This window comes from Symsagittifera roscoffensis, chromosome 8 (genome assembly GCF_963678635.1).
Source record: "Symsagittifera roscoffensis chromosome 8, txSymRosc1.1, whole genome shotgun sequence".
Lineage (NCBI taxonomy): Eukaryota > Metazoa > Xenacoelomorpha > Acoela > Convolutidae > Symsagittifera > Symsagittifera roscoffensis.
This window is the reverse complement of record NC_087069.1, coordinates 28,370,037-28,442,125: the sequence shown is the minus strand read 5'-3', so window position 1 is coordinate 28,442,125 and position 72,089 is coordinate 28,370,037. Positions and strand designations below refer to the sequence as shown.

The window sequence follows — 72,089 nt, the reverse complement described above, 5'->3', positions numbered from 1 at the left end:
AAGTTTTGAGAAATCAAAACAAATTTGGAGATTTGTTTGGTTCCAAAAACCCTACAAGGGGAGAATATATACTTCGAACCGTGCTTTCAACTAATAAAAATAAATGGATTGGGACAATTTGAAAAGTCCCAAAAAATCTATTTTAGTTAAAAAGAAGGAGATGCAATATCGGCAATCCAGAATCATGTTATTCGCGATGCTAAAAACCTTGGACTCGTACCTATATATGAAGCCAAATCTGTTAAAGAATCAAATATGGATCAAGAGCTCGACATCTTTAACAGAGAATGTGAAATAGCAACATACAACATGAGGAGGGTATGCGTCATAATCAAGAAGTAAAACATGAACAAGTCGCCCTCATTCAGACTCGACTCCTCACTCTCAAAAAATGTCCCAAATTTTGAGAGACTTTATGTTTGTTGATAATTGTAAGCCTCAGTAATGCTTTGTGATGTTTTGTCTGTTTGATATTTAAAATGTTATTGGTTTAAAACTAATAATCCAATAATACCGAATTAATTTGGAAAGCTTTTTAGAGCAAAAAAAACGGAGCTTGCTGAAAATTTCTAAACAAACTAATTTTTTAGCGGATCCTGATGTAGGTTCTCTTAATTATATAAAATTTAACATGAGAAATTTCAGTTGGATGCATAGTAAAAATTTCATTCAGGTTAGCGTCAATTTTTTAAATAAGAAAATTAAGTAGAACTGAAGAGTTTTCTGGTTAATCTGTTCCACAATCTGTCTTCTGGTTAATCTGTTAGATCTGTTAATCTAAGATTCAATTGTTAGAGTTTGCACCTTGTTTTCCTTTTTTGATTCAATTATTTCTAAGAAGCGCTTTTTTAGAACTTGTTAAATGTTGCAGAAGATAGGAACTAATTTTGCTGAAACACTGTACTGTAGCAACTGAACAAGTAAATCTGAAAGAGAACTTAAACAAAGTACATGGTAATAATCAGACGTTATCAGTTCTAATTTTATCTCTTCCAGCTAATTTTTCGTTCAGATCATACACCTTGCTCCTAAATTCCCCACTTCTGAAAAACTTTTCTTGCAAAAAGAGTTCAATAGCGAAAACATCTAATAAGCATAAAACAAGAACCTTCTTGAAACTTCAAAAATTCCTAAAACAAATCATTAAATTTATGTTGTAGAAGCAACAGAGGTAATCATCAGTTTTGAAGAAGATTTTGCTGACTTTCATATAATTTTGAAAACTTTTAAGAAGAACCTAACCCATTTTAGTCATTTTTGCACTAAAATGTTTTTTTTTATCAAGGATCTGAAACCTATTGTTATTGTTTCAGAAGTTGTAATTTTTGAACAAGTTTGGATTATTAATTGAGAAAAAACTGAGGAGTTGAATCATGGAATTTGATCTAGAAATGTCAATGAATATTGCTCTTATTGTTCATATGAATTGGGTTTCTTAGATGAACTCTCCTTGAACTGGGCAAAAAACCACTTAATTACACAAATAAAAGGTTAAATACAGAAAACTTTGGATAGTTTTGATTGATTTTTTTAATTTTTTTTTTCACAAAAACTACGATTATTTTCACTATTTTCCCAAGAAATAGGAAGTTTTGATATTGATTCAGTTATTATGAGCTTTCGTTAAAGTGTTCAGATCATTATATGAACTGGATTTTAGTCAGAATTAGGGTAAATTTTACCGTATTTCAAAATTTTGAGTGAAAATTAAGAAAAAATCCATACTTTCATTCAAAGTTTTGTATCACTGTCTCAACACGATGCCAAATAAAATACAATTTGAGGTTAATTTTAAACTCAAAACATATGTTTTTTTTTCATTTAGATCAGAAGCAACAAAACAAAAGAGCCAAAACCTCGATATTTTTGTAATTCTTCTGAAGGTGTGGCACTTGAAGAAGAAAATGACAGCGAACTCGAAAATTAACTCAGTTTTTGTCTTTTCAAACACTTATAAAATTTTCTCATCTGTTTGTAAATAGGGTTTTCTTTCCGTTGAGAGTTTCTGAACCAACGCTTAATTTTTAAAGATTTATCAGGGCAAACTACTAGGAGAACACAAAAAGAAAGTTGATTATTTTTTCAAAACGCTATGATGATCACTATGCACAGAACCATGACAACCAACAAAACAATCAATAACCTTCATCAAATCAGATTCATATTTTGAGTTTTGAACTTTTCGAGTTCTGGCAAAAACGCTGAACCATGAGTTTGTGTGGAAGCAACTTCTCGATATATGTAAATCTATTAGTCTAATCTCTGAAGAATTTGGCTGAGAGATGCTCCTTTTAAAATTAAATGAAACTTGCAATTTTCCAAGAACAGAAGGAATGTTGAACTGAACCATGAGTTATTTTGAGGTGATTTCAGTTAACTTCTATTTTTACACAATAATCTTGAGTTACTATGTAGTTTCCGTGAAACTCGTTGGAAACAGAAAAAAATAGCGAATTTTTACTGTAATCTGAATACAATCTGGGAAGAAGTTGATACAAAGCAGCTGCCATTGGGAAGCATGAATTGTGAGAGGGTTGTGGATTTTTATAGAACTAACGACGCAATTTCCATATTGAGAAAATTCATACAAAACCTTCATTTTTGGTGATACTTCCATATATGGAAATTGTGATGACCCATTATGCTTACTTCCATTTTCCTTTAATCTCAAAATCATTTCTGTCATTCCTCCTCATCCGATCAATTTGCTCTTCAAAAATGTACTCAAGAGGACACACTAGTCCCAATTTTTTTTTTAATTTTGAGAAATCAAAACAAATTTGGAGATTTGTTTGGTTCCAAAAACCCTACAAGGGGAGAATATATACTTCGAACCGTGCTTTCAACTAATAAAAGTAAATGGATTGGGACAATTTGAAAAGTCCCAAAAAATCTATTTTAGTTAAAAAGAAGGAGATGCAATATCGGCAATCCAGAATCATGTTAAAGTGAATTCTAAATTCCCCACTTCTGAAAAACTTTTCTTGCAAAAAGAGTTCAATAGCGAAAACATCTAATAAGCATAAAACAAGAACATTCTTGAAACTTCAAAAATTCCTAAAACAAATCATTAAATTTATGTTGTAGAAGCAACAGAGGTAATCATCAGTTTTGAAGAAGATTTTGCTGACTTTCATATAATTTTGAAAACTTTTAAGAAGAACCTAACCCATTTTAGTCATTTTTGCACTAAAATGTTTTTTTTTATCAACGATCTGAAACCTATTGTTATTGTTTCAGAAGTTGTAATTTTTGAACAAGTTTGGGTTATTCATTGAGAAAAAACTGAGAAGTTGAATCATGGAATTTGATCTAGAAATGTCAATGAATATTGCTCTTATTGTTCATATGAATTGGGGTTCTTAGATGAACTCTCCTTGAACTGGGCAAAAAACCACTTAATTACACAAATAAAAGGTTAAATACAGAAAACTTTGGATAGTTTTGATTGATTTTTTTAATTTTTTTTTCACAAAAACTACGATTATTTTCACTATTTTCCCAAGAAATAGGAAGTTTTGATATTGATTCAGTTAGTATGAGCTTTCGTTAAAGTGTTCAGATCATTATATGAACTGGATTTTAGTCAGAATTAGGGTAAATTTTACCGTATTTTAAAATTTTGAGTGAAAATTAAGAAAAAATCCATACTTTCATTCAAAGCTTTGTATCACTGTCTCAACATGATGCCAAATAAAATACAATTTGAGCTTAATTTTAAACTCTAAACTTATGTTTTTTTTTCATTTAGATCAGAAGAAACAAAACAAAGAGCCAAAACCTCGATATTTTTGTAATTCTTCTGAAGGTGTGGCACTTGAAGAAGAAAATGACAGCGAACTCGAAAATTAACTCAGTTTTTGTCTTTTCAAACAATTATAAAAACTTCTCATCTGTTTGTAAAAAGGGTTTTCTTTCCGTTTAAATTGAGAGTTTCTGAACCAACACTTAGTTTTTAAAGATTTATCAGGGCAAACTACTAGGAGAACACAAAAAGAAAGTGGAATTTTTTATCAAAACGCTATGATGATCACTATGCACAGAACCATGACAACCAACAAAACAATCAATAACCTTCATCAAATCAGATTCATATTTTGAGTTTTGAACTTTTCGAGTTCTGGCAAAAACGCTGAACCATGAGTTTGTGTGGAAGCAACTTCTCGATGTATGTAAACATATTTGTCTAATCTCTGAAGAATTTGGCTGAGAGGTGCTCCTTTTAAAATTAAATGAAACTTGATATTTTCCAAGAATAGAAGGAATGTTGAACTGAACCATGCGTTATTTTGAGGTGATTTCAGTTTACTTCCGTTTTTACACAATAATCTTGGGTTACTATGTAGTTTCCGTGAAACTCGTTGGAAACAGAAATAAATAGCGAGTTTTTACTGTAATCTGAATACAATCTGGCAAGAGGTTGATACATAGCAGCTGCCATTGGGAAGCATGAATTGTGAGAGGGTTGTGGATTTTTATAGAAATAACGACGCAATTTCCATATTGAGCGAATTCATACAAAACCTTCATTTTTGGTAATACTTCCATATATGGAAATTGTGATGACCCAGTATGCTTACTTCCATTTTCCTTTAATCTCAAAATCATTTCTGTCATTCCTCCTCATCCGATCAATTTGCTCTTCAAAAATGTACTCAAGAGGACACACTAGTCCCAATTTTTTTTTTAATTTGGAGAAATCAAAACAAATTTGTAGATTTGTTTGGTTCCAAAAACCCTACAAGGGGAGAATAAAAACTTCGAACCGTGCTTTCATCTATTAAAAATAATTGATTTGGAACAATTTGAATAGTCCCAAAAAATCTATTTTAGTTAAGAAGAAGTAGATGCAATATCGGCAATCCAGAATAATGGTATTCGCGATGCTGAAAACCTTGGACTCGTACCAATATATGAAGCCAAATCTGTTAAAGAATCAAACATGGATCAAGAGCTTGACATCTTTAATAGAGAATGTGAATTAGCAACACACAACATGAGGAGGGTATGCGTCAAAATCAAGAAGTACAATGTGAACAAGTCGCCCTCACTCAGACTCGACTCCTCACTCTCAAAAAATGTCCCAAATTTTGGGAGACTTTATGTTTGTTGATAATTGTAAGCCTCAGTAATGCTTCGTGATGTTTTGTATGTTTGATAAAGAAATTATTATTTATTTAAAACTATTTTTTCTCACTGAAGTGCACATTTAGAGCTAGGATAACTGATGAAGAGTCAGACAAAACAAACAATTTAATCAAAATTGACAAAAACATAGCCAAGTATCAGTTAATTTTCCTGTAATTGTAAATAAATTCAAGAAAAAATATTTTAATTACTGTTCTTATTTAAATTTAAGTAAATGTTGTCTTATTTGAACAAAACTACAAACAAGAATGTAATTTTAGTTGAAAAACTTATCAATATTTTATTGAATTTCTGAACTTCATTGCTTGGTTTTAATTTTTTTGCCGTAACTTGAGGTTCTGATTGGCAACGTAAGCTTTCTAAAATCAAATTTGACTCTAAATAGGAAAAAACAATTTATGGTGTTTTTTAATACAAAATAGATTAAAAATGATACAACAATTGGAAATTATTCAAGTCTTTTTGTTTATTTCAGAAATATGTTTTTGTCGAAAGCATTTATAATTCTGAAATGGACATTTATCAGATTTTGAGGTTAAACTTCTACAGAAAACTAAAAGAGTGTTGGACAAATGACGTTGATGGAGATTGTATTAATTTTAACTTGTATAGAAACACAGAAAATTCAGAAGTTTTGTTGAAACCATGGAGAGAAGATTTTACATAAAAAAGTACTGCCAAATTCATCCCAAATCCACCCAAAATTCATCAAAGAAGTAACTCAGGTTGTGTGGTTCATCTGTAAATAGGGTAAAAACAGAAAACTTTGGATAGATTTGAATAATTTTTACTTTACTTTCACAAAAATTACGATTTTTTTCACTATTTTCCCGAGAAATGGGACGTTTCGATATTGATTCAGCTAGTATGAGCTTTGGTTTTGGTGTTGAGAGCATTATATGAACGTGGTTTTAGCCAAAATTAGGGTAAACTTTATCGTCTTTCAAAATTTTGAGAGAAAATTAGGGAAAAATCCATATTTTTATTCGAAGTTTTTTATCACTGTCTCAACATGTTGCCAATAAAAATACAATATGAGCTTATTTTTAAATTCTACAAAATGGGTTTATTTTTAAAATACTACACGCGTATTTTTAAATTCTACTTTTTTTTTCAATTAGATCAAAAGCAACAAAAAAAGAGCCAAAACCTTGATATTTCTGTAAATCTTTCCAAAAACTTAACTTTCGTAGGTTTCAGTAGGTTTTAACAAAGTTTCAGCTAGATTGAGCACTGTTTTGAGAATTATATTCATCTAAAAAAATAGTTATTAAGTCAAATTATATCAAATCTTATCGTGTTTTGATCTTTTTTGAAAAAAAAACTTTCTTTTTTTTTGACAAAAATTTCAAGTTTTTAGACATCTCACCATTGACTTACAATGAACCAAAAAACATAGTACCTTCACTTCACAATCTACACGTAATACTCAACAATTACATAACGCGCGCCGAAATTTATGCAAAAAAACTAGACATTTCCTCACAAAATTTAAAAAAGTACCGTTTTTCTTACCACTCTCTTACTATCACATCGAAACCTTACCATTCCCTATCTTAATACATTGAGAAACACATTCCCTATCCTAATGAGTTCTTAGCTCCCTACAATGAGTTTCTAATTCTTATGAGTTCTTAATGAGTTCTTAATTCTTAATCCTTATACATAGGGAAACCTATATACTATCCTAATACAAGAGAATTTCGGGCGCTGAATCTTCAACATTGGTAACATCGGGCTCCAAGAATTTTTTTCTCGAAACTTACCATCTTAACATCTGAAACTCTGAAACCTATGACCAATCCTATTACACTGGAAAATCTATTCCTATGTAATACGCCAATAATATTCACCCATTAGGTAACGCGAGCCGAAATTTTTGCGAAAAAAACTAGACATTTTCTCACAAAATTCAAAAAATGCCGTTTTGCTTACCATTCTCTTACCATCTTACTGAAACCTTATCAACTATATTCGCTATCCTAATAGCTTGGGAACTATATTCCCTATGTTAATACATATGGTGATGACAGGATACTCTATAGCCGATGTGAATACATGGGGGTCATCAACCCCCCCCCCCCGGCTGATTTCATCAACATATACTACTCGCCCCCCTTGAACCACACACATCCCTCTACCTGATCTGGTTCAGGTAGGTTGAGTGTGGGGGGGGGGGGTGAGGGTTGGCTCAGGTGGGGTTCATGTGGGAAGGGATTTGTGATCCAAACGTTAGCAGGGGTTGTATGGGTGCAAAAGGGCAAAACCTAAGAGAGATTGATGGAAGGAAGATTAGTCCACCACTAATTTTAACCCCCCCCCCCCGCCCAAATTTTCTTTTATTCAAGAAAATTGTTGAAAGAAATAAAGATCAGTTATGGAGTAGCACAAAAAAGTAACAAAAATATCAGAGTAGCGCAGAGAAAAATAAAGTAACAATCTTTAGTTTAAAGTGAAGAAAACTTTGTGCGTTAAAAATCGCACCTCAAAAAAATGAAAAAAAAAAGTTTTATTGTCAGTGTCCATTAAAGTGAAAAAAAAAATTGATTATAATGGATTTTTGTGGTCTAAATATTGTCAATATCATCGATTTTCATGTTATTCAGTGACTACAAAAATAAAACTAAGTCAGATTTAAATCCATTTTTTTTGCAAGATCAAAATGCATTATAAGTCATTTAAAATGCATTATTATGTATTTTAGAATAAGTAAAAAATCACATAAAAATTTTTCCAGTTTTTTTCCTTATTGTGCAAATAATAGATTAAAAATGGATTTTTTGCCCCAAAAAATCTTATTAAAATCGATTTCAATTGATTATATAATTGATTTCTCCAATGCTGAAAGCCGCAAACTCCAATGCGGAAAGCCGCGAAAAAGTAGTTTAAGCCTAATTTAGATGAATTTTCCTGAAAAAAAAAATGCAAAAATCATCACGACCTATGTAAAAGTTTGAACTCGTTCATCTACTCTTAATCATTAAATCATTTTTGATAGCCGGAAACCTGCAAAGCCGTCAAGTCACACAGACCAAAACTGCGTGTTAAATGTCTTAAAATTAATTAGCTTGTGAACATTGTATGAAAATTATTTGAAAGTTTAGTTTAGTCGGTTCCACGCTCCAAATTTGACATTTCATTTCATAAAGTGGCTCTTTATCAGTTTCACACCCCGTCGTAAAATTGCAAAATTAAGCTGTTCAAAAATTATTCACATGTCATCTTGAATGTAAGAAATGTAAAAATCTCTTCACTTGTTGACGCTGACACGCTTTGATGCAGTTTATAAGAGGAAAAGTAACTTTAAACAGACTTTCATACATTGAATTTCAGAAACAAACAAGGCGGGGGGGGGGGCTGGAAAAGAGCCCAAAAAGTTTGGCTCTATATTCAGCCTTCTAAATCTATTTGGTTCTCGTTTCTAAAATTCGAAAACTGCGTGAACAAAACGTTGGAAATTCTGCAAGATAAAAATTGAGTTGGATTTACGCGGTAAACGGTAAAAGAGCCAAAAACTTTCTCCTTTTTATATGCCGATTCGTTTCTTAGTTTCGTTGGTACTAAATTCCCTGACAGTAGAAGTCCAAAGAAACCATCATTGTCGAAGTTTCAGACTGGACATTATAATCTATTCTGTGAAATGATGCACATCGTTCATGCATATTACTGACTTGGCTATCCCGTCACACGATTCATCGTTCAACCCAACTCCGAAGCCCCTCAGATTACAGACGGTTGTACAATATTGATCACCGTTCTCGTTGTTCGGTTGACCCGAAATCCAGAGCCCAGCTGGAACTTCTTTATTTGGCATTTCCATCACTCGCCATTTGGGGTTCTCTAGTGGGGTTCCAAAAGTATCAATTTGTTTTTCAAGGTAGGCGTAATTGGCCCAGAATGAATAACCTACACTTTGAAAATATTTGTAGACTGATTTTATCTCGTCTTTCGTCCTCGGTTCAAAAAGCAACGCGTTTCTAAAAATTGCATGTTTTACACGCTAATCAGAGTAATTTATCGACGGATTTTACGGCATATATATATGTATATATATATTACCCTTTCGCTTCCAGCAAACAAATTCGGGCGTGTGACTCTCCAAATAGAAATTATTGGTTTCCGCTACTCCTAAAGATGACCCTGCAACTATTTTGCTGCCTCTTTTATTGGCTTTAACTCAGTTTTAATGGTTTCAACTTTTCGTCCGTTAATTATTTGAATTGAAATAAAGCAACTGCTCGTCCACACCAGCAGATGCACATGGGCGGATTCAAAGGAGGGGGGTGCGAGAGGGACCGACGCCCCACCCCCCTCAGGGATTCGACCCCTCACCAACCAAAGGGTTTCCTCATCAACCATTTCATACTGATTGAGAAGGGCAGTGCGCGCGAAAAAAAACAATTTTTTGGTCGAAAGTTTTCAAGAAAGACGCCCGTAAGGCCTTTTTTGACCTGTTTTATTTCTCAAGAACTTGCCTGCGGTGCTAAAAAACGGATTTTTGATTAAAAAACGGACTATAAAGTGTTCTAGGAGTGCTCGCAAAATCAATTTTTGGAAGATCCTAATTCGACTTTATGCTTAAATTAATAGAAAACTTGCAAGTGAGAAAAAAAAGACGACGACTGAAAAAAACCTGAAAAGAACCCAAGCAAAATTAAGCTGAAACGTCAATAAAAACTAATGAACTAAATTTTAAAATCATGTTATTAATCATGATTGCCATAACAATTTCAATATTATAAAAACTTTCATACTAACAGTGTTGATTTGTTTTATGTGGACAAAACTCGAAAAGTAGCGCTGCCCTCAGAATTCTGAAAATTTTATCTGAAAAAACAGGTTGCTATTTGTTTTGCAACTTTGAGCCCAAAATTTTACCCCTTATGGATCATTTTTTGGCCATTTTAGTCAATTAAAGGTTGCGTCAAATCTACTAAGTCAATCACCGACATAATTATATTTTAGTGAGCCTTTTAATTAGCCCTACAAATTTTATGAAGGTAATATCTCTAACACTTTGAGAGAAAAGTTTAAAAAACTGTTTTTAAACAAAAAGTAGTGTTTTATGTAGTAAAAAAGAAGTTTTCGGTCTATCAGAAAACAAAACGATTTTATACCATATTTTGTAGATAACATCAATCTTAAAATTTCTTCGGTTACATAATAGATAAAGTGTACATGGATTAACGAGAGGGGTTCAGCAGCGGTACCAACTACAGCGGTACCAACAGCTACAACAAACTCTATGGGCTGCGACGGGCAGAAAGAGACTGGTACCAGACATTGAGCACCTTCCTACTGGTGGAAAGGTTTGCTGGAAGCAGCAAAGGCTTTTGTAGTTCAAGATTAGGGGATAGAGAATGCAATGATCTATGTGCTGATTTGGGTAGATGGCATCGTCAATGAGCGCACACGTCAAGAAAATGTTGACAAGATGAGGGACCGTTTCTCCGAATGATACAAGATGAATGGCGAAATCTCATTGTTTTAGTTTCTGAGAATGCAGGTCAATTAGTAAGCTGGGATGTTAACAGTGAATCAATCACACTACATGAATGTTCGCTTGGAGCGTTATGGGCTAGCTCACGGCAATCCTCTGAGCACACAAGAGTACGCTTTACTATCAAATAAGGACTGCCATGAAGCAGGGTCAGAAGCGGCAGTGTTTCTGAAGGCTAAGAACTACAGAGGCATTGTTGGCTCTGATTGTACAAAGCTAAGCCAACAAGTCTTGGTATCATAGCTGCTCAGATGCAACTCCCTCAATTCCTGGAGATACCGGTAAGAATGCACTGGGTGACTGCAGAAAGGGATCTTTGTTACCTGAAGGAGGGATCAAACATCTGGAGCTGTGAGAACAAGGACACTGATAGTTTGAAACTTTATGGCGCCAGAGACGCTGACTGGACTGGAGATGTGGACGATGGCAGGTCAAATACTGGCTCGAGTTTTTAATTACAGAAGAAAGCAGCAGCAACCATTTGGAGCTCTAAGAAGCAATGAACTGTAGCCATATCAGCCAGTGAAGATGAATACCATGCACTGGCTGCAGCGGTTTAAGAGGCTCTATATCTGCGATCACTTCGCGATGAGATAGGCGAGGTGAAAGATGGACCAACAATCATCAAGGAGGATAACCAGTGCTCAATCAATATGTGCAGGGTCCTTTCATGCAAAAGCGAACGAAACACACCGATATGAAGTACCACTTTGCTCAAAAACGAGCGAAGGATGAGACAAACGATCTGTAATGCCCTACCGGCATCATAGAAATTGATTTGTTGACAAAAGCGCTGAGCAAGACTAAGATGGACCAACATCGTCAAGCCTCGATGGATTCCAGCCTGACATTGTACAAGGTCAATTAGTCTGAGTGGATTGTTAGTGTCAAACTATTTCAAGGTCATATAGACTATTTTAAGAGATAAATCTGGCCAAAGTCAACTAATCAAAACTGATTAAACTCAAATAAGATCAGCTAGTGATAAGAAACTAACTACTTAGCAAATAAATAATAAATTGGTAGTTTTGTTTAAATCAACACAGTTTAAGAAGAAAAAACATTTGAAATGTCAAGCTTCGTGCGTTTTCTTCGGATTTTTTAAATTAGCATTGTATCAAAAACCATAATAAAACGCTCCTGAAATTACCATATCACAATTATCTTGACTCTTGAGTTGGATTACAAAGGCCTCAGTTTACCCAGCATTGGAAGGGCAGTTTACCCAGCTTTTCTCAGATTCGGGCCAGGTTAATTTTTTTTCCAATTTAAGTGTCTTCATTTTGACACATGAAGGCCCGTCCCAAGATAACATTTTCTTCAACTGTTATGAAAACCGAAAAAAATACGTTGAAGTTATACAGGGACATTAAAGAGAAAAAAGTGCATCCAGCTGCCCAGGAGGAAGTCGAAAAAACCAAAGAAGCGCCCTTGAATATAGCTTTGAACTGGACCAGAAAAAACTGTTACTGGAACAAAAAAAAACCATACAGCTCAAAAATGAGTTGCAGTTGTGTATTTGTTGTTTCCCTTGTGCTCAAACAAACGAGGCCAAACAAACAAAGCCTACTGAAAAACAGCCATGAAATGGGTCAGTGCATTGCTCCTTCAGTTTCTTTCTGAACTCTTTCTCAACACAATCGGCTCACAAAGTAGTTTAGCAGAGCAATAACAAACTAAAAAGATTTGCAATCTGTCAAGACCTGAGAAGAAAACACGTCATGCAAAATTAAAAGCATTCTGAAATGAGTTTGACACCAATAACTTTCTCGCAGAAATTGAGGAAGACATCTTGGGTGGTATTTTTGCCACCGATGTGGACATGCACATGTTTAAAAAAATTGCGCAGTAAAAAATCACGACCAATAAATCATCAGCCGACGCTCAGTAAACCGTATCAGAACTATCTAATCCATCACTTGGCAAAATGGTTCTTTTCCAGTTTCTCCCCCTTTTAGATTCATTTTTGAAAAGCTTATTTAACGTTGTTAGAATGGAATAAAATTTGGCGTGGTGAACGAATCGACAATTGTGAACAAAATTTTTCTTCATACTTTACAGCGTAACATCGCGAATTTAGCCGTAATAACACGTAAAACGAACATAAAATTCGGTATTTTGAAAAAAGGGGGGACTGGAAAAGATTCGGCAAAATAATCAAGCTTACGGGTTTAGCCATTAAAACAGAAATAACAACTATTAAATTAGAAAGTTTGAAAGTTGGGGGGAACTTGAAACTAGCCAAGAAAAAAAACAATGATAATGATCTCATTTAAGAACAGTAAATGATCTTTTCGTCAGAATTTTAAAGAGTCATAGGTTTTGATGAGGAAGTTAGTTCATTTCTTTTTCGGCTCTTTTCCAGTTTCCCCCCTTTCAAATTTAATTTTGAAAAGCTTATTTAACGTTGTCATAATGCAATGAAATTTGGCGTGGTGAACAAATCGACAACTGTGAACAGATTTGTTCTTCATACTTTACAGCGTAACATCACGTATTTAGCCGTAATAACACGTAAATCAAACATAAAACTCGGTATTTTAAAGGGGGGAACTGGAAAAGAGCCTCTTTTTCTTATTCAGGGTACCATCAGCCGTTTATAAAGCGATTTTGATAAGTTTATCGAAAAAACTGTTTTTAACAGCTTTTGATAGGATGATAATTTTTCAACAAAAATATACCTATCAAAAGCTGTTAAAAAAATTTCTCAATACACATATCAAAATTACTTAAAAAAACGGCTAATGATACCTTGAGTCAAAAAAACAATTACATTAACTTCATCATCAAAACCAGTGACTCATAAAATTTCTAACGAAAAGATAATTTACTGTTTTTATATGAGTCAATTGTGATTTTCTTGGCTAATTTTAGGTCCCCCATCATTCAAAAGTTCTGTTTTTTAAAAAATAAAATACACCAATCAAAAAGTGATGAAAAAACAATTTTTTCAATACACCTATTAACCTTACTTCATAAAACGGCTAATGATACCCTGAATAAAAAAGAAGAAATTAAGTGTGAAACTGATTGGCGCATTTACAAAAAATACACCTATCAATACCTTACCAAAATTACTATTAAAACGGCTTATGGTACCCAGGTTGAAGTTGCATTGCAAAACAGAAATTTATACTTGTGTTTGATTGTTTTTACATGTTTCAGAGATATACCAGCACGAATACATAGATTTACTCTGTTTTAACTATGTTCATTCTTTTACCCTTAATTATTAAAAAACATTCATGAGACATCGGCAATTCATGGATGTGACATCTATTTTATTCATGTTTTGATGCATTGATGCGATATTGTTGAAACATTTATTTCACATCCCTGTTTGAATTAAATTTCATTTTTCAAAATTTCTAGTTGTTTTCAACGTTTTTTTACGTGTCGTTACAAACAATGAAAAAAAAACAATTAAAATAGCCTCACAGTATAGAAACTACTAGAAACCACGTGAATGCGCGTTTTTTTTTTTTACAAAAACAGAAACTCAGCTTTACAGGGTTAGCCTTTGGACGATTAATAAAAAGTGAGAAAAAAAACAGCCATGTTTTTCAAGAATATTTTCTCTGAAGTGATAACTTTTGTGATGAAAATACAGTGCTGATGTAAATTATCCTAACAAAACTAACAAAATTTGATATTCTGAATCCATTTTTTCACATTGTGTTGCTTTAAGAGAAAAAATCAATTAAAATTTTTTTGCTTTGAACTTTAGCAGACTTATGGTGCAAATTCATTTGGGAAATTCGTGCAAATCTTAAAAAAGATCATATTGGTTTTTTGTTCCTTAAAAATCACGCATAAACTGTTTGTTCAATTTTTGTAATTGCATTGTTTTGACATGTTTCAGGGATATACCAGCACGAATATATAGACGTATTCTGTTTTAACTATGAACATTCTTTTACCCTTAATTTTTTAAAAACATTGACGTGAAGTCGATGTTTCATCGATGTGACATCTATTCTGCCCAAGTATTGTTACATTGATTGGACCTCTTTAAAACAATTATCTCACATCCTTGTTTGAACTAAATTTAATTTTTACAAAATTTCAAAGTTTCTTTTTTTATTTTCAAAATTTTGTTGCGTGTCGTTACAAGCGATGAAAAAAACAATTAAAGTAGCCTTACAGTATAAAAACTGCTAAAAACTACGTGAACGCGCGTCTTTTAGTTTCAAAAACAGAAATTCAGCTTGACAGGGTTAGCCTTGGGACGATTAATAAAAGACGAATCAAAAAGGAGCCAAGTTATTTTTTAGTCTATTTTGCCTAAGTTGTTAATTTTTGTGATGAAAATACAGTGCTGATAAGAATCATTCTGACAAAACGAACAAAACTTGATTTTCTAAATCCATTATCTCAAGCTGTGTTGCTTTTAGAGAAAAAATTCATTAAGAAAAGTTTATTTTGAATTTTAGCAGGCTTCTGGTGCAATTTGAGTTGGGAAATTCGTGCCAAAACCTTTAGAAAAAATTAATTTAGTTTTTTTTCCTCAGAAAGTAACGCAGAAACTATTTGTTCGATTGCTGAAAAAACACGAACACAATAAGCCTCCTATAAAGCCAAACAAAGAATCATATAGCCTTCAAAAATTGGCGCAAAAAGTTCATAAAAAAATGTTTTTGAAGTACAACAAATAACAACGTACTTTAAGTAAAAAAAAAACAATTTGAGAAAAATGTTAATTTTGTTTTTCAAACAAAAACTAAACTATTTCAGATTAATTCGAAAACTTTAGTCTCCTTAAACTTTGTTGGGATATATAAAAGGATCACTGTGATCTAGTTTTGTCAAAAATCGATCAAGTAGATTCCGAAAATAAACATTCAAAAACGTAAGCCAAAAAGCCTTGTTTTTGGGTTTGATAGAAAAAAGTTCATTCCTAAATAAAAATGCATCAACTATTTAAATTTTAGAACTCTTCTTTTTTTGTGCTGTTGTTTTTTCTTCTCGTTTTGGCGTAAATATTTTGATTTAGCTTTGTCTGCAATTTTGTGGCATAGTTTTGTCAGCAAGTTATCCTCTATTTTTGGCAACAATTTTGATTGAACTTTTGTGATAAAATTTTAGATTCAAAATTGGCAAAAGAAAGTGCACCATTGTTATTTTTGCTAAAACTCTGAGCGAGACTTCTCATCCTTCTTTTTGGTCTGAAAGTAACACAATTTAGGAACAACGCATTTTGAATCTCAAGTTTTACTCGTTTTGTCCTGATGATTTATATCAGTGCCCTATTCTCATCAATTACTGCCAACGCAGACTTTATAGACTAAAAACTTTGTGGGAGTTTTCTTGATTTTTATCAAATGTCCAAAGGAATGGTCCAGGAAAAAAACACTTTCCATGATAACTATTAATTGTTTTCCTTAGAAAGTTACGCAGAAACTATTTGTTCAATTGTTGACAAAACAAGACCACAATGAGCTTCCTACAAAGCCAAACCAAGAAGCGTATAACCTTCAAAAATTGGCGCAAAATGTTCCTAAAAAATGTTTCTGAAGTACAACAAGTAAATTATTTCAGATAAGTTCCAAGACTATTTTCTCCTCAAACTTTGTTGGAATATAAAAAAGGATCAAAAGTATTTAAATTTGTCAACAATCGCAAAAGTATATTCTGAAAAAAAAACATTCAGAAACGTAAGTCAAAAAGCCTTATTTAGGTTATAAGTTATTTAGCCTTATAAGTTATTGAGTTTGATAGAAAAAAGTTCATTTCTAAATAAAAAACATCAACTATTTAAGTTTTAAAACTCTTCCTTATTTTTGTGCTGTTGTTTTTTCCTCTAGTTTCGGCGCAAATTTTTTGATTTATTTTTGTCTGCAGCTTTTTGGCATAGTTTTGTCAGCAAGTTATCCTCTATTTTCGGTAAAAATTTTGATTGAATAAAAAGGTACATTTTTGCGATAAAAATTTAGGTCCGAAATTTGCAAAAAAATTGCACCATTATAATTTCTGCTAAAACTCTGAGCGAGACTTCTCATCGTTTTTTTTGGTCTGAAAGCAACATAATGTAGGAACAACGCACTTTAAGTCTCAAGTTTTACTCGTTTTGTCTTGATGATTTAAGTCAGCGCCCTATTCTCACCAATAACTGCTAACACAGACTTTATAGATTTAGAACTTTGCGGCCGTTTTTTTGTTTTTCATCAAATCACAAAGGAATCGTTCAGTAAAAAAAACTTTTTCCATAATAACTATCAAGTGTTTTGGCTTCTTCAATAGTTGCCCTTAATCTCCATAGGATTAAGCTGAGTGTCAAAGTGTCTGACCGAACATTATCTTTTCGTTTGATTTCATATGAGTTACTGTGTTTAATAGCGAAATAATTTTTTTTGATGCAGGGCTTAATTCGCCGTTTTCCTAAAATAATGTCAAATATTTTAGTGATAGGTGTTTTTTTCTTAACAGCTTGAGCAATTGAAAATAGTCTAACTACAAAAAAAACGAAAAGAAATTTTTTTAAAAATTATTGCCGCGATTTTATTTTCAAAGCATTGATTTTTAAAAAATTCGTTTTGCTAAATTTTTATCTCCCGAGAAGAAAACGAACTAATTTTTTCTTTTTCTTGGCGAATTTCTGTTTTTAGGTCGTCAGAAATCGTTGAAGTACACCTAAAAAGACTATGCAATTATTTTGATGTTAATTTAAAAAAATGAGTTGTTTTCCACTTAACCTCCACTTTGAATTTCAATTTCAGAAAGTATTTCATAACTGTAAAAAGTTATTTAATTAGTGATTAAATTAACTATTATCAAAAAGTTTGCTCAATTTTCTTAACTCCAACATATTTAATTTGAATTGAAAAAAAATCCAATTTAACATCGTCACAATGTAAGAAATGTTTGCATGATGAGCCAGTTGTTAACAGTGAACACATTTGTAAGCAAGACGGAAAAAAATGATGGCAGTAAGCAATGCAACTTGAAATGCGAACAAAATAATGAATGAAAAGAAGAGATGAAAGCAGAATCTTCTGCTGGCCTTTTTGAAGAAAATTTAATTTTTATCTGGAGAATTTTTGGTGTCTTCTATGTACCAAATTAACTGAAAATGGAAAAAAAATTATGATGAATCAATTTGGCGGCAACCTAGCAAGTGACTCACAGTGAATTAACTTTAGATCTTTTTGGCAACCCCATGTGGTAAATAAACTCACATTTACATTGGCCAATGCCTTCATAGTATAATGAATGCGGACTGCAACTTACATTGATTATTGGACAAATTTTGTTCCGACTTTCATAATGAAAGTAACGGAATATTTGTGCTCGGGGTGGTTTTCTTCTTTTTTTTGGGGTGATTTTTTTTACATCAATCAAAAGGTATTGTTGTTCTGAGCTCTAATTTGAAAATATATTTCACCTGTGATTAATTTTTGAAAAGCTATGGGGGTTTAAAAATTGCCATTTTGGCCAATTGGCTCTTTTCCAGTTCCCCCACCCTTTCAAATTCAATTTTGAAAAGTCTATTTAGCGTTGTCATAATGCAATTAAATTTGGTGGGGTGAACGAATCGACAACTGTGAACAGATTTGTTCTTCATACTTTGCAGCGTAACATCACGCGTTTAGCCGTAAAAACACGTGAAACAAACATAAAACTCGGTATTTTGAAAGGGGGAAACTGGAAAGGTGCCGGCCAAATTGGAAAATTAACCTGCGATATATTTCGCGCTAATGACGCGTAAGCCAAGATTTAATCCGAGATTTAATCGAAGATTTAATCTTAGAAATCGTTACCAATTAGTTGAAGGAAGCTTATTTGCCATAACTGATTTGTTACTAGGAACGATATCTATCACTTTGTACATTATATGGCGTGTGAAGGGATGATTTTCACCAAAAAAAATCAAATCTAAAAAAGTTTACTTTATTTCATTACTACTCCATAGAAAAGGTAGTCGAAACAATCAAGCTTTTGCCCTGATACTAGCAGATTTGTTTTTATTTACTCACGCCTCATATAAGCATCAACTAGTTGTCTTACAAGTTTAACCATATGACAATTAAGCGTGTTTTCAATATCCCAATTAGTTAAGAGATTTCCAAGCTGGAAAAGAGAGAAGCTTTGAGAACCCTATCAGAAGCGGAACTATTAGAAAGCTACAATCGTAGAGGTAACGTGAAGATCATAGGCCTGTCAGAAACCTTGAGTAATGATGGAAAACGAGAACAAGTGGAAACAACAATCAATAAAGTAACAAGTTTTGGAGACGCAATTGACGCAAAGATAACCCATACCGATATTTCCATTGCACACAGGCTCCCAACCAGATCCGGCAGAGACAAGCCTGTGATTGTCAGATTTTCGCGGCGAATCAAAGAGATTGACCTTTTTCGCAAAAATTGAACTTTATCTCAAATTAATGGATTTGGTGATGTAAAGATATTCGAAGATTTAAGCACAGCGCGGGTTAATTTTTTACGTATTATGAAAACAGACGAAAGGGTTCAATCAACGTGGACACGAGAAGGGACTATATATTTTATCTGGAAGGAAGATCAAAGAATCTATAAGATCAATCGACTTTGGGAGGGCGGCGACATTCTGGATTACAGCATAGATAACGTGTTAAAAGTGCTTTAACTGTGTTTTCGGGAATTCAAATGGACAAAGCGATCCTTGAAAACAGAAAATATGAATTCAGTGGTGCTAGTATTAATGTTAATTTTCTATTATCTAATGTTCGATCTATTAAAAAACACCAGGATGATTTAGATGCACTTCTAAGTAGTCTCGAGTCTCCTATTAATATTCTTTTCCTAACTGAAATGTGGTTAAATGAAAACGATAATAATAATAATATGTATAAAATCAAAGGCTTCGAAACCGTAATATCTAATAGTAGAAACACACGAGGCGGCGGGACCATGATTCAACTCGATGAAAAAGCTAATCTAATTGATAGGTTTGAATGTAGCTTACCTGAGTCTGTGGCAATACTGGCCGAAAATGGAGGCAATAAAATTATACTAATTGTATCCTACATACCACCTCGTTATGATAAAAATAAGTTTATCGAAGAACTGGATAAAGAATTAGAAATACTTGCTCAAAAGAATATACATTTTGTATTAGCAGGTGATTTTAATATTAACACTCTCAGATTAAATAACCTCCAGCAATCATATTTAAAATCAATAACAGCTAATGGCTTTGAGTTCTTAGCTAAAAGTACAACAAGGTTATGTGAATCGACTGAATCTTGTTTAGATCATTTCATAACCCGAAAAATTGAGAACCCAATCATTAAAGTGCTTGATAATGAATGTTTTTCTGATCACTATCCCGTAAGTTTACAAACAGATTTCAATGAAAGGCTTTTTGATATATTTAATTCATACCGCGATATGTCGTTTCTTATGAAAGAGAAAACACTTTCCGATTTTAACCAAGTCCTGAAGCAAAAACTGGAGACAACCAATCTTGTAAATATTGTTAACATTGATGATGCTTATGAAGAACTTTATAAATGCCTATTTGAATCGGTAGAGTTATTTGCTCCTATACGAAATAAAACATTAAAAACTAAGTCAAACGCGCCATGGTTTAATAAAAAGGTCAAAATTTTGATTTCAAAAAGGAATCGACTATATAAAGTATGGAATTATGACAAATTGAATACCACGAAAAAAGAAGCATTTATTCAAGAGCGTCATAAAGTTGAAAAACTAATAAGGGTAACCAAAAAAGAGTATTACTATAGCAGATTTAAAAATTGTATTGGAGACTCGAGACAAATATTTAAAGTACTTAATGAAGTAACAGGTAAATCAACAAAGAGATCCCGTATTACAAATCTATCGGTTAATGGTGAGTATACATCAGATATCATATCAATATTTAATCGTTTTAATGAATATTTTGCCACAATAGGCGAAAAATTCGCCGACTCAATAAAGCTGGTGTTTGAAATCTTGACTAATCATGAATCCGATAAATCAATTTTCCTTTTCAACTGTTCTTTTGTGGAAGTAATAAATACCATAAACCAGCTGTGCCATTGGAAAGCTAATCATTATATAAATAAGAAAATATGAAGCTCATAAAATCAGAACGTTGCATTTTTCACCGCGCAAAAGCACACTTTTGTACATTATATATTTTACGCGCACATTTTAACAAGACTGCTTGCATCAGCGCGATGATTTGAGCATTCTTACTATCTGTCTTTTAACGTCTATGGAGTAGTAATAACAAGAAAAATTTAAATGTGATAATAACTGCTCGTATCAGGGCAAATTATGAACGTTCTGACTGCCTATTAAGATAATAGCAGTAATAGCATTAAGAAATTCAAGGAAATGAAACTATTAGAAACGTTTTTTTTTTCTAAAATTTGATAATTTTTGTTAAAAAAATCCACCCACACGCCATTTAAAGTACAAAAGGATAGACATATTTTAACTCCAAGATATTTAATTTGAATTGAAAAAAAATCTAATTTAACATCGTCTTAATGTTAAAAAAGTTTGCATGATCAGCCAGTTGTAAGGAAGACGGAGTTAAAAAAATGGCTCTTTTCCATTTTCTACTCCATATTCTACTTCCTTTTCCATATTTGAAAAACTATTTTAGAGATGGCAGTAAGCGATGCAACTTGAAATGCAAACAAAATAGTGTAAGGGAACTAACTCCTTGTTCACACTTTCACAATTTAGATCATAAAATCTTTTAGCCATAATAAAACGTATAACTATAATAAGAAAAAGAAAATTTCACAGGTGGGTGGAAAGTGAAAAACGCGATTGATATGAAAAATTTGAGAAGAATATGTTTTTTCTCCTTCACACTTGTTCTTTCACGACAAGGCATGAATGAAAAATGAAATATTGGAACGCACGAATGAAAAAAAAATCATTTGCATAGTTTTGCGAACTTTTCACAATTTTCCGGGCTCTTTTTTTGAAAGAAGCCCAATTATAACAGTTGAAAGAGCAAAAACAAACAGAAAGAACAAAAAACATACTCTTCAATAGTTAGAAAATAGTTGAAGATGGCCTCGGGCAAAATAGCAAAAAACATTCTCTTCAACACTTAGAACATAGTTGAAGATGGCCTCGGGCAAAAGAGCCGCTATCGCGCACTTCGTGCCCTCGCGCCGGGCTTTTTTCAATCGGGCATCTTTTCACTATGTTCTAACTACTACAAAGAGACAATTAAAAAAGTGAAGTGTGGAAAAAAGACATTTGTTTTTACACTGTTCAATTTAATATCATGCTTTAAACCTTAAATATTACGACCATCAAATGTTAATTTGGTTAAGATGACATGAGTGGAAAAGAACCTAATATCGTTGAAAGGTTCAAACAATCAAATAAAAAGTTGTCTTTATTTCAGGATCCATGCAAACAAGTACAAAAAAAGACGAAAAGTGATCTTTTTCTCAATACATCAAGTGTCTGGTCGATCGAATGAACTATTTAAAACCCAAACAAACTTGTGGAATAGATGAGATCAGTAACTTGCTTCTGATTAGAAGTTGCTATGTCATAGCTCCATATCTTACATACTTATGTAATTTGTCTTTCAATTCGGGCATATTTCCAAAAAATCTTAAACTGGCAAAAATCTTACCGCTTCATAAAGCCGAAAGCAGATCAGATATGAATAACTATCGTCCGATTGCACTATTAAAGAGTATCAGCAAGGTTTTTGAAAAACTTATGCACTCTCGTATATATAATTATCTAGAAAAGTTTGACATATTGTACGATCGTCAGTTTGGTTTCCGTGAAAAAAATGCGACAATAGATGCCTTAGCAGAATTGACTGAACGCATTCGGCTAGGCAATGATAAAATCATTAATTGTAGTCTTTTTATTGATCTGAAAAAAGCTTTTGATACACTTGATCATAAAATCCTTTTGTCAAAAATGGAAAAATATGGAATACGTGGAAATTGCTATCATTGGTTTCAAAGTTATCTCTCGGAAAAACATCAATGTGTTCATATCAATGATTATACATCGGATAGGTTACCTATAAAAACCGGAACACCGCAGGGTTCAGTTCTAGGTCCTCTACTTTTCCTTATTTAAATCAATGATATCAAATATAGTTTCAGCGTAGTTCGTGATTAATTGAAAAAAGCCAAAATGACCAATTTTTGGGGTGAAATTTTTGTTGAAAATTTCGGAGAAAAAATGGCACCATATTAATTCTGGTGAAATTCTGAGCAATTTTTGTTCTCTTCTTTTTTTGTCTAATCTTAACCCAGTTTGAGAAAAACGCGTTGGAAAATTTAAGTTTTGTTCGTTTTTTCCGGATAATTTAAATCAGCACTGTACTAGAGATTCAATAATTTTTTAAGCAATCTGAGAATTGGTGCTATCCAACATTGAAGCCAGAAATGAAACTTATTTGGATACTCACAATGTATTGCAATAATTAATGGCTTTCATCACATCTGTGAATTCCTCACCAGTCTTCGCATCCTTTTTTACAGCATGAAAACATTTGTCTGTTATGTTTCCAACAAGGGAGAAGCCGTAATCACAAAAAATGAACGCAGAACAAACGCCTATGCTAGCATAAAACGAGACTATTAGAAAAAGTTTCGACGTAGTGTTCATGTTTGAATGAAAAGAAGAGATGAAAGCAAAATCTCTTAATGACCTTTTTGAAGAAAATTTAATTTTATCTGGAGATTTTTTGGTGACTTTTATGTACCGAAATACCTGAAAATGAAAAACAAAATGATGATGAATCAATTTGGCGGCAACCTAGCAAATGACTCACAGTGAATTAACTTTTGATCTTTTTGGCAACCCCATGTGGTAAATAAACTCACATTTACATTGGCCAATGCCTTTATAGTATAATGAATGCGGACTGCAATTTATATTGATTTTTGGACAACTTTTGTTCCGACTTTCATAACGAAAGTAACGGAATAATTGTGCTCGGGTTGGTTTTTTCTTTTATCGGGGTGATTTTTTTTTACATCAATCAAAAAATATTGTTGTTCTGAGCTCTAATTTAAAAAAGTTTTTCACCTCTAATTAATTTTTATAAAGCTATGGGGGTTTAAAACTGCCATTTTGGCCAATTTGGGAAAATTAACCCGCGATATACTTCGCGCTTTTAACGCGTAAGCGAAGATTTAATCCGAGATTTAACCAAAGATTTCATCTTAGAAATCGTTACCAATTAGTTGAAGGAAGCTTATTTGCCATAACTGATTTGTTACTAGGAACGATATCTATCAATTTGTTCATTATATGGCGTGTGAGGGGATGATTTTTACAAAAAAAAAATTAAATCTAAAAAAAGTTCATTTTATTTCATTACAGTTAGTTTTTTCATGTTATTACTACAAAAATGACTAGTTAAAAAGTCGAAGTTTGTCTGAAGAAAAAAAAACCACCCCGAGCACAAATATTCCGTTACTTTCGTATCTAAAGTCGGAACAATAAAAAAAAACTTAAATTTGAGATTTTTTTGTGAAAGTCAGCCCCCTACTGGCCGTATTAAGTGCAAAGTGACAAACCTTCCTTAAACCAATTGTTAACGATTTCTAAGACGGATTAAATCTCCTCTTAAACGTTAAACGCTCAAAATATATCGCTCGTTAGTTCTCCCCAATTAGGCAAAATGGCAATCTTTAAACCCACTTAACCTTAGAAAAAAGGTTCACAAGTGATTTATCGTTTCATATTTAAGCTCAAGACAACAATATTTTTTGAATGATAAAAAAAATCAGTCAAAAAAGACTGTTAAAAATCGAAATTTGTCTGAAGAAGAAAACCGACCAGAGCACAAATATTCCGTTACATTCGTTAGAAAATTCGGAACAATTACATACCTAAAAGGAGAAAAATAAACTAATTTAACTTTATTTCTTAATGAAATCTTATAATAGAAAAATTCAGATTTTGCAAAACTGATACGAAAACGGAAAAATTGGACAAGGGAATAAATTTATAAAAAAATACTTTAAAACCTTACAGATGGTCGTAAGCGGAAAAAAAATATTTACACTTGCACCTCGGCTTATTGGAATTATTGTTTTATTAAGCTGTATGGAAAGTTAAAACAGATAAGAATTCCTGGGTGGTGTGCAAGTAGTATAGAATGTTTCGACTTGAGTAACCACTGCAAAATAATCACTAAAAAAATTCAAAGAATTGCTTATTTTTGGTTATTTTAATTAAGTAATTTTGACAAATAATTTCAGTGAATCAGCTATTTATTTGTCGTATCTTAGGAAACTTGAGGACAATTTTTAGACGACCATCGGAAATGAAAAAAAATTACAATAATTACAAGCAAACATTGGGGCCAAGCAAACATTGCAAGCTAAAGAAGAGAAATTGAGACGCACATTACAAAATCTTAAATATTTTTTTATTAATTTCAAAACAGTCAACACGTGGGTAGGTAGACTCCAATTGAGCCGAAAAAAAGAAAAGGCACATGAAATTTGAAGCGGAAAAAATTTTTGAGCAATTAAGTTTTAAAACTTTGCAACGGAAAAAACCTGAACTTTTTCGGTTAAAAACTCAACCATTTCTTGTTCTTATAGTGGCACAATTTGAGATAACTAAGCCCATAAAACATACGTCATTACTATTTAGGCCCAATAAAGCTTTTCAGCGAAAAAAAAATTAAAAAAAAACAATAAAAAAATACTCAGACAAAGTTATAAGGTTTGGTACAGTGGCAAAACAGAGCTTCGCCACGAAAAAAGCCAAAAAGCCAGCAGCTAGTCCAAAAACTAGGACAAAAGCTTGAATAAAAAAATCAAACAGCAAATTTAAAAACTCATTTTTTTCGTTTGTCTCGAATGCGGTTGATTTTGAGAAAAGATAATGAGAAACACAAGTGCCAGTTTTCAATATGAGGATACTTGGGTACACGATAAAAAAAAATTTTTAAAACTATTTGAGAAGTAGAAAAAGCCTCCAGGAGCACAAAAGAAAATAAAAAACAGATAGAACATCAGCCGAAATCATTTAAGCAAAAAAAACCTCTGTAGGAAAAGGACTAAACAGAAAAAAAGGGAAACTAAAGGTGAGAGTTGATATGCAACCAACAGTTAAAACTCGAATGAAACGGCCATTTGAAATGCAAACAATCTCACGAAATCTCTTTTGCCACACATTCTGTTCTGCTGCCATCACAACAGCCTTCCTAACTGATTCAATTAATTTAGTTATTAGCCCGAAAAAAAATGTATACTTCGACTTGATAACGCTTGCTTATCGCAAGCGTATAAACACATGAGAAAATCTACTACATTCGATCCACGATGGAACTTGTCGGTCCACAACACAAGAAAGCTCAAAAATGTGGCAGCTAAGCAAAATAAAGAAATAATCAAAAAAATCATAGAAATAAAAAGAATTAATTACGCCGGCAAGTCGTGGATTAGTTGCTCTTAATCATTGATAACAAAGTTAGTGAAATAATCTCGAAAACCATGACTCTCGATAAATCGAGTATTTAAATGTTTGTAGTTTGTCAACCAATAACAGGTTCAAATTCTTTGTAAAGTTTACAGGTTCTTGAAAAAGCTCATAGCCAGGCAAATTGTTCGATCTCGCGAAGGTGCTTGACATTTCTGCGACAGGGTAAAAATTTAATTCAAAACGTTCCCTCCGTGTTATCTTTGGCCTTCTCAAAAACGTCTTGTTTCCCGTTTGATTTGAATCAGGGCCCTTGTCGATTGTGCAAATATCATGATAAATTATCGGCATTATTAAGAGTTTTATTCGGCAAATTTAAATTAGTTTTCAATTAACATCAGTGATTTTGGTAACAATTTGCTTTTCTTCAAGGAAAAATCATGGTCCTCATCATTCAATTCATGTTTTTTGGAACACAATTTGAAGCCTCGTCGTTGAAATTTTCCTATTTGCATTTATTGGTTTTTAGTCTCAAAACAAACTGGAGATGAATGAAAATTTATTCATAGTATGCAACTTTTACAAAGCGAAAGCCGAAAAGAGTAATTAAATAGCGCTTTTCTTTTTAAGCCTTTCGAAGATGTAGTATACCAATGACAATTTGAAATTGCACCAAACGCCAAGGTCTTTCACCGTGTCTTTTAAAACTATTTGTTTTCCATCAATAGATAAAAGATCGTTTAAAAGGTACCGCTTGTTTGATTTTTAAAATTTATCTAGTTCAAATTTGTCAAAAAGGAAGTCAATTTTGTTTTCTGCTTCCCAGGTTATTACATTGTTTTAATCTGTTTTAATCGAAGAAAGGTCAAACCAATTTCAAAAAAAAAATTTTGTCAGAATTGTAAAAAGACAATGTGTTATCAAGAAAAACTATTTGTTTTCTGCTTGTGAGATAAGATGCAATAAATTGAAGAAACTCATTGTTGAAGCCTATTTTGGCAAGCTTGTATAAAATGATGTTATCGCTAATAGAGTCGAAAGCTTTTGCAATATCTAAAAACAGCATGGAATGTAATTCTCCTTTTTCTAATTTTTTGAATACATCGCAGTACAAAATAGGGTTTGCCACATTTGAATGATGTTTTCTAAATCCATGTTAGTTTTTATTCAACTTTGTTTCAATTAACCCTTTTATCTTGTTATCTAAAACTCGTTCAAAAATTAGGACAAAAAACATGAGCAGACAATTTTCCTGGACAAAGTTTGAATTTTTTGCATATCAAAAAACTTGGTCTGGCCGAGACTCGAAACCTAGACCTTAAAGTAAAGGCAACCTCGTTACCTCTAGGCCAAATCTCAAGAAATCTCGAAGTTGCTAAGGTTCACCTGTAAAACTGTACTGTTTAATCTCTTACAGCTTTATAAAAAAAATTGTTTATGGTAAAGTCTAGTTCACCGTTAAAAATCACTTGATCTCGCAGCTGTAAGACGTATACCAGATATTTAAAAAATCTTAACTAAAAAGAACAATGAAGTATACTTGTAGAACACAAATTAATATTGTTTTATTTTCAAGCTTTGAAAAATTTATAGCGCAGACATCATTTTTTTCCGGCTGACTGATATCTAACCCATCACATTGAAGCGCTTTGAAATCGAGAAATTTTACACTATGAACGAAAATACTTACCCAAAAAAAAAAAAGAAAATCGTCAGTGTTTTTTATATCCCGCTGGGAAGCCCATCAACTTAAAAACAATACATATAAAGTATTCAGCAGAGCTAACAAACAGTTGAAAACTAAACCTTCGAATTGGGATAAAAAAATATCAAATTACGACTGAAGAATCTTTTCAAGTTAGCACTTTCGCCATAATATTCGCCAAACAAAAACACAAGGTCAGCAGGCAATTAAATCTCCGCTGATAAGTTTAAAATTTCAAATCGAAATTCGTTAGTTCGCACCATTTTCATTTTTGCAAAGCGCAATTTGTTCTCATTTTTTCTCAGTGAATTTGAACTGAACTTGAAAACAAAAGAAAAGTCAACCTGAATTTTAAAAATTTCCTGAAAAAAAAATCGACCTATATAAATGTTTTCAATTCGTTGATCGATTCGTGATTTAAAACACAGAAGCGAAGCTGAGCTTCGAGTCACTCGTGATGAAAAAAAAACCTCTAAAACTGCAAGAAAAAAAACGTCACACAAAACTAGATCTATCAAAACTATTAAAGCTAGTTTTGAAAAAAAACACGGACAATTGACAGTTGGAATAATGAAACTCGAGGAGACAAAGCAAAACTTACTTGTTTTAGAAAATGTCTTCTAATTTCAAAAGAAAAAGATGGCTTTCAAGCTCTTTGAAATTCACAATCAATTTATGTCTAGTGCTTTTTTTGATAAAAATTGCCCATTTTGCTGGAAATTACTGCATAAATTGGTGAAAAAAATTTTCCTCTGGGAAATCTGATAAATAAATTCTATTTTCAAAATAAGAAGTCAATCTAGTTTTTTGAGATCTAGTCATTTTGCTTTTGGATAGAGGAGTTTACTTTCGTTTTAAGACAAAAAACGAAACGAACATCAAAAGAAATCAAAAGTCAAACCGCGAAAAATCAAACTTGAGCGTCAGTAAATTATCACACTTTTTCAAGACAAAAAAATATCACTAAGACCCATATAAGAGTATTCTCTAAAATCATCAAACTTAAAGATACCAGAACAAAAAAACTACACTTGGAAAAAACTCACCGAGCAGTAGAAAAAAACCAAAGAAAAGGTATAACCTAAGAGGAAAGTTTTTCAGTCCCCTTCCCCTCGAAGCCCACACACTTGCACGCGAAAACTTTTCGAGTCATCAAACGACGTATTATGAGGTCACTAAGCTGATAAATTTTAGTCCGAAACCCATTAAACCCAACGAAAAAAAAAGAAATGGAAAGCGAAAGGTTGAAAAAGAAATCGAAATCGTGAAATTACAGCTAACATTAAAAAATTTCAAATAGGACGGATATTTGAAATGCAAACAAGCCCCAATTATGTAGCAGTAATTCAAACAGTTTCCTCGAGATGAGTCTTGTAAACAAAGTTATTTACGAATAAAAAACTTGTTTTTTAGTCGTGTATCCCAAGTCGATTAACAAAACATAAGATCGTTACGTTCGTTACTCTTAAAAAAACGTCATTACTCAAAAACAACAAATATTTCGCCAGTCATATTTGGACACAAGATTCACAACTCCTGAGAGTGCCCTGATATCGCCCCATAACAGGGTTCAGAAAGTTAACTTCTGTCAAGTTTTGATATATCATTTCCTAGCAATTTTTTTGAACAAAAAAAAAACAGCGAAAACGTCAAATCTCGGTCGGAAACTAAAAGGATTTAACCAGTCATATTTGGAGGCACAATTTACATCTCTCGAGATTACCCTTTCAGCACCCAACTACAGGTTTGAGAGCTTCAATTTTTTTGGAATGTTGTATATTCAATTTTTTAAATACTTTTGCAAAAATCATAATTATCTTTGTATCTCGTAAACTAAAACGATTTGGGTGCCCAATTTGCAACTTCTAAGGTAGCCCTGACAGCATCACCTTTTGGATTGCTTTTTTTAAACTGAGCGAAAAAAAACACTGAATTCAAGCTAGAAAGCCTAATAAATGACTTAAGCATTATTGCAATATAAGACTTAGCTTAAATTCTTTTGTTAAACACGCACAAATAATACGTTGAAAAAACTTAAACATGGCTGAAGCACGCAATTATATATATAATAAACAATAAGCGAAACCTTAGTTTATTCAGATTGGCCATTGGTTTTCAAACATCAGAAACATTTTTTAACTTGCCTTAATTGCGATGGGAGTTAAGTTTCCGAGCATCAAATATTTTATCTCCAACCTAATCATGTCGCCAAAATATGTTAAAATAAAAGAAATTGAATTCTTGTAGGTTAGTTTCAAAATGATTATTTAATTTACAAACGAAAAATGTGAATTAAACTATAAATGCTTCAAAGCTAGCACATCTAAAAATTCAGGCAAAAGCCAAATTATAAAATTGCTTTAATTTCAAAGCTTCTGAATTAAGACACACCTAGTAATGGATATGTTAGTATTTAAGACATCATTTCTGAACGTTTTTTTTGTAACATTCAAAATGTATGGTGAGCATGATTTGTCCCTGTAGCAAGACTATTCGTACAAAAATTGTTTGAAATTTTACAGTTTACAACAGCAAAAGCATCGCTGAAGATTAGACTAACAATTTGCTTACAAAGCAGATTTGCTTCAGAACAATTAAATCAATCTAGACGAAATAAACAAAAACGATGAGCTGAACAAAGAAGAAGTAACCAAACTGATTACAAGCCTTCATGCATCAAAAGTGACTTGTGAAATATTTCAACAACCTGACGTCAGATATATTTCTAAAAATATGAGTGAAAACGGCAAAAAAAGAGTGGAAAAATTATTCTTCCACGAGAATAAGCACTAGTATAAAAACATTAGGCGTATAGCAGATCATTTATTTGGTTCGTTCAGCTCAATTTCAAATTCAGTTGAAAGTTCGAACATACTTCCATTCTCAGTTCTTCGAATAACTTGCCCCGTTATCTTGATTGAGCCTGTTTCAAAAGGCGCCCTCGACATGCTTACTGTCTGCCGGTTTCGCTTTCTTGTTTGGCTTGTATGTCTTCTCCGCCTCGTAAATTTCGTCCTGCACCTATTGAAACAACACACAGTTAAGTCAAACTTTTTGAGCCTACATTTTTTCAGACAAGTGAAAGGAAAATGTGACTAAATATTTATTGACACTATTAATTACTACAAGCGATACTGAAGTAACAGTTTACAGAGTTCCGAGCCCATCAAAGTGTTCATAACTGGTAAATCTTTTCTGTCAGTTAGCATCAAACTAATTTATTAGTTTCTATTAAACTTACTGGTTCAAACCAATTTATTAGTTACTAATTCACCTGTTTTAACCAGTTTATTACATAGAGGCGAAGCAGAGCTTCGGATCTCTGTCGATACAACGCAAGCGCAGCGTTGCAAGATAGCGCAAAGAAAATGAGACGAAAACAACAAAATCGAAAAAAAAAACACATTTTTGGGGGGGGCATGACAATAATTCAAGAACAACAGTCTAAAAACACAACTACCAGTAATAATTAAGCTTTAAGAATTTACCACGTGGCAACTAAGCTGACAACAAATGGGTAGACACCCATTCAGGGGCGGATTTAGGGGGGGGCGGACGCCGCCCCCCCCCCCCCCCCCCCTCTCAGGGATACGACACCCTGCCGACCCATAAGGTCCCCCCTATGGTACGTTTTAAGAAATCCACTTTTGGCCGACCGACCCTAAAATTTTTCTAAAGGCGCCTTTGGCGCCAATATATACTAACTTTGAGGGGGAGCGCGCGCCAAAAAAATCGCTATTTTTTTGTCAAAATTTTTCAAAAAGTGCCCAAAACCGGCTTTTTTTGACTGTCTTTTTAAAAATTCCTGCGGCCCAGAAAATTTTGCCAAAATAGGGGCAAAACAGTGCTCTTTGGGAGAGCTCAAAAAATCAATTTGGTTGACCTAAAAAAAAGTCGTCAAAATTTTCGATTTCTTTTTGAAAATCCGCAGCCCACCCCCCCTCGAGAAAATCCAAGATCCGCCCCTGCACCCATTGATCCGAAAAAATAACAAGAAACTGCTGTCATAAAAAAATTTTGAGCAATTAAGTTTCAAAACAGTAACTGCATGAATTGTTTCAAAAGGCAATCTTTTCTTGCCTTTAAAGCAACACAAAAAAAGGTGAGAAAGCCGATAAAAAATAAGCCGAAACCAATTAGGTCTGACAATTCAACCGAAATTCTGACAATTCAATTTTTCCCGGATACACAAAAAAAAACAATCCTTCCGGGATTCGAACACCAGACCCTAGGGTACAACAAAAGCAACCGCGTTACCTCTAGGCTACAAAGGAAAAAGCCTCATAATTGCTAAGGTTCACTAATAAAGCAGCTTCACCATTTCATAAAAACTAGAAAGACTGAATTGGTTCCCATATAGTTTAAGTTTTTTAAACAAGCTAGCCGATCAATGAAACTTTGAAACATTTCATTTTTTATAGACTGAATAAGTTCGCTAATACTTAAGTTTTTCTCAGCAAGATATTCAAGCTTTGAATCTTTGAAACATTTTTTTGAATCTTTAAAATTGATTCGCAAAAAGTTGAGTTTTTTAAGCAAGCTTTTCGAGTTTCGAAACTTTGAAATATTTCATGTTAATGCATGGACTGAATCGATTCGCAAAAACTTTTTTTCGCGAACCGCGAAGTCTTTTTAGCAATCGGTTCGCGAATTTTTTTAGCAAGCTACTTAAGCTATGAATTTGAAATATTACAAGTTATTCCATAGACGGAATCGACTCGCAAAAGTTATTTTAAGCATAATATTCCAGCTACGATACTTAGAAATATTTCAAGTTATGTCATAACGCGAATCTGTTTGCTAATCGTTTTAGTTTTTCTAAGCATATAAGTTGCTGTTTTAATTGGTTGGTTTCAGACTGAAATGATTCCGTAAAGCAAAACTTGTACAAAAAGTGGGCAGGTACTGTCTAGCTTTGAAATTGAATCGAGTTCATCTTTCTTAAGCGTTGAGCTCAATGATCGCTTTTAAACAATTCGCCTTATGGCAGCTTAAACCTGGCATTAATTTCTCTGTCATTCATTTAATATAGGAGGATAGGAGAGGATGTGAAAGAAAAGTTGTTTAAAGGGAAAAACGCCTAGTACCCGATTACAAGATTGTTAGATTGTTTTCGCAAGTGTAATTACTATTAAACTCACTGCTTCAAGCGCATTGATTAGTTAGAATTTGAACTTTGTGGTCACCTTGCAGAGTAAGAAGAGACAGGCAGCCCCACAGAGGAGGATGGAGGCTGCCCACCCACACCCGTGTCCCCAACCGAAGTACCACTTGCGCTCCTGAGAGATGTAGTAGTCCTCGTTGGTCCTGTCCAGTCTAATGTCTATGTCCTCGAACTCCTACAGCAAACCAATCATTGAGATAACGCGAGGTTACATTTTGGAAAAACAAATTTTCATTTTCAAATTCGATGTACAGTGCGATTTAAATTATCCGGACAAAACGAACAAAACTTAAATTTTCCAACGCGTTTTCTCAAACTGGGTTAAGATTAGACAAAATAAGAAGAGAACAAAAATAGCTTAGAATTTCACCAGAATTAATATGGTGCCATTTTTTCTCCGAAATTTTCAACAAACATTTTACCCCAAAAATTGGTCATTTTGGCTTTTTTCAATTAATCACGAATTACGCTGAAACTACTTAGTTAATTGATAAGAAAATTATATCACAGGAAGCCTCTTACGTAATTCAACAAAGTTTAAGAAGGGTTAAATCTCCAAAAAACAATATAAGAGAAATAATTTTCACTTGATAATCAATAAATGTGATTTTTACTAAAAAACCCAGAATCTGTTTAAAAATAAATTTTAAACAATTTGCGCAAACTTTTGGAGGTTCAACCCTTCTTAAACTTTGTTGAACTGCGTAAGAAGCTTCCTGTGATACAATTTTCTTCTCAATTAACAAAGCAGTTTCAGCGTAATTCTTGATTAATTGAAAAAAGCCAAAATTACCCATTTTTGGGGTAAAATTTTTGTCGAGAATTTCGGAGAAAAAATGGCACCATATTAATTTGGTAAAACTCTAAGCAATTTTTGTTCTCTTCACTTTTTGTCTAATCTTAACCCAATTTGAGAAAAACGCGTTTGAAAATTCAAGTTTTGTTCGTTTTGTCCGGATAATTTAAATCAGCCTTGTAGTTCTTAGGTTTCCTTAAATTCGAGAAAACTTTACGCAGAAAACATGATATTTAACTTTTTGGCGTGGAAAAACATATGCGTGGCTGGTTCAGACAGAAATTTTTTTTTAGTAAAGTAAAGGACCTACATACGAGCTGTTAGGCTCTTCACGTAAAACCACTGTTGTGCCCCTGGTTAAGAGTACCATACATTATATCGGTTATTTGCACGGCTACGTAATATTGCCTCACCCTCAATCACGGATCAAGGTGGGCACGGATCACACACACAACAATCATGCGAACCAATCAAAACAAAACCAACATTTGAAATATTTATCACTAAATATCTGTTTTGGTGGACTGAAGATACTTACATTCACTTAGTAAAAGCATTATTAAATAAGTTTCAAGCACCAAAACTTTAATTGCGCTTTCTGCGTATTGGGTAGCAATTAAGAAAAAAATTGCTTATTATAAAAATTGCTTAAACTCGAATGGTACAACTCTTTTGGCAAGCTTCAGACCCAATTTTGGAGAATGAGCTTTCGATTCGATTGCAGGAATAGAAATCTTTAAATATCTTCTACAAAACTCAAAAAAGCTTATTTTTCTAATAAATCAACGAAAACGAAGTAGCCTGCCTCGAAAAGCTCAACTCCTACCAAACAGCTAGTTTTCAACGTGAAAGACACTGATTTTGATTGTTCAATGTTAATCATCTTTAAACTCTTAAACTATTGTCATGCAATCAAATCGAAAATCAATCCAGTTGACTTAACATAGTTTTCGGTTAAATCTTCCAAAAACAAGAAACACCTCGAAACATCAGTTCTCTTAGGAAAAAAATAGGTTCAAACCTGCCAGACAAACTGAACCATTTGAATTCTGTCAGATTTTTAAGCAATTTTTATAGTAAACCATTATCTCAAAAACACGTAGAAAACGCCGCAGTCAAAGATTTAGTGCTCAAAAACTGCTGTAAGAATGCTTTTGCTTTGCTTTCGGCTAAGTTAAAACCAAATTCAAGACATTATTTTTTCGGTCAATTTAAAAATTGCCATTTCACGCCAATCAGTTTTTCACATTTCAGCACATATAAACCTTATCAAAAAAGCAAACAGTTGGAAAAATGGCAATAAACACAAGGAACCAGAAAAAAACCGACTTGTTTTGGAAACTTCAATTTCCAAATTTCAAAGAAAAAAACATAAGCCCTGAAAGCTCATCGAAATTTAAGAAGTTTATGATTGAACCTTTTTTTTGAAAATTAAAGCAGTTTGAGTAAACTGGCTGAATGGGCAAATTTTAATTCTGCTGGAAAACCTACAACTTCGAATCTAGAAGTAGTTCACAATTTTTGTTAGTGACCTTTATAATTTTGCTGTTCGATAGTGAAGTTGGCCTTCCTTTTAACAAAGATAATGAAACGAATTTCAAATTTGAAAGTGACTTTTCGAAATCAAACTTGAACGTGGGTGACTTTTTCCTAAGAAAAAAACCTTAAAAAATCATCACGACCAAAATAAGTGTCTTCGGTCCCCAATTAGGTTTTTTAACATGGATCGACACATGGCAAAGGAATTGTATCAACACAAGAATTGATTTGAATTATCCGCATAAAACTAATAAAACTGGAAAAGCTTCAACCGCTGATTTATTCAATTTTAGATCTTATACCAGCACAAAAAGCTTTTACTACGGCCAGGAAAAATTAATTTCCACAGTTTCATTTAGCGCGTACCCGGGGAAAAACTGTAGTCAAAACAGAGGCGAAGCTTTGCTTCGCAAACAATAGCGAGAAGACGACAAAAAGCAGCTCTATTAGTGCAATAAGAAAAGTAGAAGTAAGCCTCGAATTAGCAAAAAAACGACTACCTCTGAGATTCGAACCTGCGACCTGCAGGCTATGTGTGCTTGAGAAAAGAAGTCGTCCAGAACTTGATTTCGAATATAAATTCAAGCAAAAAGTTCGAGAAATTCTCGGCCTGTAATTGGCTCAAAAACATGAATAATTTCGTTAATCAGACGACTTTAAGCAGTATCCATTTTAAGCGTGTGACCAAGTTCACACTTTTGGTAAAAACCGTTTTGACAGACGAAATTCTGTCAATCAAGGTCGGCCAAGGCCGTTTTATAAACTAAATTGAAAATTTTCACTTGAACGAAAAGAGTTTTGGTGGAAGGGGCAGGGTTCGAACCCAGTTATGAAGGGTCGGTTGGTATTTTGGGTCGGTAGCGTAAGCCGCACAGCCATTGTTTCTCTATTTGACTGCCTTTACACTCTATTTTGTTCTGCTGTTACGTTCTTAATTTACTGCCTTTCTTCTCTATGGGGAACATCCTCCCTCAAGGTCGGCAAGCCACTTCGAGCGCTTATTCAAGAAACAGACGTACTCCTTCAGTCAACGCTTCCAAAGAGCATTTGCGTAAGCCTGTGCTCTCACTAAGCGCTTCCGGTGGTCAAAGCTATCATCGAGTTTTAGCGACGGAAAGCTAACAAAGCTTACTCAAGAGAAAATGGTAAGGCGTTAACGCTTCCAATTCAGTTGAATCGGGACCAACAAGCGTTATTGGACTGGCATTTAAAGTTAGCTCCACGAAATAAAACGTGGTAGAAAAAGCCTCATCCGTTAACTTGCGAGTACCGATGGTTGCGTAGAAAACACATTTGCAACTGCGCGCCAGGAGGATTGTATTTCCATTTAATCTCTTTATGCTCTAACAATGAGGGAGCCTGTCTGTTCCAATTTTCTAGGCAAAGCAGAAGTACTTTCTCAGCTCTAACGAAAATGGTACCATAACCTGACCACACAACGCTTGCCATACTACGGCGGGCGATTACGATAAATCTTTCAATCCCCATGACGCAAGAGCCGGTGTCCATAGACGGAACAATTTCGATGTGTACAGCACGGGTGAAGAGAATAGCCCATCTTTTCTCACTACTGCGGCGAATAGTCACGAAAAATGGGCTGAAATGATCCAACCCTGTTACTGAATGACCGATGGCTGTAAACAAGCCGTTCGACAGGGAGGTCTGACATCATAGAATGTAACGTGCTTGCATTGCTTTTTTGCAAACAAAACAGCATCTTTCAATTGCCCGGAGGGTCGCTTGCAGACCCAAGACCACAAACCCCATATGAACTATGGACTGCGAACAATCCAACTGTTGATGGTTGTGGGCAAAAAGCAGCTGCCTCAAAACAAATTCGCCAACTGGTGACAATAATATAAGATGATGGTGTGCTTAGTTTGAGAACTTATTTCGGCTAAGCGTTGAATCCGTTCCGTGGAACGAATAATGCCACGGGGTCCGATAAACGGCAAGTAACCTGCAATGCGACAAGACGTTTCTACGGGTATGCCAGATTGATGTTGCTTGAACTCAACCGGTAACGATTCGGATTGAGCCAAAAGTAACAATTTATCTTTCGCAATTGCTAATTCGAACGGATCGGTTATTTGAGCGTTAAGCCCGCCGATTGTGCTTGTGTTTCGGCAATCAGCTCCGCAAAAAAAGCAAACGTATCGCTGCAGTTTCATAAAACTACTATACTTCTCCCAAACAAATATGGGCTCTGGCCGCTTCTAAATACTCGTGGAAGCATGTATTGAATTATCTATGGTGTCGTCCTCATTTTTCTTTGAGAGGATATTAGTATCAAGATCCAGATTCGGTTTGAAAGGCCACTCGTTGCCTAATAGGAAGCTTAAACCCTGACCCAACTGCTTTTTTTCAGGAATTCCGCCGATAATTCGCTTGCTCCAGTGTCCGCAGGATTATCTCCAATATTAGCATGGAACCACATTGGTGAGTTCCTATACTTCACAACCGCGGTTTGCAACAAAAGTCGTTAACTTATCGACGAAGTAAAGCCATTGTAACACCGTGCTGCTATCGGTCCACAAAATGGTGCGGATTACTTTGATTGAAAAAGCCCGTAGTATACCTTGATTCAGCCGAGATACCAGCAAGGCTGCCTGCAATTCCAGCTGCGGAATGGACAAAGCCTTCATTGGTGCTACCCTTGCTTTATCAAAAACGAACGCAAACTCCGTTTTTGAGTCTCAATAGTCCGGGCACGAAGGAAACAACCGCGCAAAACTTATCTTGCGAGCTACCCCTAAACATACGGAGCTCATATTGGTCAAATGGGTTCAAGAAGTAGCAAGGAATGACTACTTCTCCTTAGACAAACAGGATTAAAGCCACTCAATGAATTGCTTCCGGAGCGCTTTTGGTAAGAGATCATCCCCTTGTGGCCCAGTTATGTCGAAGATCAATGAAACAAAACTGAGAACAATTCGTTGCGTAAGGGTTAACTCCACGACTCACAACAAGAAAGTCACTTGAACGAAAAGAGTTTTGATGGAAGGGGCAGGGTTTGAACCCAGTTATGAAGGGTCGGTTGGTATTTTGGGTCGGTAGCGTAAGCCGCACAGCCATTGTTTCTCTATTTGACTGCCTTTACACTCTATTTTGTTCTGCTGTTACGTTCTTACTTTACTGACTTTTTTTCTCGATGGGGAACATCCTCCCTCAGGGTCGGCAAGCCACTTCGAGCGCTTATTCAAGAAACAGACGTACTCCTTCAGTCAACGCTTCCAAATAGCATTTGCGTAAGCCTGTGCTCTCACTAAGCGCTTCCGGTTGTCAAAGCTATCATCGAGTTTTAGCGACGGAAATCTAACAGACAGCTTACTCAAAAGAAAATGGTAAGGCGTTAACGCTTCCAATTTTCGCTTGCCCCAGTGTCCGCAGGATTATCTCCAATATTAGCATGTAACCACATTGGTGAGTTGCTATATTTCACAAACGCGGTTTGCAACAAACGTCGGTAACTTATCGACGAAGTAAAGCCATTGTAACACCGTGCTGCTATCGGTCCACAAAATGGTGCGGATTACTTTGATTGAAAAAGCCCGTAGTATATCTTGATTCAGCCGAGATGCCAGCAAGGCTGCCTGCAATTCCAGCTGCGGAATGGACAAAGCCTTCATTGGTGCTACCCTTGCTTTATCAAAAACGAACGCAAACTCCGTTTTTGAGTCTCAATAGTCCGGGCACGAAGGAAAAAACCGCGCAAAACTTATCTTGCGAGCTACCCCCAAACATACGGAGCTCACATTGATCAAATGGGTTCAAGAAGTAGCAAGGAATGACTACTTCTCCTTAGACAAACAGGATTAAAGCCACTCAATGAATTGCTTCCGGAGCGCTTCTGGTAAGAGATCATCCCATTGTGGCCCAGTTATGTCGAAGATCAATGAAACAAAACTGAGAACAATTCGTTGCGTAAGGGTTAACTCCACGACTCACAACAAGAAAGTCACTTGAACGAAAAGAGTTTTGATGGAAGGGGCAGGGTTTGAACCCAGTTATGAAGGGTCGGTTGGTATTTTGGGTCGGTAGCGTAAGCCGCACAGCCATTGTTTCTCTATTTGACTGCCTTTACACTCTATTTTGTTCTGCTGTTACGTTCTTACTTTACTGACTTTTTTTCTCGATGGGGAACATCCTCCCTCAGGGTCGGCAAGCCACTTCGAGCGCTTATTCAAGAAACAGACGTACTCCTTCAGTCAACGCTTCCAAATAGCATTTGCGTAAGCCTGTGCTCTCACTAAGCGCTTCCGGTTGTCAAAGCTATCATCGAGTTTTAGCGACGGAAATCTAACAGACAGCTTACTCAAAAGAAAATGGTAAGGCGTTAACGCTTCCAATTTTCGCTTGCCCCAGTGTCCGCAGGATTATCTCCAATATTAGCATGTAACCACATTGGTGAGTTGCTATATTTCACAAACGCGGTTTGCAACAAACGTCGGTAACTTATCGACGAAGTAAAGCCATTGTAACACCGTGCTGCTATCGGTCCACAAAATGGTGCGGATTACTTTGATTGAAAAAGCCCGTAGTATATCTTGATTCAGCCGAGATGCCAGCAAGGCTGCCTGCAATTCCAGCTGCGGAATGGACAAAGCCTTCATTGGTGCTACCCTTGCTTTATCAAAAACGAACGCAAACTCCGTTTTTGAGTCTCAATAGTCCGGGCACGAAGGAAAAAACCGCGCAAAACTTATCTTGCGAGCTACCCCCAAACATACGGAGCTCACATTGATCAAATGGGTTCAAGAAGTAGCAAGGAATGACTACTTCTCCTTAGACAAACAGGATTAAAGCCACTCAATGAATTGCTTCCGGAGCGCTTCTGGTAAGAGATCATCCCATTGTGGCCCAGTTATGTCGAAGATCAATGAAACAAAACTGAGAACAATTCGTTGCGTAAGGGTTAACTCCACGACTCACAACAAGAAAGTCACTTGAACGAAAAGAGTTTTGGTGGAAGGGGCAGGGTTTGAACCCAGTTATGAAGGGTCGGTTGGTATTTTGGGTCGGTAGCGTGAGCCGCACAGCCATTGTTTCTCTATTTGACTGCCTTTACACTCTATTTTGTTCTGCTGTTACGTTCTTACTTTACTGACTTTTTTCTCGATGGGGAACATCCTCCTTCAGGGTCGGCAAGCCACTTCGAGCGCTTATTCAAGAAACAGACGTACTCCTTCAGTCAACGCTTCCAAATAGCATTTGCGTAAGCCTGTGCTCTCACTAAGCGCTTCCGGTTGTCAAAGCTATCATCGAGTTTTAGCGACGGATATCTAACAGACAGCTTACTCAAAAAAAATGGTAAGGCGTTAACGCTTCCAATTTTCGCTTGCCCCAGTGTCCGCAGGATTATCTTCAATATTAGCATGTAACCACATTGGTGAGTTGCTATATTTCACAAACGCGGTTTGCAACAAAAGTCGGTAACTTATCGACGGAGTGAAGCCATTGTAACACCGTGCTGCTATCGGTCCACAAAATGGTGCGGATTACTTTGATTGAAAAAGCCCGTAGTATATCTTCATTCAGCCGAGATGCCAGCAAGGCTGCCTGCAATTCCAGCTGCGGAATGGACAAAGCCTTCATTGGTGCTACCCTTGCTTTATCAAAAACGAACGCAAACTCCGTTTTTGAGTCTCAATAGTCCGGGCACGAAGGAAACAACCGCGCAAAACACATCTTGCGAGCTATCCCTAAACATACGGAGCTCACATTTATCAAATGGGTTCACGAAGTAGCAAGGAATGACTACTTCTCCTTAGACAAACAGACTTGAAAGCCACTCAATGAATTGCTTCCGGAGCGCTTCTGGTAAGAGATCATCCCATTGTGGCCTAGTTATGTCGAAGATCAATGAAACAAAACTGAGAACAATTCGTTGCGTAAGGGTTAACTCCACGACTCACAACAAGAAAGTCACTTCCAAGGTGCCACTTTAACCCTAACACATGAGAATTCAAGTGGTCACTATTACTCGCAATGCCCTTTGATTTTGCAGTTACATCAACTGAAGTGTTCAAATATTCATAAATTGCAGGAACATTTCTAACAAACTTGGTGAGACAGAACCGCCCCAATTTAAGGAGATTACCCAGATCTTGCTTTTTCTCATTGAGTCATCGCATTTTTCGAATGAATCCAAGAAATCATCCATATGGTCACACGCACTAACCACTCAGCCACGGAAGCTTACAATAAAGTAAAAACTAGCCTTAAATAAAGCAGAGAACAGATGCTATGTATTTCCAATGCTACAGTGAAATAAGTGAACACTTCCAAATAAGTGAACACTTTTAATGAACACTTTTATTTGCGCGTTAGGTTAGAAAGAAAAAGGTCCGTAATAATACAGTAAGCTGATAGCTAGTAAAAATATGACTAATTTACTCATATTAGAGAATTCGTGTTGTCCCTCTAATCACACCACGCACCAAAAAACAATATTGAAAAAAAAAAAGAGAAAAACTTTTCTTTGTTTTTCTTAATTCTTGATAATATGGTCGTAATTTTCTGTTCTATTTGTACAGCAGCCGTCTACTCTTGTTAACTAGTTGTGTTCTACCGCCGATCATAAACATACTTGAGAAAAAAGCAATTTCACCGAAAAAAAACAATAACTTCATCTGCAGTCCCTATTTGCGGCTGCGACTGTAACACATTATTATAAATGACAACAGCTGGTGGTTTACAGAACATTTATTGGCGTTACAGAACATTTATTGCTTTTGAACATTTATTGGCGTGGGATAGTCGGAACTAACTTACCCTTGAAAACATAGCCAGGAACACCACCAAGCCCACAATAATCAAAATCAGGGCGGCCAGTGCCAGACATCCGGCTATATTAGCCGCCGCCTGGCTGTTCAGACAGAGACTGATCAGAATCACAATTATGGCCAGAACAGTCACCAATATGGTTATTATGACCAGAGCTATGACCGACTTGAGCCAGGGCTGTCTTGGGTCTATGTCCTCACATGTCTCGACCACTGTGCGTTGAAAGTTGCGGGCTCCGTTATCAGAGGTGACAAACTCGGCTGAAACAGATTTCAAATACAATTTTACGGTCAACAAACATCCTTCAAGATTTTAAATTTTTCTTGCTTCTTGAATTTAGTTTAAAAAATAGTTTGTAATATATCGAGAACTGTAAAAATGAAGTAATGAAATTGACATGATTGCCTACAGTTTCGCTAAAAAGAACAGTAGACAATCATATCAAATTTGAGGAATCATTTTACCAGTTCTCGATATATTACCCAGTTCTTTCTTGACTAGCGTTACTCTGAAAATGTTATACCAGCAAAAAAGGGTATTTAAATCCAATATTCTAAGGACCATTCTCATTTCTTCTTGTTTGCATTTGAAACATGAAATCTTAACATACGTTTATCATGATCAGACATTGGGTCAAATATAAATATTCTGTAAAACTGCTAAGTCATTTTCCCCTTTGACCCCTTTCACAAATGTTTATACCTTTGCACATCAGCTCAAGATAAACGAAAACCAAACAATAAGAGGAGAGATATCTTAATTTAAAGCAAGTCTAACAACTTTTCGAACTGACCAAAGAGTCATGGAAACACATTCGAGACAAAAATATTAGATTTATTTAACTTATCGCAAATCATTTATAAACCTCGAAAAGTTCATAAGCAGTAGCGAATTCCAGAAAAAAAAAGATCAAAAATTCCAGATAAGAAATAGACAAAAAATTCTGATTTGCGAATTCCAGAAAAAAAAATAGATAAAAAACAATGACTACGCGACTCTTTACTGCTATACTTTTTCTAGCTCAACACACTTCTACCCAAATAATAGTTCAAGGGCCAGACAAATGCTCATACGACATCAAACTGCAGGATAGCTTCACTATACGAAACGAGAGGTTCCACTCCATTCACATGTGTAGTAATGGTTACATAACATTTGGTAGTGACGCGCCTGAAGTTCTGATGGAGCCTGACCAATTTGACAAACTGAATGCATCGACGATTCTGTCTCCCGCATTGATTAGACAGGCAAGTGTTTTCCATTACTCTCCTTTTCCAATATTTTATCATTTTCAACCCTGATATCACGTATCAAAAACAATTTTCTTAAAGGGGACTTTTTTGCAACCAGCCCTACACTTTCAATAAGTGAAGATACCGGCTTTGAAATTACAAGAAATCTAACTTGACTTAGAGCTTTTCTGAACTGTTTTTCGAAAACTCAAGTCTCGACAAAGTTGCTCACAGGCCAACTTCATTCTGAACAAAACAATCCATCAAACTTTAGCCTGAAACCCTTTCACCAGTCCACTCTGTTAACGTCACTTACGAAGAACTAACATTCGAAACTGTTCAAAACCTGAGCAAAACTTGGATCGGCGACCCCAAATACGTCAAGGATGACTACTTCAGACCCCGGTGGGGTTTCTCAGTTTTCTGGAAGGGACCTCAAAATGAGTTTGGAATCTACATTCTTCAAGATAGGAAGCTAAGGACTATCCAGGGACCTCTTGAGAAGACATTGATTATCTATGATTACCGCAGGTTGGATCTTACTGTGGATACAGCGACTGGACAAGAAATGAGATCTGGTATCAACAGTCCCAATAACAGTAAGTAATCATAAAGAGAAGTGTTGAAAAAACTTTTAGAACCAATATCAGACTGCATTCCTCTTTTCTCGGAGATCCAATTTCATACATACCGGTCTCACTTGTGTGTGTGTATGTTTATGTGTATGAATATATATCATGTACGCAAACTTGTCCAAAGCTCATTACTTCTTCATTTTTGTGCCAGATGTATCGAGATGTTTGGTTCGTCTAGGCATCGGAATTGATCAAGTACCTTTGTTTACCTCCCGCTCTTCTACGCACTAAATTTCCAGTCATGATCAAATGTCTTTAAATCTGTTTTCTGATTCAATAACTTAAGAAATTCAGCAGTTGCATCCTGGTTTTCGGAAATAGAGTGTTCTTTTACGTCCAGTCATGGCCAGTACTTGGGTGGGCTTTTTCCCTTTCCTCCATAATATTCTGTTCAGTCTCCGGAAACACAGCATTACAAACGCTGAGATTCTGTGTTCTATCAACCTGGCGATTTTCCAGGTTTCAGAAAAGTACATATAGAAGGGGATATTTATGTTATTCTTCGACAAAATACTGAGAAAAACTAAACGCAAAAATGCCAAACTTTCTCTGTCTGATAACCCAATTTTCTCCCCTAAACAAACAAAACAAGCCATTCCGAATAGCAAACTCTCACCAGCACTCGGTTCAGATGGTCTTTGTAAGGTCCACCTCAAATACCTTGGACCTTTTGCACCTGATTACTTGACTTATTTGTTTAACCTTTTCCTGTTTGATAAAATTATCCCCTATATGTGGAAAAAATTCAGAAGACATGCATCTGCCCAAACCTGAAACGGACCTTTAAACTTCAACATCCTACAAGCCTATTTCACTACTGTGCCCCGCTGTAAAAAAATTTTAGAACCATTTCAGTCCGCAACCGCACTCTCCATTCTTTTGAACTTCTTAATTACCGATGGCTTTAACCAAAACCGCCCTCCCCTACGTACTGTTCTCGCCACACTTGACCTTTCAATTTATTTGATATGGTGTGTCATAGAGCACTAGTAGAACTCATTCATGACACACCGTTGGCAAGAGGTCTAATTCGCTGGCTTAGCAAGTACTTATAGGGCCGACAAGCCACCACTATTTTTAATAGCCGAGTATCCCCGCACAGAAATGTTCACTGGTGTTCCCCAGGGCTCTGTTTTATCGCCAACTCTATAATTTTTCCTTGCATGTCGCCCCTTCGCCCCCCGAGATAGTTATCCTCACCTCAAACGTTATGATTTCCACCCCTTTGTCCAAAAGCCCGACGTAGCATCGTGCTCACTAAACAGTTATCCGCACCGCCTTTTCTTCTATTTCACCTGTCGTTAATTTAAGGGGTTACTTTTGACCCGACCCTATGCTTCGCAGCTCACTGCAAGAAATCTGCTGAAAAGGCTCGTCCCATGATAGGAGCCCTGAAGACTTTGTGACTAGAATCCTCTCAAAGTCAGACTAAATAATCCCTACTTTGAACTTAGAAATTCTTTATTCGTCCTATTTTAGATAAGGCCTCGTCAACCTAGGCACACACCACCAGCCTAACTTCTACTAATCACCTGCATGTCACCCAAAATAAAACCCTCTGAGATTAAGCCCTCAGTGAAGTCGAGATCCTGAATGTTTCAAACCACCACTCTTTCAACTTCTGTTTTTCATCTCATATTGTTCGCATCAGCCAAATCAGTTTTATCACTTTACCCCTACCCCACGTCAAGTTCGACAATCTAGTTCAAGTGTTTTTTAAAGACGACAGAGAATCCCCATAAAACGACCAAAACCCGTCACTAAATCTTAACGACTCAGACGTTTCCACCTTCGTTTTTAACCAAGAGAAGTCCCTTCTAAAACAAAAACATACTAGCCTCGTAACCAGGTTCCTATCAGAAACCCCTCCCTCAGAAGTCATTTATATTCCACTTCCGAGCATTGAACCCTCTGAACAGCCTCGCCGGAACCACCCAATGTAAGCTGGTTCCAGTCGGCTTTTAAACACTTACCTCGCCCGCTTAGACAACCAAGTTTCCCCCCTGGTCCTAATTGTCTCTTGTAACCCCACAGTAGTTGCCATACTTTTAACTGCCCCAGAACTCCCCCTTTTACTCCCGCAGACCTGTGGTTACAGCCGTTCAAAATAACGAAATTCCTTATACTGGAGACGGATGAGCAGAACCAGCTCAACATGGGCTAAATAAAGAACGAAAGGGATAGCTATGGCTGCAAGACTTTCTGTCGCACTTCAAAATAGAGATTTTGCATTGCATTAGAATCTTTTGAGCTGCGTAAACGGTTCTTTTGCTTGTCCCATACCTATTTTTAACTCTTTTTGTCTTTCATGTCCGAAATCACAGTAGTTCTAAGATGTTTTAATTGCTCCACTTGTTTTAAGCAATTGCCATTGAACTTGATTTTTGCGTTGTTTGGAGTCATCTTGCTAATTTTCATAATTTCCGTTTTGTTATATCTTTAGTTAGCATGCTCTTATTCTTGCTATTTTGGTCTATCTCGTCAGCAATAAGCACCGTACCGTCTATTTATCGATCATTCTTGATGTTTTTCTAGTCAATTGTAACACCAGGGAGGGACGTTATTAATTTGAAGAAAGAGCAACTAAATTCTTTACTGAACTTAGACAAAATTCCTTAATTCCAAAAATTATCAATCAAAATTCTAATTCAGATAAACAACGCCTCGTGATTTGTTTGTTAACAGCTGATCAAACTTGTTTTGTTGTTGATGCAAGGATAGTCAATGCAAGGAACGTAACGGAAAATGACGGATCTTCAATCCCTGCATGTTTTTAATTGTTTGGTTTTCAAAACGCCGAAGACGCTTTGAACACCATATACAATCAACTTAACAATTTAAAACATGCAGGGACTGAACATCTGTGATTTTCCGTCACGTTCCTTGCATTAACTATCCTTACATCAGCAAAAACTAAATTTGATCAACTCCTCAAACAACTCACGAGGCCTTGATTATCTGAATTAAAATTTGGATCGATAAATTTTGGAATTAAGCTATTGGAGTTTTGAAAACACACTTGGGCTTGATCGCTGGTTACTGCCGCATGGGATCAGTTAGGTGTCTACTGACTGTTTAGCCTCAAATCAGTTCTTCTGATGTTAGAGGCTTCAAGGGATGTGACGCTGTTAATAGAAGCAGTAACCTTAAAGTGAACAGGTACAGGTTCAAAATTTTTCATGCTGTTATTCGTAATTCGATCCATTTCTAGCCATCAAGTGGACCCCAGTTGGGTCCAGTTCCGACCTGGGAGGGTACCTGAGCAGCTGGGGCAGATACGAGGAGGGACTGTATGGCATGTGGATGTACCAACTCAACCCAAGGTACACAACTACAATTGAGTAACTGTGTCACAAGAATGGCAAAAGTGAGCTTTAGAAATAGAGCTCGCCACTCGCCAGGAGAGAAACAGATATCGCCTTAGAAATTTAGTCAGGAGAGAAGATAAGATTTGAAAATAAAATCTCGCCGAAAACGGGTTCGATCCACGGATCTCCAAATCATGAGTGCTTCTACTCCGCCACTGCATCATCTGGTAGCTAACGCGTCCAATAGCAAGTTCCAGGCAACAATGACAACAATTTAAACTAAGAGGATGAAGCACAAGCAATTAAAGACAGATATTCGGAAAATGAACACAAAAAGTAGTCACAAATTTGTGCGACTTCGTTTTGAAATGTGATTTCATATTATAACACCAGCGTTTGCTGGTGTAAAAAAATGTCAATACTTAAATCATCTAGCCAGTATAATTGAAGTGAATTATATTCTATGTGTAGAGTGTATGGGCCAGTGCTTGAGGGTTACTTCGAGTCAGATTGCAACAAAAGGAACTGCACTTTGACTGCAGAGCAGAAACAGTGGATCAAGTATAACAAGAGAAAGTATCCCAATCTGGGTGAGTGATTGCAGTCGATTGATTGATTAAACAAGTAACAATCACCAGAACTGGTTAATGAGAACTGTTGAACCAACTTTGGTCGAGGCAGAGTTAACCTTAACACACTGAATCCAAAAGAGCTCTTTCTAGCACGAAGTTTAACTAATTTGGTCACCAACCTGAACAATTCGGTTGGTTTGTTTCAATTATTGATTCATTAATTTGTCATTTTTCGGGAAAAGAGCCCATAAATAAGTTCAGCATTCGAGGGAAATTCTGAATGTTTGTCCAAATACCTAATTCAATTTCTTAAAAACGATTTATTCTGTTTCAGAAACAGTCGACTTCGGGTTTAACAATGGAAACTTGACATACACCAATGCTAAAATATCCCAAGAGATATATCTGCACCAGCTCAGATGTTGTGACCTCAAAGAAACCGAAATGCAGTACTACTAACTAGGAAAGATCTTCGTTGATACACTATAAAGACTATCTAAAACTGTTTCCAAACTATTTTCGGCTCTTTTCTACTACCCACCCCCACATTTGAGTTTCACTTTTGAAACACTAAATAAGCGTTGAAATAACCATCGCGAACACATTTGATCTTCTTACATTGCATTGTAACATCACGCTTTCAGCCATTATAACACGAACTATAAAATCTGAATACTTGAAATGTGGGGAAAGTGGAAAGTAGCCCTCTTTTTGATACTCATAAGATCCTTTTGCATACTTTGCAGATGATACTCATTTTGAACACCTGGTTACTAACACGATAACCCAATATAACCCGATTACAGACCTTTAGAATTTGCAAAATCTTAAATTTTTCATTAAATTCTTGTGAGTTGTGAGAAAGATTGTTCTCAAGATATTTTTTGACTTCTTCGCAAAAGTCAGCGACATCCTGCATTTCTATTAAAAATCCCAAAGTTAACATATTCCAAGTCGAATATTTTACTTTCGGCACTTTTACAATAGAGCTGCTATGAGCCAATTTTAAAATTACTACCCAATCTGCAAAGTAGCAGACAATCACATCAATATGGATAAACAATCCACGAGATCAACCACAAATCAGATCAAACTGAAATCAATGCGAGAAATAAACCCGAGAAAAAAAGTAACCACAAAAAATAAACGGTAAATAAGAACCAGGAAAACTTAATCTAAAGAAGCTCACATTTGTTGCTGTAATAACCTTAACCCACTCTTTCTTTTCATCGATACAATCTGTTCCGGTCAGTGGTTTAAGCGACTCTTTCTTTTAAATGTTCGAGTGTTACTAAAGACTAGAGTAGTGAGTCACCTCTGATCTCCTTCCTGCAACTCTCCCACAGTCCCTGAGAGTAGACGTCATTCTCACTGTGGGCCCACATGTCTGACATGAGGGACACGATGAGGAGGGCCACTGCCACACAGAGACAGATGAAGCCAATGAGTCTGAAGGGTCTGCAGATCCACGCATTCTGCAGCACAACAGGTACAAATGTGGGTCTTCCCATTATAGCTCCGCCCCCAGCAAACATTAGTCTCCCCGAAATAGTAAAATCACAGAGTGCACGAATTTTCATTCATTGTTACTAGGCGTGGGGCATAATGGGAAAACCACCACTTATGTTTATGATAGACAGGTCGTGCATTTGAAAGTAAATCAACCAATTCAAACACCCTTATGCATCCGATCAAATACAGGAAAAAAACTCGGCTTTTTCTTCAAACCACCCCATCCCTCCTGCGAATTGGCCGATTGCTATGAAATAGGCCTGTTAAATAATTCGGCTACCCAACTATAAAACCTATGAAACCTGTACCCAACTCTTTTACTCGTACCTTTGTCACCACTTCATCATCTTCGTCATAGTGTTCTGAGTAATCATCTGCAGGGTACGGCCGTGACATTTTTGGCAGCTGAAATTGACCTTAGTCTTCTTGAGTCGTTGTAATTTGAACAAAAGGTGATTGAAATATTAAAATGTTCTCGATATTCTGGACGCTCGGTTTGTGATTAGACAGTCTGTTTATACATGTGACCTGAAATGACTGCTATGAAAATAGTAATTTCTGGGAAAAAGTAGAAATTCAGGCCAGCGACGCCTCGAAACTTCTATTACGCCATTTAAATTAAAATCTGCATTTTTCACTCGTCGAGAAAAGAAAAAATAACATAATTTTAGCTTTATCTGAGATCTAAATTTGTGAAATTTGATTCAGATTTGCATGCGATTGCTTTTTGAGGAAAGTGGCATCCGCTTCCAAGAACAATCACCGATCTTTCGAACTCTCAAGCCATCAAAGTTTTGTATCACTTCGTAACAGCTTAAATTCTATAACACACTTTTTTGTTGCTATTTGTTTATTAGGTAACGGTGTTATCTGACGCTGAGAAAAATTTCAGATCGATTTTTCTCGAAATTGGGAGAATTTTGTTAAGCCAATATAGGTTAGAGAAAAAGTCTTTGCAAACAAACAGTATTACTTAGCCCATTTGACTATTATGAAGCTTTGACTACTTTTCCTTGCGACTACGATAGCGCGGATCTAATTAACGATCCCCCTCTATGGTATCTGCTAAAGAATCTCAACCCCTCTACAAACAGAAAACTAACACTTTCTTTTGAGAATTCTAATTTGGATGCACTGCGATAGGTCGAAAATTGAATAAGTTATTTACTCAAGTTCTCCTTTTTCTTGAAAAGGGTAGATAGTTAAAAAGCTCCGAAAGCGCTTCAGTTTCATATATCACACAATTTGGTTTGAGTCTTTTTGGTAACAACAGATTTAGCATGAGAAAATCACCCGCATAAAATTTCCTTTCCTATGTTTGGTTGACGAAGAATTGCTTTTTAATCGAAGGTAACGCGGTGCTGATCTTTTAATCGAAACAACCCAGGGCAAATAACTAGCAATTTAGTAATAAATCACATTTCCATCCTTTTTCATCAGGGGGGTAGTGTTCTCGAGGCTCCCAGATTTCGTTTAAACTAGTTTTATCATAAGGCTATTGATACGAAACCATTTTGAATCCTAACCCACGTTTTGTACACTAAAATCTGTCACAAGCAGTTATCAGTCAAACGGAGTTATTGTAATGGTGACTATGATTCAATATAGTACCATGAATGGGCTTATTCAACATCCGAATAACGATCGCCTCGTAAATTCGACAGAAACACAGTAAAAACATAAGCCAACGCTCTGACGACTAAAAACGAAACAAGATTACGTAATATCCGGAAAAAAAGCTATGTAAAATTTACTATGGCCATTCGCAAGACTTGCAAAAAACACCAAAAAAGTAACTTTTCATCAACAGACTAAAGCAAAAATGACTATTTCTACTAACGACATAATAGTCCCAGCTGAAAAGTGATATTCGAAAAAGAGTTCTAAAAATAAACAATGACTTGTATAATATCGTCAAACTATTAATCGCAAAGGGGCTATAACTTAATACAAATGGCTTAATGGCACAAGATGATCTGATTACAAAATTTGGCGACAAATATCACACTTCAGGTGTTGCTGTTTAACCGAGTATGAACAGAAAATTATAACTCGAACCATTTTTTATTGATCTTTCCAAAACTAAGACGCAAATTGAAAACTTCAATTTGATCGGCCTATTTCTCTAGAATCCACAAACTTGAAAAAAAAAAACAAATAACAAATCAACCTTATTGTTAACTATTGAATTGACAACTTAATATGAAATCGGAAATGTCTAGTCAAAAAAACATGATCTTCTTTCAGTTTTTTGGTCTAATAACATTTGCAGTCAAGTTGTCTTATTCGAGCGTTCATTCTAGACAGCTTTACTGTTCCGAAACTAGAAAATTCATTAAAGAACTAAACAATTATTACACACTAGGAGATTTCGAAGATGGTGAAAACTTGCTTCTCAAAAAGAGTGGCGTTTTTCTACATACAGAAATTGAATCAAGACTTAGTCATGGTGAATGTTACACTGGACTTTCAGAACCCAAATGTTCGGGCTTTTACTGTATCCAAGCCGATCACATAGGAGATCACGTGCTCATTGAAAGTCTGGAACCTCATTTGCTGATTCGGATTCCAAAAAACCGAACCGAATGTCGCAGTATTTGGCGGGAAGTTGAAATAGAAATTTGCGGAACTCACACCGAGAAACTGTATCTGCCTATAAGCGTGCAAAAAACTGACGGACAAGTAAACTCAAATTTGAGCGCAACTAGTATTATAACCTCAACAAAACAAAGCTGAATTGTTAAATTAGTTCTAGTTATTTAACCATTTGCAATATGAGTTAATGGCTATTTTGTAAATATAGTAAATGCCACTTTATTCAATATTTAATGCTTTAAATTTTGTACCATAAAAAACTGATTTTGTACAATGATTGCAGTTTTACCAAAAAGGAAACTGAGTTACCCAGATTAAAGCTATTTGAAAACACAAACGAAAAAAAAAACAGACTAGTCACTTTTACAATGGGTCCAAAATGTACTATCACAATGAGTTCACATTTTTTTTAGTATAGCCACTTTTTGGTTGAAGTAACCCAATAAAATCAAACCGGATCAAAATTTAATCTTTTATTCCATTGGAAATAGTTCGAATCACTTTTTGAAGTACACGTCGTGCGCCATTTCCAATTTTGTGTTGGGCTTCTTTTGGGCTGCTCTAAATACTGATTTTTGCACAGCGAGCTTGAAGAGATACTAGGCTATGACTCGCACCTAAGGTGATTCAAATAGAGAAAATCAATTAGAAACCAAACTAGCAGTCTCTAGGATTTCACTGACAGCACCATAATACATGGTTGGGTTGAAAATTTCAGCTTTTAAATCTGTAGGTTTTGAAAAAAAATAAAAATTTAAAAGCTGAAATACGCCACATCTAGGCCATAGGGTTTGATCAGTCATATTTGGAGAAGGTCAAAGTTGCAATCCCTGAGTGTACCCTGAAAGCACCCTTACCATAAGATTTTCGAGTTTTTCAGTGTTTTTTCTATAGTGTTTTTTCTAAAGTTTTTTTTAACTTTTAAACATTTTTTAAATTCTAAGTGAGGTGCTATTAGGGTACACTCAGAATAAGCAACTCTACTCTCCAAATATGACTGTTCAAATGCTTTTGGTTTCCGAGATGTCATTTGTTTTGTTTTAGTTTTTCAGTTTTATTTTTCAAAAACTTAGATTTGAAAAAAAAACAAAGAACTAAAAAAATTCTCAAATCTAAGGTTTAGAAAAAAACTTAAAAAAATGACATGCCGCAAAAACCAAATGCAATTGAACAGTCATATTTGAGGGGCAGAATTGCATCTACTGAGTTTACCCTGAGAGCACCCCATCACAGAGTCGGGAATTTCGAAATGTTTAGTGTTTTGTAAACCTACGTTTTTTGAAAAAAAAAAAGCATAAAAAACCAGATCTCGAAACCAAAGAGAGGGATGCAGTTATATTAAGACGGCAGAATTGCAAACCCATAGTGTACCATGCGAACATCCCAAAATAGGATTGAGATTTGATTGTTTCAAGTTCTTAGTTTTTTCAAATCGAAAAATTTTGAAAAAAAAACTATAAAAACACGACGTATCTTGGAAACCAAAAGGATTTGAACAGTAAAATTTGAGGCCAGATTTGCAATTTCTGAATATATTCTGAGAGCATTCACCATAAAATTGAGAACTTCAAGGTCTCTTAATATTGTTTTAATCTAAGTTCTTGGAAAAAAATCATAAAAACGCAATATCTCGAAAACCAACAGGCCAGACTTTAGAGGCCAGAGTTGCAACTCAGAGTATAACCTAACATTACCCCAACATAAGTTTGAGATTTTGAGTGTATTTTACATCTTAGTTTTTCCGGGGAAAAATAAAAAATCATAAGAACGTTGCAAAATATTGGTTTATTATACAAATCAACATTGGGATTTCTTAAATATGTGTTAAGTGAAATGCCAATTAAATAATGTAATGATTGATGATATTGATAGATCCATAGATAGGTAGATAGATAGATAGATAGATAGATAGATAGATAGAAAGCTAGATAGAAAGATAGATAGATAGATAGATAGATAGATAGATAGATAGATAGATAGATAGATAGATAGATAGATAGATAGATAGATAGATAGATAGATAGATAGATGGGTAGATAGATATATCGATAGATAGATAGATAGAAAGATAGAAAGATAGATAGATAGAAAGATAGATAGATAAATAGATACATAGATAGAAACAGATAGACAGATAGATAGATAGATATAGATAGACGGATGTATAAATAGATAGATATATAGATTAGATATCAGAAAAAAAAAGAAAATGAAGAGCTTAATCATGGAAGATGAAGGGTGTGGGTTCTGCTTGTCGTCCAATTTCCTTACCCACACTCAAAAACTTTCGTGACTCGTGGATTATGAATGACCAGTTTAATTTGTTTTCTTTCGTTTGGTTGAAAAGACAGCCAAATTATGACTAAAACAAAAAAATCAAAATACATGCTTTTAACTGCTTTTGTTAAATTTAAAAAAGGAAACATATTACAATTTGAAAGCTCCCCAGACATCAGTTGCAATGTTATTTTGTTCAGAAAAAAGTCGCCAGCGGAACAGAAAAAATATCTATAAAGATTAACATCAATATTGAACAATGCTAAGTCAAACTTATGATTAACAGAACTTTTTACAAACCTGAGCGTATTAACGCAAAAAACCTATAACTTTCCTTAAGCAGTACTTTTTAATAGATTTTATTCCATTGGGTGACGCAAAATATGAGAGAGAAACAAACATGAACAAGATTTCACGTTTCAGGTCGAAGCCCTGAATTTTCCGACTGCCTTTTAAGCTTTTATGGAGCAGTAATAACATCAAAAAATTAAAAGTAATTAAATAAAATTTTTAAAAAATTTTTCTAAGATTTGAATTTTTTTACGAAAAAAATCATCTCCCCGCACGCCATATAAAGAACAAAAGAATAGATTTCGCTCCTTGTAACAAATCAATTATGGCAAATAAGCTTCTTTCAACCAATTTGGAACAATTTTAAGACGGATTAACTCTCCGCTTACGCGTTAATGGCGCGAAATATATTGCGCTATAATTGTCCCAAATTGGCGATCTTTAAACCCCCATAACTTTACAAAAAATAATCACAGGTGAAATATCTTTTCAAATTTAAGCTCAGGACAACAATACCTTTTGAATGATATTTAAAAAATTCCGTCAAAAATGGCTAGTTAAAAAGTCAAAATTTGTCTGAAGAAAAAAAAACAACCCCGAGCACAAATATTCCGTTACTTTCGTATCGTAAGTCAGAACAACAACCTTCTTCGAAAATAGAACATTTAAAATAACTTATTCACACAACTTCTTTTGCGATCTTCCATAAAGGCTTTAGAGTCCATTTTCTTTACAAACTAGTAAAAAAAGCGATCAACCATTACTATAGAAATATGGACACATAGAAACATGAGAAAAACCACTGCAAAACAGAAAATAACATTAAAGAAAAGCCGACAATTTTCAAGCATGGCCAAAAAAATGAAAACATTTTAAAAAAGTGATAAAAAAAATCAGGAAAAAAATTCAATACCAAGGCTTCTAACTGTACTTCATAGATGCTTGTATACGCACTCAATCACTTAAAGGTAATTTACCATTCGCAAACTATACCGACAGAGCTTCAGTCGAAAACCATGAAGCGAAAACTATAGGCTAAAAAAAACGCGATAAAACTATTACAAACATGAAAGCTTTTTAAACTTCATATCTGAGACTCCTTTTAAAGCTAGAGCCAAATTTGAGCAGCTGGATGATTGGCAATATTTTTGAATCCTCAGCAAACTCTATTACATTTGAAGGGCTTTCAACGAAAATTCTCCAAGACTTTCTTGATATTGTCAATGCCAAATCTGTCAATCTCGTTGAGATTGTCGTTAAAACTGAGTACACACGTCGAACTTCCAATCGAAACGAACAAGCCCTTTTTAATTACTTCGCGAAGCTTCGCATCGACAATTTTAACAGGCGAAATTGATGAGGGACTAATCATTCTCACTGTTAACTATTACGACATTTTAAAAAATGATGACAGAAGTTGCAACAGAAGCATAAACTGTTCATCTTTTTGCTTTGATGAACTGAAACAAATTGGTATATTATTTCTTAATTTGGTAGTTCAAGTGTCGAAGAAACGCCATTTGATACTGCTTAAAAGCAACTGTGATACTCTCATTAATAGTCTTATTAGTTGTTAATTTGACAACTTTTTTTCTACGAAAATTTAATTGATCATTTACTACGGTACGACATTTTTCACAAATTTGCGAAGAGTGACGAAAAAATGACGAAGTTTTTCACTCAGCGATACTCCTATCGTCAAATCATATTTTTGGTTAAACCCAATGCAGTCAAGTTACTTTATAAAAAATATTTCTTGACGAACGTAAAAGACCACAGAAAACAAAAAAAAACTTAAATCCAATAGCTAACACCAACATAATACCAAAAATTCAGAAATTCAGAACCATGGATTGTCATTTGTTTCAAGTTGCACTTCTCACAAACGTTCGTCTGAATCTTGCTCTAGTAATAGTTTTTTTCATTTTGCGATTCAACTGTATAGAGACTTATCCATTGGCCGCTTCCATTACTATCAACGACCAATGCACCCCTGAATTGGAAAAAGTAGTAGAAAAAATCTGGAGATTTGACAGCGAACGTAAGTTAATTTAAGTAGACTTGCCATATTTTACAACAATAAAGGCAAACAAGGAGCTAGAACCAATAAATTTTTTCAAAAAGTGGGGCTTTTGTTCAAAAAAAGAAGGCAGGCATTGCGCTTTATTTTCACAGAAAAATCCAGCATTTAGCGCTAGTTAGATAAGAGATTTGAAAAAAGCTAATTTAACGGCATGAATGTTTAAGCGCAAAACTCCAACATAGTTGTCTATTTTATTTACATAATTTTATATTCTTTCCCCAAAGCCCCTAACTGACTAGAAATAACGCCATGATTTAATATGGTTTGGTTGTTTCAGGCCAGGACATCGAGGCTGAAAAAGAGCTGCTGAGACTGTCTAACTCTACAGAAGCGATTCCGACTGAAAAACAATCAGCAGCCTGTCTAGATCGAGTTGAACCCGAATGTCAAAACAGTTTTCACTGCTTCTCACTGTCAAGTATTGGCGACCAATTCACTTTTAAATCCCTCTCTGAAGAAATCCTATTGACTATTCCGGATCATAGTAAAAACAGGGATGTTTGTAGTACTAAATGGCAGCAATTCGCAATTCGAGGATGTTCAAAACATGTCACAATTTTCCTGCCGACGGCTATCAAGCTAACAAAACACTAATTAAACTGAATTCTGGTAGAAGCTTTAATATTATAGGTCGATTTGTAAATAAACTTGTGTTGTATATAAATTTTGCACTTCAAGTAATAGTTTTAATTCAATTGATCGTATCGTCCATAAAACAAGAGAATGCGAATAAAACAATTTTCTTGGAACCAACGTAGTATCAGTATCATCATAATTTTAAACGGATGGTCAGTCAATAAAAATTGTTTAACTAAAAAGACACTGCTCTATAACTTTGGTTTAAAAAAATCCAAATTGAAATTGCAAAAATGCGCACATGAACCATTTTGAATAACAGATTCCAGCATCTGGTTAGGGACTGTAGACATTGTTCAGATCGCTTCGGGGTCCGTTGTGAGGAAATTTTAGCGCCGTAAAACAATAACTGAGATGATATTCTAGAAACTCGATAGTTTTCAGGCGCTAAACCGTTCCTTCTGCAATTACGCAAGACATCGTTTGTTCTTCGAGTTCCTTACTTTCAGCCTTAATAAAATCACACTCCAAGAGATTTTTCCATTGATCAAATGTCCCATTTGATAGATCATTTCTGCCTTGCCTTCGAAAGTTTAATCGTCGTTTGTCAAACCATTTTCGTAGCGATTCTCGATCTTTTCTCAAGTGATTCGCCAAAATGCTCAACTCGGCTTTCTTTGGGAAAGCATTTACTTCAAACAGACTTTTCAGCAGATTAATTTGGTGTGAGTTGAATAAACATCGGTGTCTACTGCTCTGAGCTGCTATTTTTGTTTTGACATGTGGCGAAACGGTGCGTTTAACATCTACTAGAAATGAATAAAGGAGCTTCAAATATTCCTGGGCTTTGCCAAGGGTCAAACTTTTCTGCTCCAATCTCGAAATTTGAATCTAAATATTTGGAGATTTTGAAAGAATCATCAAAAATTCAATTTAATTTCAGATTCGCTGCATATCTATTACTCTTTTCCCAATATTACACAAAAAATGAAAATCATAATAGGTTTGCAGCTACTCACTTGATCAAAAACTATGTTGTAGTTCCTTCTTATGTATGTGCAAAGTTCAGCCTGCGATAATTTCAAATGCACCCTAGCTTTCATGATCCACTCAATTTGAACCTCTGCATCCATCACTGCTTGAGCATGTAGTGATCCAGGTACTAATGGACCCATGTCGCATAACTTCTCTTTACGGTTCTTCTTCTTTTTCGATTTATCATTAGGAGGCATTTTCAGCAGTCTGCTAAATGGGATCCCAGGTTGAATGTTGCGGTAGCGCCTCAAGATATTGCTCACTCTAAAACCAATCGCTAGATGATTTCAAAAGTTTCACAAAATCATTGCACTCAAATCCACAGAGAAGAGATTAATTCACAATCCTTTTTCTGGATATTTTTAAGAACAGAGATTTGATTTGCCCAGGAAAGAAATTAGTCGGTTACTAAAACTGCATCACTAGATTTTTTATTTCGTTGCACAACCAAAAACTAAACCAAGTCCATAGCATTTTTCGCCTCATGCTTTTTTGGTTTCTGGAGAGCGTAATTTGTTTTCCAGTTGATAAAATAAACTGAAGTCATTAAAAAAGTAATCAAAAGTAAATTTCCAGCCAAAAACAAATTTGAGCGTGAGCAAGTTTTTTCGTAAGACAATGAAGAATACACCACACTATCTGTTGATGCTGCATTTAACATTGATTACTTTTCTAGCTTAACTTTCTTATATGTCTATGTTAACTGATAACATTCTCAGTCCGGGCAGAACTAGGCAACTTGTATGGATTTGTTAGCTGCCCGCTTTGTGTTACTGAGGTATTTATGCTCAATTCATCTGATTAAGTAACGAGAAATTAGTTATTCTTCTTCAACTGGATAAATCTCTTGTTTTTGTTCCTTGAGAGTTTAAATTTTTAAATAAAAATTGTGGGCCATAACCCCTTCCCCAACCTGCGAAAATCCACAAAAAAAAGAATTTTTCTCCACATTTTAAGATTGTTACAAAAATTTACATGCTGAATGATTAGGGAAAGAAAAACATCTTAAACTTCAAACGACACCTTATAAAAACCACTCGTTACACCATAAAATTGATGCTTACGTTAGATTGGGGAGCCAAAACTTGATAAGTCTCGACGAAAAAACTATTCAATACTAGCTGACTACAGATTTCAAAAAAAGAACGACTTCAATTGACCCATTAGAGATTAGGGAAAACAAGATTTTGTAATATAATTCACAGAAAAGTCAACAAAAATTGTTACAATTAGATTAAAAATGGCGTATTAAGAATCACAAGTTAGGCATCGGCTTTTCAATGTCCTTGTGCACGTTATTGTTCCGACCATTGAAAATGGGGAGGAACTTTGTATTCGGGTGTGTTATAGTTTTTTTTTCTTTTTCCACGCAAAATCAGCTACCACAAATAATCATCGGACAGGGTTGAGTGATATATCATACTGAAGCTCTTTCAGTCATAATTCGAACCACATTTCACAATGTTGAGAACAATCAGTTTGAAATTTTTGATTGTTTGTCTTAATTCGAGCGAATAACGCAAGCGAGAAGTCTTTTTTGTTTTCCTCGCAAAATCAGCCACCACAAAGAATCATCGGGCAGGGTTGAGCGATATATCATACTAAAGCCCTTTCAGTCATGATTCGAACGATTTTTAAAAATTTCAAAATTTTTTTTCCCAGTGTCGAGAAAAATCGGTTTGAAATTTTTGATTTTTCGTCTCGTCGAGCGAGTGAGCAGTCTTACAGTAGCTTATTTTTGCTTTAATTAAGCCTTGAAAAATTAGTTAAACTCTTATGAAATTAATTTTTGGAGTTTTAAGCTTCATCTTAAGAATCGAAACTTCAAAACTTCAAAAAAATTTTTTTCATTTTTCTTGTTAATTGTCTTCAAAAATTGTTTTACAATTTGCATATTTTACATGACTGACGAAAAAGCCTATGCTCTACTTTTTCGCTCAGATTCCTTCATCACGCCGAGACGGAAAAACGACACTAATTGGAATAAAAAATGCTGTAACTTTTTAGGACTGGTCGGAACATTGCGCTACTTGCACAGGAACCGGTTATCCTTGTTTCGGTTCTTATTTAGTGGATGTTAGATTAACAAGAAATCTTCTTGTTGAATTTGCTGTAGGTTTTAAAATACTGATCTCGGACTGCTTGAGAAAATTGTTCACATTATTAATAATTCTCTAGAAAAATGATAGACGGTCAGTGATTTCTTCTGCTTCAATTTCGGGAATAACTGTCCGCGTGTGGTTCATGGTTTCTACGCAAGTATCGAAATCGACTTTCGCTACTTGTAGTCTACTAGGCCCGCAACTCAGATCTCTCTTTGGTGGACTGTACTGATTGATGGCTGGCTAGAAGCCTGGTGAATTTTTGGTTGGCAGGATGCTCGAATGAATGACCGGATGGATAGTTGAACGGTTAGCTGGACGGATTGATGGCTGGAAGGATGGATTGCTGAATGGAGACTTGAATTGATAGATGGCTGGCTGGATGACTAGAGTACTTGATAGATGGTCGGACGAATGGATGAAATAATTGGTGGATAGTTGGTTGTACGGATAAACGGCTTGATGCATAGCTGGCTGGAGGGATCGATGTTTAGTTGATGGATGAGTGTATTGATATTGATGAAAGGATCGATGGATAGCTGCGATGGATCAGTAGGATGAATGGCTGGATGGATAGTTGGCTGAAATGATGAGATGGGTGGATAGATGACTAACTGGATGGATATAAGGCTACATGGCTGAATAGGATGGATCCAATCATTACACTACTTAACTCTTCCCTGCATTACTCTCAGCTACCTCGCTGGATCGATTTATGGCTGGGACGGATGGATTGATGGCTGGCTGGATTGATGGCTGGGTCAAGAGATGGCGAGGTGGATGGATCGATGGCTAACTGGGATGGATCAATAGATGAATGCATGGTTGAATGCATGGCTACATTGCTGGATAAAGAGCTGAATGTAAGGCCGGGTGGATGGCTCGATGAATGCATGGATGGATCGTTTACAGTATGAATGGATGGGCAGATATATGACAGGCTGCATGGATGGCTGGATCGACGGAGCAAGCGCTGGATGGATCATTCGCTGGATAGTTGGATGGGGTGGCTGGATAGATCCCGGGTTGGATGGGTGGATGGCTGAACGGATGGGTGGATGGCTGAACGGATTGGTAGATATATGGCTGGATGGATAGATGGTTGCATGACTGGCAGGACAAATCGCTGACTGGGTCGCTGTATGGTTGAATGGAAGGATGGGTGGCTGCATAGATAGCCGGGTGGTTATCACCCAAACATCCTTATCTGCCTCTACCTCGTCCTCCCATGTCTTATCCCCGCCTGCTTCCCACACATCCTTACCTCCCCTACCTTGTCTTTGTCTTATGAATGTAAATAAATAAGCTAATGAGCTATAATGAAAGTAGATATAATGAATGTAAATGAATTTTCTATAATAAATGTTAAAAATAAGCTTTAATGAATGTAAATAAAAGAACTACTAAATCTTCTTCGCTCGGTTCAGTTAAGATCAAATCTATCAATCTGAAATTTCACTCACTGTTTAAATTTCGCTTCTCCATCATTTAAGTCTATACTGTAAGGATGCTCGTCCCTGATGTCAAATGGGCGCGGAGGATCAACGTAATCATGCTCTATAAGTTCTCGGTTTCCAGGAAGGTCAACAAGATTAGTTGTTTCGAGGGACTGTTGTAGTTGTAAATCATTATCTTGAGAGAGGATAACACTCCATGTTTCTGCTTGCGGATACAACTCACTCGTACGAAGCGGTTTCAGAAAGGAGGATATAGGTCTAAGACTTTCATTTGACATCATTAACCTTAAAAGCCAACACCGTCAGATAATAATCGAACAGTAAACTTACGCAAAAGACATTTAAACAGAAAAATCACCAACTATTCTAGCAGATTTGAACAACACATTTATGAACAAAATTAAATCTCTCATAAAAAAAGTTTCTGGCTCAGCCATGATACCATTTTTAGTCATGAGCTATCTTTGAATGTCTCGGAAAAACCTTGTTAATTGCGAACTCCCGGGCAACGAATGACTTCAATGTTTGTACAATCTCGGAGCGAGAATACGATTCATCTAGAAGGTCCTTAATGACACAGATCTGTCGATATTATCCATGTTCCAGCAACAAAACGGCAACTCTTCAAGAGCAAACAGAACGACCCAGAACAGCTCAATGAATATTTGAAGCTGCACCAGAGTGCTGAATTGGAGCTGAAGTCTCTGCGATTGGTAGTGGAACACAAGACTGGCAGAACTGATTGGCATCAGGGGCAAACAACAGACCATCGGAGACAAGGAGGAAGGCGAAAGCAAGACGTGAGCAGAAGCTGAAGGCAGAGTCTGCGCTTCAAAGACAGGGTGAGTAGTGTGTGATTTGTTTTGCTTTACGACTTGTGAGTTTTATTACTCATGGCCTGCAAAACAATGACCACAGTACTTTAGTCAGCTGTTTGGCTCAGAAAAATTTTTTTAAAAAAAGTAACTTGAAAATTGTGTAAGACTCTGTAAAAAAAAGTTCGAGTATCTGTACATAGACTGAAGTTTCTGAGAGTGTCTAAAAAACAATCTAATACCTTACTTTTAAATGTTTAGGGTCCCGGAGTTTTTTATCGGACAAAGTTGTGCATCATTTTCAACTAAAACTACTAATAAAAAGTTTAAAATGTTAATTCAAACTTTTCGCACATTTTGTGCATCATCAGGATTCAAAATATTTCTTAGAATATTTACAAAACGATCAAAGATCTGAAAAAAATGAAAAACATGTCTAAGAAGGCTCCGGAATTTTCTGACCAATCAAATTCAAACAACTGTAAATACAAAATGAATTACGAAATTATTAACAACATTATCCTTGAAATTTTTGAGATTTTTTAGTTTTTTGTTCTTTCATTATTATAAAATTTCGATCTGGGACTATTTTTGATTCTGACATGACAGTTTTTCCAATTTCAGCCATGTTATAAATGGACTATAAATTTATTGTTCATTCCCAGCTCCTAAATTCATTGCGTGTGTTAATTATCGACCTCTCACTCAAATATGCAAAGCCTCTGGTTTCAGTAGCTTCTGAGTGTTGGCTGTTTGGTCTATAATCTCTGACTTCAACTCACCAGTACAGCCTACCTCTTTATTACATTCTAACAATCGTTGCCCTACTGGAAAGTCCCCTTTGCGGTGTGCATCGACCCTCGTGACTAAATTTCGGACTGTATGGCCGACATAGGTGGAGTTACATCCACTACATGAAAGCTTACATACCACTTCGGATCTCAGTTCATGATCAAAGGAAGTTCTGAGGGATGGCAAGCATATTTTCAATCTTCTTGTTGTAAAAAATATTGGTGCCCCGGATATTTGCCGAAACTTTGCAGCTAACAGTTGAGATGGATTCCCTCGACATTGCACTGTAAAAAAGGGGGTAAACGCCGTTAAAAACAGGGTCGGAACAGTCCGTACAGTTACTTTTTATCAGACAGTGGAACTTTGATCCATTTCAGATGGATCAACCTTAAAATCTCCTTATCTCAACATAACAATTATAAAACACACTCAACAAAACTAACAAAACTAAAATGGGTACTCACATACCAGCACACTCGAGAATTGGAGTAACTAAATTAACTAGCGACTCTAGCATAAATGCAATAACTTGAGAAGTTTGCTATTAATAAATTCCAACAAAGAAAATGAGTTTTCACTTGAGAATTAAAGTTTTGGGTAGGACCATTGGGAGACTTCGGTTGTCCACCTTTCCACCGAAGGTTCACTTTGGTCCACTTTGAATCAATATACTCTTATTTCGTAATCGTTCTGCCTCCTAGGACAGCTTTACTCTCGTGTGATTTTTATATCTGGAAATTGCGAATAGCAATTTCCCGATGCTTTTTTTGACTACTTTCCCGCGATTGTATTTCGGTTGTTCTGATCTTGCATTTCTGAGATTATCAGTTGTCGCGAGAAAGTTGAGCATGACAGGCTCAATTCGAATTTTTGAAAAATTACATTTCACCCCTAAATTACGTTGTTCGTATTTCTCAAGGTCAAACTTCCAAATATGACCGACTGGCATATACTCCACGGACTCAAGATCGATGTCCTCATCGCGTGTTGCCGTCTGCCAGTGAATCCCCAGAATGTTGAGTGTTGCTCAAGATACAGTGCCAGTGGTCATTTACAGAAGATTGCAGCAGATTTAACTTTATCTACACCCCAAAATTCACATCCATACAAAGTTGTCACACTATCGCTGAACAGCAATCAAAATTGGCAGACACTTGCACCTTAAATTTTCGCTTTTGAAGCTAATGATTAAAATTTATTTTGTCCTATCCAATCGGAAAATTGTCATGCAGCATTTTGAAATATATAATAATTATAGCATATTAATAGCAATATTTCGTTTCGTTAAAATTGCTTTTTTTGACCTCAGATTTCATCCGAGTTCAAACTCGAGCCCCTTTTCTTCCCTCTCAAGACTCAAGAAACCCTCATTGAGCCCCCTGCTCATTTCGTATTCCTGGCCTTTGAGGTGCTAGGCCCTGATGAGTTTGACACCGTGATCTGCCTTAGCAGCGCTTCCTCATCATCGGAGCTGATTACGATCTCTTCCCACGCTTTTAAAATTGATCGAAGGATCGCATCCACTCCCTCTGTTCTTGCAACCTCTTTGCCTGATTTGGTAAAACATTCACTTTTGATTCCCTGTTCAAGCAAAAGGAATTGTGCAGGTTCAAGCTCACGTTCTTCGCCAAGTCCTCCTCCAATATCGATTCTATCGCTTTGGTATTGTCTCTAGACACCCTACCGACTCTTTTCCAACCCGTCGTGATCGCATTTCGATGGGTCAGCAAAGGTCTCTTGAAGGCTTCCGGTCCTATCTCTGCCAGGAACTGTCGATACTCTTTACGATGTTTCTTAATGTGGTCTTTCGTCACCATATACAACCAAGATGTCAATGTCGCTCGAAACCACGGGAAGAACCTTATGCGGCTCCATACGTGCCTGACCCCCATAGGTATGGCGAATACCTCGCACGCCGTCTCAAACAACTCAAGTCTCCTGCTATAATCAATAGCGTATATCGAATCCGCCGTTTGTGTCTTCGATTCCCGATATTTCGTCACTTTCTCCTCGATCCATCGCAACGCCAACATCGCTCTCACTACCAAGATGGTCACCTTCTGCCGATAATCGGGTAATCCGATTGACCGAATTTCTTCCACGTCCCACACTAAACAGAGGTTTGAGTGCTCCGGGTACCACACTGTCTAAGCCAAGCAATGGCATGGCCATTCCCCATGAGTAATATCAAGGCTTCGGAGATTGCGTTCTCCCGAAGCTTCCAGCAGAGGTTCCAATATCATCATCTTCTCATGTGTCGTATCATCTTCCTCCTGTGCTGGGACACTATTCATCGGCTTCCCGATGGTATTGTGTCTCTCGAAATCACTCGTGTTTTCGCCTTCTAAGATCAAGAGTTCTTCTCCGCAGATTTCACTCAAGTCATCTATTTGTTCCCTTCGCACCGTTCCCAGGATCTTCTTCAGCAGCTTATGTGAATGATGCGACATTCGAGCCAGTCGTACGCACTTGGGTACCGAGAAGTGTTTGTCCACTAGTATCCTTTGGCTGGATACCTTCACCATCGCCATCTGTAATGGATAGTGGCTCCCACATAGGTTGGCCATTACTGATCCCACCAATCATTTTGCATTTACTGGCAGACCGTAAGCCTGGCTCACGGGAAATCCCATTTCCGCCTCAAGACCAATCTTCTACCCTCTGATGTAATTCTGGGTGGTTTGCAACGCCCCCGGCCACGACTCTACGCTCAACGCTGTCACCAAATGGTGCTCCGACTCCAGCATCTCCAGTGATTGCAAACTGCACATCCTTGAGAAGAACCCCAGCGCCTTGCCATATTTACTGTAGTGTTTGTATAGCACTCAGCCACTATCTGCACTTCGCTTTTCTCTCTTTCTGTTATGTCTCCAAACCAAGCGTCTAGGTCTTCTCTCTGGAAAGATTGTATTCTGACACATGATCGTCCATCACAAGTCTGCTCTCCGCCTCCGCACGTCAAGTCAAGACAACTACCGGGTTCCAAATTCTTTACCGATCCTAGCTTACTCCTTGCCTCGCCCGACTCTTTACTCTGTGGTAGAATCAGTTTGTGTATCACATCCAAAGTTCCCAAGTCTTCATCTTTTGTCGGTGTTAGCCTCACTCGTTCCGTGACTTCTTCAATCAGACTTGCATGGGGATATGGACACCAGGAGGGTCTCAGCAACTTCCAAACCGTTCCTAAATTCGTAGTCATCATGCCATTTCCATTCCCCATTTTCAATTCGACTCTCTTGCTCGAGCGTGGCACGCTTATTACCTTGGGCGTCGTCTCAAGTAGCAGGCCCAGGCTCGGTTTCTCCCTTTCGATTGAATCAATTTTGATTATTTTCTCTGTTCAAAACTTCAATAGCTCCGTCACTTCGTGATTCTTGTGAGCGCTCCCGGCCTCTGAATTCAAGAAAGGGTTGTATGCTATCCCCACTACTCCAGATACATATTGGTATTCTCCCCGTTTGTTGAGTCTCGAGTAATCCTCAGCCGAGGCCAAGTTACGATGCACATCATGCCCCTCTTCGAATTTGTTGTTGTAGAATCTCCGTATTTCATCAAGTTTCCCCTCATTCTCTAGAGATTGCCTCAAACCGTTCCTAAATTCAGCAACTTCCAAACCGTTCCTAAATTCGTAGTCATCATGCCATTTCCATTCCCCATTTTCATTTCCACTCGCTTGCTCGAGCGTGGCACGCTTATTACCTTGGGCGTCGTCTCAAATAGCAGGCCCAGGCTCGGTTTCTCCCTTTCCATTGAATCAATTTTGATTATTTTCTCTGTTCAAAACTTCAATAGCTCCGTCACTTCGTGATTCCTGTGAGCGCTCCCGGCCTCTGAATCCAAGAAAGGGTTGTATGCTATCCCCATTACTCCAGATACATATTGGTATTCTCCCCGTTTGTTGAGTCTCGAGTAATCTTCAGCCGAGGCCAAGTTACGATGCACATCATGCCCCTCTTCGATTTTCTTGTTGTAGAATCTCCGTATTTCATCAAGTTTCCCCTCATTCTCTAGAGATTGCCTCGAGTCATCTTGCTTTTCAATCCCTGTACTCTGATACACGTTCAGTACTCTGGTCTCCTCTCCATAGTTTAGCTCCCCATGGCCTTCTGATGACACGCTTGGACAGTACTATTGGTCATTACGGACATTATCCACCTCAAGAAACAAGTGGCATCTTTTCTTCTCGCCAGACTCAAACCGGAATTATCTCTGGCGATATGCTGTACTAGCATCTGGTAAACTTCTAGACTTTTGTTGCCCAACTTCAATTTATCGTGTGAGGTCATTACCTCCAATTCTTTTCCCACTAGGCTCCACGCGAACGTCAGCTGCCCCGCTGTTCTAATCAATGGCAATGCGGACGAAGATGTTCTCATCGCATCCTCGAAGTAATCCCGCAACAAGCTCTGTCAAGTTCGCTTCAGCTGACTTCCCAATTCTAATTTTTTAACCTCGGTTTTTGTTGGGTAGCCCAATTGCGACGCTTGCGGGACACTCCACGATCGAGCTTTTTCAGACAGTCCTCCAGTTCCTTCATTGTCTGCAGAGCCACTCACCAAGGTCGAGCCGTATTCCTCGTCGCATTTTTCTCAAGAGGGTCGCTGGTCACTTGTTTGCCAATAGCCTGATGCTCGCTCTAGATCCATTCTTTGCCAACATCCACTTCCCATGTTTGTCCATTCGTCGAACCCTTTTTCGAGCTTACCTTCTGAGGTTTGAAGTCTTCTTCCGTTGCCAGACTTGTCGAGACCTCTATCTCTTTCACCACTTCGGCTAGCCTCCTTGGTTCGGAGCTACCCTTGTAGGCCGCAGTCTTCCATCACGCTAGAATCATGGGAGCAGTCTCCCTCAAAGTCTTCTCAGAGACAGCATCCGCCGACGGGCTATTCAGCTCCTCTACTTCCCTTTTTCTCTTTCGGGACTTCACACCTTTGCTTGGGGGCGTCGTCACTATCATCACTGATTCGACCTCTTTGTCCCGGTCCAACCCTTCCGACTCTTGCCTCCTCCTACTCGAGCCTTAAGGATATTATTATCTTTAATCATATTACTAGTCGTAAGCTTATCCTCCCCTTTAATTTTAATCATTTTATCGTCAATTTTTTGTTTCAGAAAAGAGCTGTCTTTACATTCATCACTTTGGTTTTCTGCTCTGTTGCTCGCAGCTTGATCATCTTATCCAACAACTCCTTTCTCGCCTTTTCATCCAGTCCGTTGCCCATCAGAACTGGTTCCCCGAATTTCACCACTGTGTCCCACAGTTCTTCTTTGAAACTCTCCAGTGTAGCTTCGGTCCCTGCTTTCTGGTTAAATGCACTCAAGAATTCTAGCCACATCTTCTCATCCAGCGTACTCAAGAACATCCATTTATTGCCCTCGAAGGTATTCTTCTTACTCTCTTTGGCACTCAAGAGAATCATCCCCATATTGGAGGTCTCGCCGCTCAGGGGTAGTTCCAGGTTTTTGCGAGGGGATGACGTCAGGGGTGGTGTGGCCGTGTTCGCCCAATCGTGTTCACTCAAGTCTTGCAACAGTTCCTGAGTGGTAAAATCCTTCTCTGCTGGTTTCGGCTCAGGTGTATTCCCCACCTCCATTTCTTCTCCTGCTTCACTGAGAGTCTCATCAATGCTCTCCCCTTCTGAATCAGCTCGCCTTCTCTCAAGCACGTCTCTAAACCTCGTCTCCACGAGACCGCTTCTCTTATCTCCAGGGGTGCCCACTGACAGGGGTGAGGGTGTAGTTGGGTTCTGTTTCTTGTACTCGGTGAGGGCTACATATAAGGGGCCAGCAGCCTCTAGCTCCTTTTCCTCTTGCTTTATCTCTAGTTTCTCCAGCCCGAAAGGTGCTCGATACTTCCTAGTGGCAAACTTCATTTCATCTTTCAAGGCTATGTGTCCTTCCTCCACAATCATTCTTCCATCGTCCCAAACCGGCAGCATAATCTCCAGATCCGCTTGATCGAGCGTTCTCAAGATGTCCCGAACCTCGAACTTTGGAGGCATTGAGCCCCTCATCTTCTTTTCTTGTGTTGTCCACGAGTTTATCTTGATGTCGCACGTGTGGAAATAAACTCCTGCTGTATATTCGACAAACATGGGATCCCAGCCATCGGTGAAATCCCTCTGCTGCTTTTCCACTGCAGCTCTGGCGTCCAAGGATTGGACTACCAGCCAGAGGGCTATTCATCCCCAGGGTCATTCTCCTGACTGTCGGGAACTCGGGGACGACGCTGGGCAAAATTTCCTTCTCCAGAGTCATTTCTAGCTCCTTGTTCACCAACTCGAAGCTCCCCTTCCACGCCGGGATTCTCAAGATTTCTCTCCTGTCTGCGGTCAAAGGATTCAAATTCCAAAACTTGAGGTAGGTTTCAATGGGACCTTCACGCTCCCCCCCATTCTGCATTGTAACTGCCCCCGGAAATTAAACACCACTAACACGGGATCCTTTATCTTCTCGAAGAGCACTGTGTCACTCATTCGTGTCCTCAGCACCTCTTGTCGGCACCAATTCAACGCCGTCCCATCTAGTACGCTTATGAGGCTCACGTGTACCACTGAATTGCGATATGCCGCCACGAGAGGATCCGGAAAGGCGTACGTCACCGCTGGCCCGTAGATACAGGTTACGAACTCATCAAGCCTCCTGATCACCCCCAACGGGTCAGATCTCATGGCCAAGCACAGATCAGTCAGCAGAGGGATACCACCATTCGCCTCTTTCCATTCATCTCTCGTCTTGGGATTCCGTTCTTCGCCAGTCAAGTGTCGGTTATGCATCAGAAGATACTCCACCAGCAACGTCTTTAGTCCGGCAGCGCACTTGTAAGAGTAGGAATTGACAGTTGGGTGGGTTTTCCCCATCGACAGGGGCTCCTCATATTTCATCAACCGATGAAATGCCACCAGTTCACCATGAGTCAAGAGCACTAGCGTCAGGTACCCGTCAATCCGAAGCGTCTCTACTCCTCTGCTGAACATGTATGCTAGACCCATGTTAAACAGGTACCTGGGATAAAAACAAGTACAGGGTCAGCAAGAGGTTTATGGGCATATTCAACAGCTCTTGCACGAAGGCTTCGAAGATGGTGTCGTTTGCGTTGAACAATTTAGCCATGTACTTCTTCTCCTAACAAGGACTCAAGAATCTCAAGATTTCGTGATCTTTCCTCGTTCTCAGCTCGTCTTTGGCATGCTCTCTCCAGAATCCTCCGACGGTGACTTCGTTCGCCGCTGTGACGAATCTTCTCACCGTCATCTCCTTGCTCTCTGCCATCTACAGCTGTCCCTCAACAAATTCCCATATCTTTTTAACGAGAGTTGGAGCATTCTCCCGCGTCTTGTCCATAGCATTCTCGAGCCTTGGGGTCAGGAACGGCCACCTGCCTCTCTCTTGTGTCAGACGGTATGCCATCGCTTCCAATTGCTTCTCGGCTGCAGCCACGTTTCTCCTTTCATTGCTTGGTCCTCTCGCCCTGCTGGTGGCGCTTGTGATTGTCAGGTCCTACTTCGGACTCACAGGCTGGCTGTTAGGTGGCTTATCATCGGGGGATCATCCCTTATGTCCGGTCTAAACTTCAATTGTCGAGCAAAATTCGAAATCTCAAGTAATAGGACCTCGTCCAACACAATGAGGATGTCTGCCAACTCGTAGTATCCCATCAAGGCATGAGATACGTCCGCCCTTTCCGCTGCCAATTACGACTTCAGAGGTCTCAAGATCGTGGGTTCCAGCTCTCGATTAGGGGCTGCCATCAACACCCGCCACTCGTTCCCCTCCACTATGAGGATCAAGATAGCGTATACAAATTGCAAAGCCGGCGGCATGCTTGCGTAGCCCGGGGACGTTGTAACCGCCATTTTTGTCTTGGCTCCGAATCGAGTAGGCACATTCTCTTGCACCTCTTTCATTACCGCAAACAACGTCTGAATAGCTTCCCAGGCCTTCTTGGGCGTCGGTGCATCATTTTTCAGACGCTCCAGAAGCCCCGCCGCATGCAAGTGATCCTTCATTCCAGCAAACAGCAGCAGCTCCGGCTCACAAGGCATTTCTGATTTGATTACCACCACCAGAGTCAGCATCTGGTTCAATTTCGCACCAGGCAGCAGGTACACTAGGGTCTCTGGCCAAAACAGCTTCGGAGACGTCCCCTCAAAATCAGAGCCCGCCACGATGACTACTTTTGCGGCTCCTGGGTCCGATCGATCGTACACCGCCAAGGTCTTGGCTAACTGCGCGATCCCACAGGGTTTTCCGTATCTTGAGTCGTTTGCTAGTTTTCCGCCTTCGTAGGCAGCATCTGGGAGTCCCATGTCTTTCGGCTCCAGTAAATTGTCTACTACTCTCAGCTGCGCAGGAGAAGCTAATCTGATTCTCGCTACACTCGTTCGGGGTTTTGTGCGCTCTACGATGAGCCCTGGACTCCCCAACAGCTTGAGTGGCCTATAGTTGATCGGTCCCATTATTGATTTCAGAGGAATCCCGGTCAGATCCGCCGTCTCCATCATCCTCGCTCTAGAGAAGTGTGCTTCATGGGCCTTCAGCCAATCCACACAATGGTGTCGACTCAAGTCCTCATGTGACAAGTGCTTGAGACCCAATGTCTCAGCCAATTCCTGTCTGCATTGCAGATCTTCTAGAACCAATTCCTTTATCCTCTCCAGATATCGTGTCCGGCTCGTCTCCGTCGGTTTTTCCACTCTCTTGTGATCCACCTCCACCACCACCACTGAGGATACCACCGAACTTTAGGGCGTGGACGATTCTACTTCTTCGGCCTCCATCGGCGTGGACCCCGGTAGCCT

General features: G+C 36.8%; 2 protein-coding genes across 2 annotated transcripts; one reads left to right on the top strand and one right to left on the bottom strand.

The window, feature by feature from the left end:
• Positions 1-29,939: 29,939 nt before the first annotated feature.
• LOC134853723 (transmembrane protein 47-like) lies at positions 29,940-49,795 on the bottom strand. Its single transcript, XM_063869724.1, has 5 exons — positions 49,593-49,795; positions 49,069-49,228; positions 41,995-42,266; positions 32,908-33,060; positions 29,940-30,742 (listed from the first exon to the last, which is right to left on the bottom strand). Exons 1-5 carry the CDS (start codon positions 49,659-49,661, stop codon positions 30,650-30,652), a joined length of 747 nt encoding a protein of 248 aa, XP_063725794.1. The 5' UTR covers positions 49,662-49,795; the 3' UTR covers positions 29,940-30,649.
• Positions 42,677-48,348, top strand: LOC134853722 (uncharacterized). Its single transcript, XM_063869723.1, has 5 exons — positions 42,677-43,253; positions 43,513-43,837; positions 47,085-47,196; positions 47,653-47,771; positions 48,088-48,348. The coding sequence occupies exons 1-5, from the start codon at positions 42,990-42,992 to the stop codon at positions 48,210-48,212; spliced, it is 945 nt and encodes a 314-aa protein (XP_063725793.1). The 5' UTR covers positions 42,677-42,989; the 3' UTR covers positions 48,213-48,348.
• Positions 49,796-72,089: the final 22,294 nt, after the last annotated feature.

Coding starts and splice junctions, on each gene's coding strand:
- LOC134853722 (XM_063869723.1), top strand. CDS start 42,990: ATGACTACGCGACTCTTTACTGCTATACTTTTTCTAGCTCAACACACT. Junction 43,254..43,512: donor CTCCCGCATTGATTAGACAG/GCAAGTGTTTTC, acceptor ATCAAACTTTAG/CCTGAAACCCTTTCACCAGT. Junction 47,197..47,652: donor ATGTACCAACTCAACCCAAG/GTACACAACTAC, acceptor TTCTATGTGTAG/AGTGTATGGGCCAGTGCTTG.
- LOC134853723 (XM_063869724.1), bottom strand. CDS start 49,661: ATGTCACGGCCGTACCCTGCAGATGATTACTCAGAACACTATGACGAA. Junction 42,267..49,068: donor TTGCAGGAAGGAGATCAGAG/GTGACTCACTAC, acceptor AATCTGTTTCAG/CCGAGTTTGTCACCTCTGAT. Junction 30,743..32,907: donor GTCTCTTCTTACTCTGCAAG/GTGACCACAAAG, acceptor TTGTTTCAATAG/GTGCAGGACGAAATTTACGA.